General features: G+C 43.8%; 1 protein-coding gene across 1 annotated transcript; it reads left to right on the forward strand.

The window, feature by feature from the left end:
• Window positions 1-8,474: 8,474 nt before the first annotated feature.
• On the forward strand, window positions 8,475-42,753 carry GPR26 (G protein-coupled receptor 26). Its single transcript, XM_077350021.1, has 3 exons — window positions 8,475-9,526; window positions 26,896-27,009; window positions 40,986-42,753. The coding sequence occupies exons 1-3, from the start codon at window positions 8,808-8,810 to the stop codon at window positions 41,215-41,217; spliced, it is 1,065 nt and encodes a 354-aa protein (XP_077206136.1). The 5' UTR covers window positions 8,475-8,807; the 3' UTR covers window positions 41,218-42,753.
• The last annotated feature ends 29,336 nt before the right edge of the window (window positions 42,754-72,089 follow it).

The raw sequence follows: 72,089 nt of genomic DNA on the forward strand, positions 1-72,089 counted from the left end.
TCCGGGAGACAATAGGGCTTTTCAATCAATGGATCAAACCCTCAGGTGGGTTTGCTGGATCCCAATAGCTGCAATATAGCAGCTATGTTTTTACTGGTTTTTGGAAGGGTCTGCTGCTAGTGTACACACTAGGCATGGAGGATTCACATTCAATCTGACTGATTTGTGCACTGATCAGGATGGATCCGTGCATGAATTGGCCAAATCAAATCTGAATAATTATTTCCCATAACTTTCAATGGCCATGAGACTGAATCACTTGAATTGCAGTGAGGTCTTCCAGCATGCAAAGCTGTTGATCTTACTTATAATGTCTTCATCCAGAAAACTAACTATACTCATTCCTCATTGAGAGGCTGACATAGGGAAGGCCATTTCTGGATCTGCCGCTTCATGGAGTCTGGCCACATGTTTAAAGGAGGATTCTTCTTTTTTTAAGGCGGGATTTTGCTATAGGCTGCTTCTGCGTTAAGACTGAAAGCTGAGTAAAGAAAAGGAAGGTCTGGCAAGCTGGACCCATAAGAATTCTCCCACCCCCATGGGAACTGATTATATCCTGACAATCATTGTCTAGTGACATTTCAGCACAAAAGTGAGCTCTATTATCAAGTTGTTGCACTGCAATTTTCAATCCTCTTGTCTCCATAGTTATAAGGAATGTATAATGTCAGATAACAACCACCCCAGTGATTTCCTTGGGGGAAAAATGTGTAAAGGTTAGGAGAGGTAGAATTATAGCACTTTGCATACATGATGTCTTCAGAACACCAGAGAATGTAGGTGTCAGTTTTAAAGACTTGTTATGAAAAGCTCTGTTTTCCTTTGTTGCAGCTATAACTGAGAAACCTTAGTTACCCTAGATGCTATTTAGAATAGGCCTTCCTAAAGTAAATTTATTTGGGCTCAGTTTGGATCAGGCCTCAAATAGTTCATTTAGGCCCATACTCCATTAAGCTCTGATGATGTCATTGAATTTTAAGAATATGTCAAGACCTAAAGTTGCAACTCCTGCAAACCCTTCAATAATATATTAATAGGGGTGCCAAGTTTCCCATGGGGTGGGGGATCCCCCTTCTTGCTGCTTCTCAGCTGGGCAGTGAGACAAAAGGCAATTGAAAGCTCCCCACGACTAACATCATTTCCAGAGTGGACAGAAGTGACATCAGTGCATCACTGGCAATGCTCAAGAACTTAGTCAAAACTCTGTGTTTAAGTCATGCAGTTTTTGCAACATGATAACGTCACTTCTGGTTGTGCCAGAAGTGATGTCAGCATGTCACTGGTGAGGCCCATGCTTGGCAACATAATTCATGGGGAACAATGATGAGGTCTGGAGGTTTGTAAAATCACACCCCTGTATGCTCTTATCCTTTTGCCAGACTAGTATTGGTAGCAGTAGTGGCAACATCAAAGGGACTTTAATTAGGCTTTAAGATGCTGTGGAGAAAGGATCCTAGGGTGTAAACTGCATGGAGCTTTTACTCCAATCCCAGATCGATTCAGTCCCTGCCCTCTACACAGAATGCGATTTCCGTTTTGATTTGGGGTGATTTAAATTTTCCTTCTGCAGCAAGAAGGATTGATCCGGAGTGACCCTACCTTTACTGTGTGATATCTTAGAGTGCTTTTAACCCTCAATATTTTTCAAATCCGGATTGGGAAAGCAAGCTCCATGGTAGAGAATCTCTGATAAGCCACACCTGGTCATGTGACAAGTTTGCCTTAAAGGAGAAGCCCCTAATTTCTCTCAACTTCTGTCAGTCCTGGATTTTTCCTCCCTCCTCTGCCTTTTTCGATCCTTCCCTCCCCCCCCCCCCCTTCCAAGAAAAGAAAGAGGCTCCCTGCCTGGCTCCTCTCCCCCCCCCTTCAAGAAAAGAAAGAAAGAGGTTTGGCTCCCCCCTCTTCTGAGCCTCCCTAACCACGTGCAGAAGACTTTCCTGTTTCAATGGGGGGGGGGGAGAGAAAGACCAGAGTTCAAAGCGATCTGAATTCAACAGGATTGACAATGTAATAAACAAAGTAAGTGCAGACTCTGCCTACATCTCAGAACGGATGAGAAGGGTAGCTCTCTTAGGGCTTCTATGTGCATATTAATGAAACAGAAGCTCTGAGATACCATAATTCCCTGCAGTTCTCAAGATACCATGAGCTCCAGGATTCCTGTTGTCTCTTGAATATTTGTCAAGAACACAAGCCCAGGTCCCTCTGGGTCATTTCCTCACAGACTAATAGGCAGTGTTCAAACTCGCGGCTACCTGAGGTGAGATGTACACAAGGAATCAAAAACCTTTTAAAAAATTACAAACAGGTATATTGAACAAATACATTTGAGAACATTGCTAAGCAACACAGTCTTTAGAATTAGTTACCAAAAAACAAAAAAACTCAACAAAAGCTAGCTTTTTCTTTCTGACACCTTAATCCCTGGCATTAACTGGCTCGCCATTGAAAGTGCAAAGTCCAGGCTAGAAGCTTATGCATCTGTCCCATGGGATCTAATGCCCAATTATAGTTTCTTGCTCTCTGGCATCAGGTAGTCTTTGGAATCCAATCAGAGCACTTGGTTCACTGGAGACCTCCAAGAGATGATGCTCCTGGCTCGTCCCTCCATCTAATTACTGAACTGAGCACATTTTTTTCATTAAGCCAATTACCACATTCTGATATCAGGCCTTGAGAGAGATACTGATACTATCTTGCAGAAACACCTGCAAACTGAAGCAGACCCACTATAATTCACATTAACCCTTGGTGAACCTAGGGTGCTTTGCCTCACCCTATCTGATGTCTAATTTTATGACTTTTTATCTCTCCTGTTGCACATGAGAGGTTCCCTGCTTTTCACATAACAGTCATAGTAAGTTTCATCTGATCACCTTCAATGCAAATGAAGTGCAATATGCATCTTTGTATGCTATTGTTCTTAGCCAGTTATTCTTTTTGTTTCTGCCTCTGAACCATCGTGAATTTTGCATTCCTTCTAATGACTATTTCTGTGAGGCTTTGGCTTAGCCTTGGAATGACTGCTTTTCCACCAGCTTGCACATCACACAGAGGGAGGTCCCCAAGTCTGAGAATGGGAAGGAAGAGGGTTTTATCATCTTTTTCCTCCCTGGCTGACTTGAAGCCTAGAGCTGCCTGTTTCCTGGGCCTTCTTTCTCCCAACCCTCTTATTTCCACCCTGGCCCTTTTCTGGGCCCAGTCATTGGTTATCTCCCTCATTGCTCCCCAAGCTTAAATCACTAATGGTGCCCTGACCCTACCTCCCCTCTCCTCCAATCTGCCCTCATCTACATTATGCTTGCCTTGGACATCTGGCTGCAGGTGAGAAGGGAAGGTGTAAACTTTACCTGCTGCAAACACCCAGGTAATACAGTCTGAAGGGGCCTGCTGTTCCATGTTTGCTGCCTTGACATCAGGGCTTGCAGTTGCCCAGTGCTTCAGATGCAGAGATGTCAGTTTCTTTAGCATCTTCTTCAATTCAACAGTGACCTAGTCATGGCCACCATGACTTCTGAGCTCCTGAGAAGCATTACTGGCTTCCTTTGTGTGATCTGCCTTGAGTCCCCATGAAAAAGATTTACTGTAAAGAAACAAATAAAATTTGATAATATGATTGAGAAACTGATGTTAGAATTTTATCCCAAGAGCAAGATAATTAATAGTAGCTAAATTTCAGTTAAAGGGTGTAGGGAGTCAATGTATTCAACTTCCTTCAGATACACAGAACCATAGAGGGGAAGGTTTTGGATAGTCTGGGACATAATGGGATTTCCAATTAGCTTTGGTTTGGAAGTGAAATAAGGGGGAAAGCACAAAAGCACTATCAGAAAACCTGGAGAAACCGCAACCAAAAAGTTAACTGAGAATTAAAGGGAAGAAAAAATGCAGAACAACAAAGACAGAAATGCATGATGAAAGCAAGGGAAAATACAATATGCATAATAGACCTGAGTGAAGAAAAAGTATTTAAATTGAGGAAAATAATACAGATACATAATAACAAACACTGTGTGTTTATTTTACATTGAGAAATAAAAATGATTGTCTATTTACTGGACACCTTTAAAACATTCTGTTAACCGTATCATGTGGAAAGGGAAAGGCAATTTATTCATTTCAGAGTACTATTGAGTGAATGTACTCGCAACAGCTGTGTATATATACCTAACTGTCAACAACGAACAGTTCAACATATAATTGGTTGTATGGAATAAAGCTCAGAAACTGCTCAGAAACTGTCCACAGAAAGAGCAGTACCTTCCACCCCCACAGATCCACCCACAGAAGATTTTCCAGTCAAAGGTTTGTGTGGGCTGCAGCTGCTGCTGGATTGATTTGATTTTCAAGACTACCTTAAAAGCTCTCACTTTCTCTTTGGCTTCTTTTTTTAATTGCATGAAGCGAACTAAGACTTTGTGACAATCTGGACATTAACAATTCATTAGAAAAAGCAACGGCTGCGTGGCAGCTCCAGTCACTATAATGGCATTCTCTAAGCCTTGAAAACAGGTAGGCTGACGGTGGCAAAATGAAAAGCCCTTATAGTGTGAGGTGGGTCATTATTGTTGCCATTGTGAAGATGAGAACAGTAGCTGTGAGAGAGTAATTTACTCATAGCCACTAGTAATACAATCAAACAACCCTCTCTCTCATGTGAGATACAGTGAGAAAGCCCAATATTTCCCGACATCAATGTTTAAGCTCTAGTAAATTCTGGCTTTCATCTGCTCTTTCTGTACAAAGGGCATTTCTTGCTGCTGAGGTATTGTTCTTTTCCTATCAACTGAAAGCAGAATTTAAACCAAGCTGTTATCCCACAGTTAAGATAGTGCTGTGTCCCTATAACAGTCCCATAAAGCCCACCTCTATAGTCAAGATTCTAAGTATTGATTATTTAAAAATTGTATTTGTTTTAAAGCAACTTAAATCCTAATGACACTTCTCTAAAACATTATTAATTTCTGAGTTTTCCAAATAGATAATGGTTTAAGATCTACAGTTGTTCCCTCCCATCTCAATCTGCCTACCTTCCTGGGAGGACAAACAACATCTTACAACATCTTCTTTCTCCCTCCATCTCTCTCACAAGTATGTTGTTGTGCTTGATTTTTTTGTCAGGTCAATTCTGCACCAGTGGCATGCCTGTGCGTTGCAGTGGAGCAGCATGCTCCACCATCTCTTGTGTCTCTATAGGGGATGCATTTTGGTGGAAAAGTTGGTCCACCACTTTCTGTGTCCTTGTGGGGGACATAATTCAGTAGGGCACCCGGTCCACCACTGAAATGTGCCCCCCGGGGAACTCAGATGCAGCAGAACAATGGAAGAGGGAGAGTTATTACAGGAATGAGTGATTCCACAAGGACACAATCTCAACGTCCTGCAAAAAATCCCTAAAATGCCCCATTCAGCCCCACAGTGCTGCAGAGTGCCATACAGCTGAGTGGGGTGTTTTGTATGCCCCCCGCCAGGCTTCTGTAGGATGGGGATGAGCTGTGCCTGGAAGGCCTGACTTTTCCCATCCACATGGGTCTCTGTCGGACTAGGCCTCATTGCCCCTTGAACACTTAAGGGAACATGGAACATATCCATGTTCCCTTAAAGTAAGGAAATGACAGCCTAATGTGGGCCAGATCTGGGAGGGAGTCAGCCCAGCAGCCGCATCACATGGAAGCGGGGATTAGCACTGCTTCCATATGAGTACCCTCTCGGCCTTTTCCACCTGTACAGAATCAGCCTCAAATGGATTTATTTTAATTATGCTACTTCAATTTGACACACACAATCTTCTGCCTCTCCACCCCCCTCTATAGGTCTTGGTATAGATTGAAAAAACCTATTCTTGATGTTGATGCTTCTCAAAGGTAGCTAAATATTATCCGGAGCCCAGCTTCAACAGATCTGAATTCTTCATACCATTACTAATACCTCTACCTCATTGAATGGTTGCAGAAAGTTTCAACTCTCCCTTCCTTGGTTCTAGTGATGTTATAAGGTTAAAATTTTCTTTTTCCGATATGCAGCTTTTTAGATGTATTATTTAAAGGCAAACATAAAGGGACATTCGTAAAACAATTAAAACCAAGTAAAAATACACGTACAATAATAGCAACAATAAAAACAAAGCAGAAAGGAGGGACTGTGAAACACCAGAAGAAACAAAGAAGTTTTAATCTGCTGGTAGAAGATGGCAAAAGAAGAGGATAGGCAAATCTCTGGGAGAGAGTTCCATTGTTTCAGCACAAAAAGGACTTCTTCTGGGTTGTTTCCCACTTAATCTCAGAAAGAGAGGGCTCTCAAAGCACAGCCTTGGAAGAAAACAATAGCAGGTTGGTTTGCAAGCCATTAAATATAGCCATTAATTCCAATTTCTTTTTTCTCTTTTAAAAGATGGTCTTCTCTTTCACTTATCTTTGTACAAAAATCAATGCACACTTTTGTAACTTCAGCCTTTGCAGTTGTTTTATGTCTTACACTACAGTGTTATGCCACAGCAGGATGGTCAAAGATTTGAGAAGGCATTACATAAACAGCCACAGAAGGAAATTCTCAAATTTTGCAGAATCTCCCTGTCTTCTTTTAATATATCTAATCAAAATGGACTTGATGGGAAACTGACTCCAAATTCCCAAAATAGTGAAAGAAACAGATTGTTGGATTTCAAGAACAATTTAGGTTAAGAAGAATTAAGAGAATTTCTCTTAAGAGTGCTATCTGGTTCCCAACATGAAACTGGCAGACAGTCAAAGCAATGGTACTTGTAACTTTGGATTTCATCTCATTGTGTGACTGGCAAGGTCATCTTGTTCTGTAGGTGTGGGGGCTTGGTCCCTTTTCCCTGACTCCTTTCTCCATTCTGCCTGCAGCCATGGTGGTCCATGTTACAGTAACCAATTTTAACACAAGAACAGCAGAAAAGCCCTACTGGATCAAGCCAGTGGTTAATTTAGTCCAGCATCCTGTTTTACATAGTGGCCAACCACTATGGGGGGGGGGGGATAATAGAGCATAGAGGCTGCCTGCTCTGATGTTGCCTCTTAGCACTGGGTTTCAAAGGTTTACTGCGCCTGAATATAGAGGTTTCCTTTACTCACCATGGGTAGTTGTCACTGATGGACTTATTCTCCATGAATCTGTCTAACCCCTTGTGAAGTCATCTATGCTGGCTGTCACTTACATTTTGAATTCTCTGTCTCTATGAGTAAATTAATTAATCAAAGGGAAAAATTATTCTTACTCACCCTTCCCCATTATTTGCCTATGAGGTCTCACATACCTATGAACTCCATCCAATATTTGAACTTTTGGAACCATTTAAAAACTTATTTTGTTGGGGTAGGATAGTTTTGTTTAGGTAGGAGGTGCATGCTATAATAATTATGCTGAAGCCAAGTCGGTGGAAACTGGCCATGGCCTGAATGGGAGTCTTCCTCAAAGTCCATGTATGCCTCTTTGAATTCCATGATGATGAAGAAAGATGGACTGTAAAGCTAACAATATTGCAGCATAGATATCTAAGCAAACTGTGAAACATTTGGGTTCTGATAATGAAACATACCAACTTCCTAGTCCATGCACCCATAGGAGAAAGTGTGGTCAATGAACTATTTGCTGGAGGTTCTGAATCAACAGGTGGCTTTCTTCAGAACTTTTGATGGCCAGGGGTAGAAATTCTCTCCTTTGTGTCCTTCATTCTCTATAACCCCCAAGGGTTCCTACTTCCATCTAACCCCATCTGTAATGCAATATCCATTTCTTATACCACAGTGCTATGAGGAAAAATATCATTTTTGTGAAAATTCTAATCCTCCCAAATATTCAAAATGCATGATAATCACAGTGTTTTAACAGGATTGCCAGCGTAAGGCTTCATTAGTGCAGAATTAGTGGCAGAGTGGGTGGGCATGAGAATAAATTATATCCAACCATGCTCTGTGCATTTGTTGTTTTTTCCCATCTGTGAAATGAGCGTTATATCTTTATTTAAATAATTTTGAAATTCATAAACGAAAGGGTTGTCAGAAAGAACAGGAACGCTGCAACACTCGTGGCAGTTCTATATTGCATTTGGCACCTTCTGGAGCCAGGTTGGTCGATATGAAATGAGCCTTTCTTTTTAAGGATGCACCGGGGAGGAGAGGATGCTACTGAAGGACAGGACACTGGAATGTGCACTTTGAAAAATTAACTATTAAAAGCTGGAATCTCTTTTCAAGGAAGTCTCGTCTGGTCTTTGGATTCCCTGATTTTACTGGGATGTCAGTATGTGTATGTATATAGAACTAAAGTGAGGAGGGAGAGTCAGATCTAATCATGTTAGTAAATCATGAGCAGTGAGCATGCTTTAATCCATTAATGGGGGATTTATCTGTGATCATAAAAGCAGGTTAGAGTCAGCCTGGAAGCGAGTAAGTGGGAGGGGGAGGGAGAGTGAGAGCAAGAGGGAGAGAGAGAGACACAGAGGAGGAGAGGTAAAGAGCATAAATGCACTGGTTGAATTGCTGTGAAGCTTTAGGACCAATAATTAGAGATCTCTGGAGAGCAGCTTCTCAGAATATGCTGCTTTCTTTAGAAGGAGACTGTGGCTCAGTCCTGGAGATTTTTAAAAACCAAATCTTTCTCATAGTTTGATGGGCATTCCCAGTGCTTTTGTGCGTATCTCTAAAAAGCGTTGACGTGGAAAGAAGCAGCAGCAGGAGGGGGAAAAAAACCTGCAGCTCTCCTAAAAATACTGAGGGCATGCAGGAGTGTGAGCAGGCTGGGGAGGAGGAGGAGGGTGTGAGAGTTCCTCTCACCATGCTTTCTGGATGCCAGCTGGGACCAGTTTTGGAAATGTTCCTCCTGTGAATGGAGGCACCATGAACATTTGGGAAGTGATCCTGGCTTTCTTAATTGTGGTGCTCATCCTTGTATCGTTGCTGTCCAACGTGCTGGTGCTGACCTGCTTTTTGTATAGCACAGATATCCGCAAGCAAGTCCCGGGATTGTTTATCCTCAACCTGACCTTCTGCAACTTGTTGATGACTGTTTTGAACATGCCCTTGACCCTGGCCGGGATCATTTACAAGAATCCACCAGGAGGAGAACAGCTTTGCCATATGGTGGGTTTCCTGGAGACTTTCTTGACCACCAACTCCATGCTCAGCATGGCAGCTCTCAGCATAGACAGGTGGATAGCAGTGGTGTTTCCTCTGAACTATCATTCCAAGATGCGCTACAAAGATGCTGCTCTCATACTCAGCTACACGTGGTTGCATTCTGTGTCCTTTCCTATAGTGGCAACTTCTCTTTCTTGGGTGGGTTTCCATCATCTTTATGCGTCCTGCACCCTGTACAACAAGAGACTGGAGGACAGGACACAGTTTATGATTTTCACTGGGGTCTTTCATTCCCTCAGCTTCGTCCTTTCCCTCATTGTCTTGTGTTTCACATATCTAAAAGTGCTGAAGGTGGCACGCTTTCACTGTAAAAGGATTGACGTGATAACTATGCAGACCCTTGTGCTGCTGGTGGACATCCATCCCAGGTAAGGAGATACCTGTGTCCTTGAATGGCAAGGGCATATACTGCTGAGGATGCCTGAGGAATGGCAGGATTAGGTTCAATATCAAACTGATTTAGCATCCATCTCATTCTTTTAAAATTAACACTCCCTATTTTCAATCTGCATGTTCATATTCCTGATGCTCTGCATTGTTATACAGTTAACTGCTAATTATATACTGCAGCTAGCAAAAGATCTTGTCCAGGATTCCTTGGATATGTTTGAAAGCTGTAGGGCAATTTTTAAAAAGCTTGTATATGAATACTTTTCTTTTGGGAGTATGTTTCTGAATCTTTGCTGTTTTTCTGAAGCCATGAACAGCTCAATGCCTGTTCATTAAAGTCTTCTATGAAGTGAGTCCTTTAAGACTTTGCATTGGGGAAAATGGCATACAAAGTACCATTCTTGCTTGTACTTTTCAAAAAAAATGTTACTCTGTAATCAATAAGTTTATTTCCCTTTAAAGAAAGTAACCAGAGAAAGAATATTTCTAAAATAAACATTAGCAAGTAATGAGGTACCAATATGTCCAAAACTGCTCAAAGATGCAAATGCATACAGACAGGCAAAGGAGTTCTGATTTAAATGTGCCCAGGAGACATTAAATCAACCCAGATTTTCAGGGTTTGAGAAGTTGACTTTCAAAACAAAGGGAGGGATGTACAAAGTTACCACCAGAAGGGACAAAATCCAATAGCCCAGATAATTTAGAAATCTAACTAGAGGATGAGTATGGTACAAAGTAAGAGAAATTAGATAGGAGAAGGTTGACAAGGAGAAAAGTGGCTGGCTAACTTTGCTGGTGTGGGAATGACACAGAATTGGAAGGAGAAAAAAAAAGAGAGAAAAGAGCAGACAGCTTTTCAGGGCACTTGAGTTGGTGGACAGAGGAGAGATGTGTCATCAGGTACTTGACAGGTAGCCAGAAAGGCCACATCTGAAGGATAAAGGTCGTAGTTGGCCCCTGGTGTGAGTGAGAGCCCACAGACCTCTGATAAGAAAACCTCACTGGGAGAAACAGCTTCAGAAAAGGTGACTTGCTCATAGCCTAAGTGTGCGTGTGGCAAGCTGCAGCAGCAGTAAATGTTTCCTGGATGGCTTGTCATCATTAATAAGACTGATTTTGTCATCTTTTGAAATTTAATTGCTAAATGACACAGAAGAGGGTGGGCTGTGCCACGCAAAGAATTTCAGTGGGTCTTTGGCTACAACTCTGTTTATAGAGGATGAAATGAACTGAAAAAAATCTGTCAAAAATAAAATTACTGAGTTTGCAGTAATAGTCAGAAAGAAGGGAAATTGTTCCATGGCATGTATAGGGTGCTTTGGATCAGAGCTGTTCACACACATTGTTTTGTAATCCTTACAATAAACATGTAGGGTAGGCCAGAGTAATATTCTACAGGTGAAGGATTTGAAAGATTACTTCAATCCACTTCATGGACAAAAGAGTCATTCTAACAAGGAGCTTCCTGATGCACAGATGAGTCAATATACAATATCAGCCCAAACTGTTGGGTATTCAGGAAGACACTGGTCAGTGATGTTTGACCTAACAAGTGGCTTTTAGGGGGGAAAGGCTGGAAAAATGGAAAGTGAGCAATAAAACATCTTAAAAACAGAAGATTCCATGGGAATAGTAGAAAGATGATAGGAGGGATAGTCTGTTAAGGGAAAAGGCTGGGAATTCTGGATGTTAGTGGTGGTGGATAAAAATAAGTTCATGGGAATGAAACTTGGTGACAAAATCAATCTGTTGAAGTTTCTGGGTTATCTAGGACAGCTGAAATCACAAGTTTAACAGAGGCAATCATGGAACGGGGAGGGGTGACATTTCCTAGAATGGTCTTATACATTATATGTGCTTCCACCAATCACAATGATAAGAAAGTTGTAGTAAAGTGATGGAGTTGCCCAGTGTAGGCTTTATTATGCACACATCCCTGGATCAGCATACATATCAGGTATATCATATATTGAAGTAATCTTACCTAATGTTCAGAAAGAGAAGGGAGGGATGAAGAAAGCAGGCATGGACAAAATAAATTTTCATTGAGGAAGCTTTACTGGCCACATATCAGAACTGAACTAGGCCAGTCCAGTACCTGTCCTCAGCAGTTAGTCATCAAGCGTTTGCTGTACTGATTTTTTACACTAGATAGAAGTAACCTTTCATTTAAAAATGGCTGTAGGTGTTAACATTTTATGTTAATCGGAGTGTATATTGTAAGTATTTGGATAAGTTGAGAAGTGTGGAAAGTCTGTTTCTTCCCACAACTAACAATGAACATTTTTTGCATAAGGAGATTCTGTTAGGGTAGACTCCTATTTACTTACCTGAATTGTTTATTTATATGTGGCATATAGGGTCTCCCTTGCTTTTCCAGTTGCTTGTTGCCTGCCCACTGCCAATATGTACTGAAGACATGTTTAATATTATATATATATTATTTTACTTGGCAAAATGGCAAAAGAGAGGGCAGAAAAAAGGTTTATTCTCTTAAAAAAGTACATCACAGTGTCCTTTCCCTATAGCTGTTTCTTAATATTCATCTTCATTTTTCATGTATGTTTTCTGTGTATTCCTGAACCACACCATTCAATTGAAAATGTGTCATCTGGCAATCATTTCAAGAATCTACTTTTATTCCTCCTGTTATATGACACATTAATATAAGCTAAATTGCTAAATCTGCATTGCTAAATGCCCTTTAATGGTAATTAGACACTTTCAGTAATACCTCATTCCCTGAATGCCAATAATAAGATAAGCTGTAAATCCTTCCTGAATATAATTTTTGTAACAAAAACTGTGACTATATTTGTGAGGTCAGAATAGACAGGGTCATGAGTGCATCATTCAAGTTTTGGGATTTGTTGTGTACCATAAAAAGGTTAAGGTATCCCCTGTGCAAGCACCAAGTCATGTCTGACCCTTGGGGTGACACCCTCCAGCGTTTTCGTGGCAGACTCAATACAGGGTGGCCTTGCCAGTGCCTTCCCCTACCATTTTACCCCACAGCAGCAAGCTGGGTACTCATTTTACTGACCTCGGAAGGATGGAAGGCTGAGTCAACCTGGAGCCAGCTGCTGGGATCGAACTCCCAACCTCATGGGCAGACAGCTTCAGACAGCATTTCTGCCGCTTACCACTCTGCACCACAAGAAGCTACTGAACATTTATTTACAGCACATCCCACAGTGTTTCATAGGTCTATGCAGCTGAGTAATTTTAAGTAGGGAGGAGTTGCTCCTGAACTTCCCCAGAACCAACTTTCCTAAACATTTACCAAACTTTGGTTTGATTCAGCTGTTCAGACCATTTAAATCTAACACTGATCAATTTAGTTCCACCTGCTTCTAGGAAAGGGGGAAGTGAAATGGCAGTAAGCCATCTAAACCTAACAGCCTGGCAGGCAGACCCATCAGCTGTTAGGATTTAATGACTGTGGGCCATTTAACCCATACGTTTTGCTTTCCCTCTGCCACCAGTGGAGTGGGCCCATCTGCAAACCATTGAACTTATCCATTTCATTCCCCCTCACTTCAGAGAGAGGGAATGAAACAGACAGGTTAAATGGCCGCTAGTTATTTAATCCTTCCCAGAAGAGCCTAATTTTCTCTTAGCTGTGGCAAGCTGCAGGTTGGTAAAAGGGGGATTTGAACTGCTCAGTTTGGTTTGGGGAAATTCCAGCTTGGTTTAGCCCCCCCCCTCCATCATAGAATCATAGAATAATAGAGTTGGAAGAGACCTCATGGGCCATCTAGTCCAACTAGAATATTTAGATTTGTGCTCATTCCAAATGTTATAAGGACTCTCAAGAATCCTTTGACAGTATATTCAAACTTTCCTTCCAACTCCTTAGATTTAGTGTAAGAAAAAAATATTAAAACCCTATGATGGAATCTTGCAAATATTATTTCTTCCATTTGTGTCTTGGCTGTGCAAATAGCAGCACTTTCCCAGGGACTCCTGCCTATTGCCTTCCTCAGCCATTAATCCTCACTGCTGTTATTCAGACTAGAGACAGGAATGTCATGTTCTCTGAGTGCATGGTTCTATACTTCAAGTTATATGAATATTCATGCTGTTATGCCAATGCAGGGGTGGGGGATCAAGACTGATTGTCAAGAGGTCTTTTACTTACCACTCTAGGGGCCTAAATACACCTTACCATTGCCCCCAGATTTTTGGGATTCACATTGGTCAGGGCTGCCATAGTACATGAGACAAAGATTCTTTCTGCCCCTACCCCCAATCCTAGACTCAAATCAATCTCAGTCATAGGAAATAACTCACAAGTTAGACTTTACAAAAATATTGTCTTCTGCAGGCAACTTCCAGGAAGCATTCCAGTGACTAGTATTACCTGGAAAAAGGGAACTATGTTTAAGTGTAGTTCAACTTTATCCATGTTCTAAGGAAGGCTAAAAACACGAGTTTTTCCTGTTCTGTTTTTCTTGAATGCTGGGACCACCAGCAACTGTCAGTCCATTTTTTAAAGTAAAGTTGGTGTATTTTTTAGTTATTTTAATTAGAGGAAGTTAGGTTAAAGCATGCAAAACAAATTTCAGGTTGTGCCTGCAGCTTCTAGCACAGATAACTCACAATAGTTATTCTACCTTGAAAATGTGAATCCCAGAAGTTATTTGAACCTGTCTCTTACTTAGGTCCCTCATAGAACAAAGTTTGAGTCCAGTGGCACTTTTAAGACCAACAAACTCCCGTAGGCAAGTATACTTCTTCGGGTGCTATTTGTGCAGAGTTGTTTGATCCAGATTGGATGCAATTGTGAAGCAGGTTTTTCCTTCATGTCTCTGCAGCATCATGGTGCTTCTTTGTACTTCAGGTTTCCCCTGCCTTTCCTGATTTTTCCCAAATCTGCTTTGCTGCCATATTTTGGAATAGATCACAGCAAAGCAAGGGGCACCCATATGGATAGGAAACAGATCTTTTCACTCCCACCCACGTTGGCACTATTTCCCTGACTCCTGTTTTTTTTGCAGTGGACTTTCCCTCCCACAACCAGAGTTTATTTAAAAAAAAATAGGTAACTGACATATCATTGACATATCACTGATGCAGCATTATAACATTATCCACCAGCTTCTTTAAATCCCCAGCTTTCATTTATAAAAAGAAAAGATTAAGCATCTAGTCCCATTTATTGCGGGTAGACCAATAACGCTGCAATATCAACTGGTGTTTTTTTTTAAAGTCTTCTCATGGCTCAAAGAGGGGGCCTGGCTGCTATGGAGGGGGTGGGGCAGGGAAAATGTGGGGAAACCTGCCATATGGAAGCCACATTGCCATCATACTGCACTGACAGCCACAGCAACCACAGGAAACCACATAACCACCACTCATGTGGAATGTACCATAGTGACTGGGCCTATAGCCCTCCCAAAAGCAAAGTTACATCTGGATGTGTTAGAATTCCAGTAGATATTCAGTTTGACTGTGCTTCTACTCTGTTTTAGAAGAGATGTGAGTAATCCAATTACCCCTAGAGGTATATTTCAGTTATTTGGGGCATTGTGTATGGTCAAAGGAAGAAGAATTCTTGCTCCATTGTTCAGGCATGTCTTGATACCACATGAGCTCTTTATTACAGGAAATATAATCTAATTTAATTTTGGCTGCAATCCTATAAACCTTTGCTTGAGGGTAGGGGCCATTAAGTACAATGAGGCTTGTGCGCAAGTCATACTCCACTTTAAGACTCCACTGCTATACTCCACTTTAAGACCCTTATTGTGTTCCAACTTGGCCTTGAAACCCCCGCCCCCTTTTCCCCACTTGGTTGCTTTGGAAACTTTACTGGTCAATTACTGTATTAATAAACTGAGTGCGGTTGCTTAGCATACAGCCCAGGGACCAAACTAGACTTAACATTTTTAAAAGCGTTCTCCTCATGGACCCATTATGCACGGGGGTTTTAGCGCACATTCGGGGTGGAATGGCGGCGACTAAAATCACGGATAACGCACGGAGCCGGCTGCAACCGGCTGCAGCTTCGGTGCATGCCGCCGAAAAAGCCGCGTCAGTGAAACGCGGAAGAAAGCGCAGCTTCCGGGTGAGCGGGGCGCAACCAGAAGCGGCGCCCAGATCGGCGCGTGCATAATCGGTTACTCTGGGTTTTGCCGCCGTCGCGCCCCGCCCCGTGTATAACCGGTATGCGTCGCGTCTTCCCCCTCCGCGTTTTCCATGTGACCCGAAATCGCCGTTTCGGCGGCCGTGCATAATGGGCCATGTAGCCACTCAGCAATTGCAGGGACTGTGCTTAAAAATGAAGGCTAGTCGGATTGAGCTGGGAGGGTCTGTGGAAGAGCATATGCTTGGCAGGTAGCTTCATGTGTTCAGCAATGACATGGGGGGATGGGCTCATACCTTTCTCTCTGCACCTTTTCTTGATGAGACTCACCGCTGGGAATTTTTTCTCCATGTTCATTTTTTTTACAGTTCTTTAGACCAGTTATCAGTGCTGAAGAGGAGTTATTTCTCACTTTTTGGCTACTCCACTTAACAACACCCTTGGAAATTTCCTGGCACTCCTAGAAATCTATGCCCTGAGATGTTGAGAAAGTGGAGATTGACTGGGGGGGGGGGTTGGATGGGGAGGGTGGATACCTGATGGATTGATATTTTTGCTTCCGGAGTTTGTTATCTTGTAATGTTAATGTTTTGAATATTTTTATTTGATGTGGGGTTTTATTCTATAACCCAGTGGTCCCCAACCGGGGACCGGTCAACGCTTAACAATTTTACTGAGGCCCAGGGGGGGTAGTCTTTTGCCGAGGGATGTCACTGCTGTCTGAGCCCCTGCTCCACTTGCTTTCCAACTGGTGCCCCTGACTTCCCTCCGCCCGCTGGTGGGCGCTGCCAGCAACAGCTGTGCAGTGCCATGCCGAGGGGGAGCCCCAGCCATGGTGGCCGCTGGAGAGCACCAAAGGTGAGCTGGCGGCAGAGTGGCAGGGCAGCCCCTGAGGCAGCAGCCGGGGAGGAGGATGAAGAGGAGTTGCGGCCTGGTACCAACTGACCCATGGACCAGTACCGGTCCCCGGACCGGGGATTGGGGACCACTGCTATAACCCACAGTGAGATGTTTTATGAGAGCGGCGGGTAATAAATCTAGTAAACAAACAAGCACTAAACAAGTTTCTTAAAGCTTCCCATATTTCGTTTCCCATTTTTCCATTCATACAGCAAATCCAATCTACATGCATAAATGTTCTCTTTTTATAAACAGCCCAGAGAAGGAGGATGCCAGCAGTTGATGGGTTAAATCTGACCTTTAGAGATATAATCTTTTGAGAGTCAAAGTTCCCTTCCTCAAAGCTGCAACTCTCAAAAGCTTATATCCCATCAAGACATGATTTAACTGCTGATCACTCAATAAAATTAAAGAGCAGTAGGCTTAGAACAGGTAAAAGAAAGTACTTCTTCACCAAAAGTGTAATTAGCCTGTGGAATTAACTGCTGCAAGAAGTGGTGGTGGCTACACACATAGACTGCTTCAAATGGGGATAGGATCAACATATGGAGCAGAGATCCATCAGTGGCTGTTAATTGCAATGTACAGATGGAACATTATATCTGGCACAGTGATGCTCTGTATACTTAGTACTTGGGGGCAACAGTGGGATGATTTCTGGAGTTTTGACCCAAATGGTGGACATCCAGATGGTGTCTGGGTTTTGACCATTGTATGATCCAGCGTGTTGAACTGGATGGGCCACTGTACTGATCCAGCATGGCTTCCCTTATGTTCTCATGTTCTTATTTAGGTTATATCTTCTTGTTGATTGATTGTAATGGTCTTTAGCTATAAGCAGTAAATGCTATCATTCCTTCATTTGTTCAATATGAAAACGAAACAAATTGTCCTTCTAAACAGCCTATGGGGGCATGATTTCTTTTTATGTTGTGCTGCTTTCTTTCATTATTGCAGTTTCTGCCTTTATTTGTTTCATTTTTACAAGGCCGGTGGCATTTTCTAAGAAGGTCACACACAGAGAGTGCAGTGTTCCCAAAGGAGAGGGGGAGACTGGCTCCGTTTTTTCTTAATTGACTGTAAGTTGTAGCCAATAGGATTACATACATGTGTGATGTGTTCAAATCCTGAACGATATGAAGTAGCACTTTACCTTCCTCCCTCTTCCCAAAGCCTGTCCTGCTGTGGCAAATTTTCTCTTGCAGACTGCATTTGCATGCTGCTCTCCAACTTCATCCCTCATCCAAAGAAATCTACCCGGAGGTACTTTTCCCACTGCCTACCCACCCAGATGCTTTATCCGTCTTTGGCCACCAAATGTCCTTTCCTCACTAGTCTTCCTCTTCCTTGTGCAACTGTTCTTCAAGCTAATAATCTGTTTGGAATCTTTCCTATTAACTCTATCATAGACTTTAATGTTAAGCACTGCCTTTCGTTGCCTCAAGAGGGGAATTTATTTTATCTGTCTGCAGTTGGGCAGTGGGGTTATCAATTGGGAATACTAGTATCCCCCTGATTTCTGTCCAGTTTATACAGAAAACCATTAAAATAAAAACTTGATAGAGGGGGGTGTCACTGGGAAATAATAATAAAATAGAACAATGAAAACAAAGCAATACCTCAAAAAGAATAATTTGAAATGGCTGGTTTTGAAAATAATAAAAAAGTAAGAAATAGAACAATGCCCCATGCACAGGTCTAGTGAACCCCAATAAACCCCAAGCAGTTTCCTTCAGACGCTGTAGCATGTGCCAGACTTCTGCTTAACCTACTGGAGGGTTGGCCAGTGTGTGTTCTTCCCCACTGTGCTTCTGAGAGCATCATAGTACAGTTACATTTGCAGTGCAATATGAAAAAGTCAAAGAGGAGCATGTCTGCATCTAACCTTTTAGCTTTCAGACAATTGAAATGGAATGCTTAGGAGGGACTGTATTCCTCACTACCAGGTATTGGACAGACAGGGGGAAAGATTCCCTACTTGACTTTTAAATAACAAAAATTCTCACTAGCACAATAAGCAAGGGGTGAATTTGGGCACCTCAGGAATGCTAGGCATTGCACTAATAACTTTTTATGATTATTTCTGAATGTCTTAACTTTAAATGTATGTATTCAAACAAGTTTCAATTTTTTTACCAGGTAGTTGGCAGGTAGTTGTGAGTTCCTACATTGTGCAGTGTTACCAGAAATTGCATACACATGTGGCCTGTGATGCCTGTATATTCAGCAGCGGGGAAATAGCTTTGTGAGAGGTTGGTAACATAGCAAAATGGATCATTTGCCAATGTTTTATGAGGTATTACACCCTTAAGAACTCAAGGCAGACAACAGGAGTATAGTAAAAATAATATCAATCTTTATGAGAATGAAAATAATAAAATATATCTAGCACATTAGCAGGCAGTCGTATATGGAAAAATGGAGTGGGAAAAGAGGTTTCAGTATAATTACCAGTCTTGAAGAGTGGATAGGCAGAGAGCTGTGACACGAACCAGTGTGAAGGGAACGTCTAATGGGTCCCAATCAGAAAGCAGGGAGTTGCAAAGCACGGGATTGGACAAACACAAGGTGGCTTTGTGGGGCCACTGTTTATATATGTTTTTGGGAAGAGGGCTACATGATGTGGCCCAGGTCAGCACATGATGGAGTTTTCCATGAATCAGGATGTTGGGCAATGCCCTGGCCAGGTTAGACAAACGCATTAATGGGTCTAAAAAAAAAGAACTGTCCTATCTCATTAGGTCTAGCTGCTGAGTTTGCGGGGAGAGGTTTCCTCTGGCAGACGGGCCAAGCATGTGTCATATGTGAAAGACAAAGAGGTTTGCCTAGGAGCCCCTGGGCAAACAGATTTTAGCCAGGCCACTGAATCAGCAATACATTGGGGGTAGGGGAGATGGAGGAAAACAATTCCTGAGTCAAGCTGTACCTGTGATTCCCAACCTATAGTGAAAGATATGCTGAATAAGGGGTTCCAAAATGGAGTTATTCCCAGGTGTGTCTTGTCAGGTTTTTACAGAGTCTGGCTTTGGCACAAGCCTAGACTATTGGGCAGTACTGATAAAGGATCTGATAATCTCGTTATAAAAGAAAGGACCACTGATTCAGGTTACTGGAAAGTGCTGTCAGATCACAGAAGATTTTTGACAATCCCAAGATGGTTTGCCATTGCTTGCCTCAACATAGGAAACATACAATTCCTTGGTGGTCTCCAATCCAAGTACTGCTAATGCTGACCCTATTTAGCTTCTGAGATCTGATGAGGTTGGGCCAGCTTGGGCCACCCAGGTCAGAGCCTTGCTACACATTTCTCATTCATTGATTCATTGATTCATTGATTCATTCATTCATATTTGAATGTATCCACCAGCTGGCTCGTGGTGATTTACAATAAAACAATAAAAAACCATAAAGACAGCCCTTCATTGTTGGAAGGGCTAAAACAAAACAACACTTGCATTGTAGGAAGGTGGAGTAATTTCTGTCAACTTCCATTGCAGTTTCCCACTTTGCCCTCTACACAAACTCATGCATGTGTTCTGACTCCCGGTGGGTCCTTCTGTGGGGTACAGCAGGAGGAGAAAGTGCGGAAGTCCCACTCCATAATTCCACTAGCAGATCTTTCAGGAAAAAGCCACTGTAGTCATTGTGGGGATGGTATGGTCTAATGTAAGGGCACGACCACCCATAAACAAAACAGGGTATGACTGTTTGACAACTGAACTGAGCATGGAAACAAGGAGTAGATAAAAATGTTGTTGTTGTTGTTAGGTGTGAAGTCATGTCCAACCCATTGCGACCCCAGGGACAATGATCCTCCAGGCTTTCCTGTCTTCTACCATTCCCCGGAGTCCATTTAAATTTGCACCTACTGCTTCAGTGACTCCATCCAGCCACCTCATTCTCTGTCGTCCCCTTCTTCTCTTGCCCTCGATGTCTCCCAGCATTAGGCTCTTCTCCTGGGAGTCCTTCCTTCTCATGAGGTGGCCAAAGTATTTGAGTTTCATCTTCAGGATCTGGCCTTCTAAGGAGCAGTCAGGGCTGATCACCTGTACGACTGAGCGGTTTGTTTGCCTTGCAGATAAAAATGTATTTTAAATTTATTTTGATTTCCGTGTGTTATCATTGTTCGTAGTCTTAGTCCATTCATCCTTATTGTTCAATTGGGTAGGTTGTTTCTTTTTTCTTTATCATTTCATATATTTACGTACTGTGTTCCTTCTAAGATTGTGGCATTTTACAGCTAAAGTCCATAAAATAGGATAATAAAAATACAAAAATAATACAGGCCCACCATAACACTGCACAGAATTACAATTAAATGTAAAGCAGCTGTCTGTAAAAAGTTAAATTTCAATATTAACCATAAACTTCCCTAATAAAAGCAGCAGTAAAAAAATCCTCATAAAAGCAGTGGCTTTAAAATTCCACACAAAGTTCTTAAAGTTCAATAAATACAGATCAATTTACTGATTTTAAAATAGTTATAGTCAGACAATTGTGGAGGAACAGTAGGGAGGCCAGCCAGCGGTTAGGAATCCCTGTAGCTGGGGGATGAGGGAAGTATGATGCTGGAGAAGGTGGTGTAAATGAAGGGGTGAAAGATATGGAATTGCTGACACCCCTTCTAGCCTTTGTCCAATCCTGAGATATGAAGGCTAGGAGTAATAGCCTTTCTCCAGCATTGTGCAACACCACTACTGCTGTACAGAGCTCTCTCTCTCTCTCTCTCTCTCTCTCTCTCTCTCTCTCTCAGTGGAATATGAACCTGGCATGCATGACCAAGATGTGGGTGTGAGAGGGCAAAGCTGTCACTTTGAAAGAGCTGGTTCCACCTGGGTTCTTAGTCTTCCATCAATCCTGAACAAGAGTTTGGGGGGGGGGGTGGAGTTGCAATATTGGTCTGAGAATCTTTTTCCTTTTAGCCATTCTCCTTCCCACAATCTCAGGAATTAAATGTTTTGGTCTGTGGTGGGATGCAGTGAAGTGTTTGGCCATCTGTCTGGTCACTTAGCACACCAGCAGATGCCCTGTCAAATTTCTTGAAGGTGGTGCTTGAGTGGGCCTTGCAATCCCCCAGGCTGATAGTCTTGGGGGACTTCAGTGTCCATGCAGAGATGACAGGTCCCATGCCAAATTTATAACTGGTGGCCCCCATTGCAATAATTGAGCCTCTGACATACTTAACAAAAAGATCGTCTTAAATTGCAAAATTGAATATTAGCTGTGAGGCCTCTGTGAGCTCTTTTATGGAGAAAATCTAGTTGTTTTGCCAGGACCTGTCTGCTGATTTTGATACAGTTGGGGAACTGGAGGCCCCTTGGTCATCTCAAGGTCCACTTCAATCCACTGTCCTTGGCCGATGTAGATGGTGCTCTGACAGCTGTTTGGCAACCACACTTCCCCTAACTATAGCAGTGAGGAGACTCGAGTCCCTCTCCAGGAGATTATTAATCTGTCCCTAATTTCACAGACTTTTACAGGGGGTTTAAAGGATGCCATGCTTAGGCCACTTTTGAAAACAAGGGTGATGGACCAATATGATCTGGCCAATTACTGCCCAAAGGGAATGTCCCAGAAACAGGCTCTGGTGTGCAGAATCCTGCAGGGAGCTGTTTTCTCCAAGATGTTATTTGACATCTAAATGGTCCAGAGATATCTGCTGGGTTATTGTTTTCACCACCACTGAGTGGGATCATCCAGAGTATCCAGATTCACAACCAGAGATGTATTCTGATATCATTTCCAGAACCACTGCAAAAGTGGGGCAGTATGTTGGTCACAGATCCTCAATATGGCTATGGGCTCAAGATTTCTCAGGGACTGGTTCTGTACCAGGAGACTGGCCTGACTCACTGCTTGTCCAATCACAGAACTAACTCCCACTTCCACATGATGTCAGCACTGGTCTGGGAGCAGTCCCAGGACTGGCCCCAGACCCTCATTTGCCCTATGACAAGCGAACACAGGACCTTTTTTCCCCCAGGCATCAATGAAGCCTATGTTGCACCTGGGCCATATGTCTGTGGAAGAATTTGGCTGTCCTGGCCCAGCTCCTCCCCATCCACACTTGAATAGGGTGCCCTAGAAGCCCCAGGTGGCTCCACTGCACTGTGCAGCATTGCAGAGCCACCTGGGACATTTTTTTGTTTTAAGAATATGATATGGCATTCTTACATAATACCACATTCTTAAAAATAGTGTGGTGGATCCTTGCTGTCCTAGCTGTCAGGCAGGAGCACACATCCAGCATGGACAAGGTGCAACAGGCCAAATGCTCCCCGAAACAGAGCCAGGAAGAGGCAGGGCAACTAAAGCCAAAAACCATGGTGAGGGGGCAGCACAACACCTCCTATGCAATAAAGATCAAGGAGCAGGAAGCAGGTGGCATTGATAAGCCTTAGCAGGCGAGAAATCAAGTCTTTGTGACCCAAGGCTTGTGACTTCAAGCCTTAGCAGGTAAGAAATCAAGTCATTGTGACCCAATGACAGCCTAACTGGGTCAGGCCCATGTAAGAAGTTGGAGCAAATCCCATGGAAGAGGATAGAGCAAGGGGGCACAAACAATTTCCAAGTCAACCTCTTTACCAAGGATTGGCTAGTTCTCACAAATCAGAGACAAGGGAGAGACTTACAGAGACTGTTAAGAGCTATTTCAGTTCCTCCATCTCAGAGATGAAGATAACATGGTTGTAGCTGTCACTTTCTCCACTGAGCTAGCTGGTATGATAGAAGAGGACAGAAAACTCCTGACAGGTGGACCATGATGAAGACTCAGTTCATTCCTCCCTCAGTTTAAAGTGTCTATGAGGTGGAGGGTGAACTCAGCATACCCTTTGGTATGAATTTTGATATAAACTCTTTGGTATGAACTCAGCATGAAACACAGTCCCTTAATGACCCACAATACTGCTAGAGTCAGCCCACCTTTTCCACAGAGAAATGTCTCAGAAACAGATAAGGCAGTATAACCCAGTCCAAAATCTTTGTATCCTATTTTAATTTGTCTCCTATTTTTAAAAAGTTGTTATAATCAATTTCTATCCTGATGGCTTTTTCATACATATCATTTTAGGATACATTTTGTGGTTTTATAGTTAATTTTAATATCAATAATGCTGTTTTTGAAACTGTATTTGTTTTAGGTTTGTGGGCTAACTCAAATATATCTCTGGAATCATTCAAGAGAGAAGCAAACTCAAAATGGGGATATTCAGTTCAAACCAGGAAGTGTACCAAATTTGACAGAATCTCTAAAACTTACTTTCCTTTCACTTCCCTGCTTTACTTCACTGAACTCTGCCATCTCAAGGTTATTTTATCATGGCCAATTTCTGATATTGGAAGATAGTTGGACCAGTGGGATGCATACAACACACGGAGAAGCATAGGATGGGAAAGAGAAGGGTTTATACATCCTTGCTTATATATTGCATTATTTTTTTTAATCTGAATACTTGCAAGTAAAACGTCTGCTTGAATAATGAATTAACATAAAGGGTTGCTATTTCAGCTAAAACAAAGCATTCGTAAATCTTGAACAGGGCAAAATAAATATCAAATAGATTATGTTATTTTGCCAATCCATGCAATAGAAAACTGATGCTAGTTGCATTATCTTTTAATTTTCTTCTTCATCTGCTTGATGAAGCAGGGAGGAAGCGTGCTCAGAGCTGGAAATCTACTGAACCAATAAGGACACAGAGATTTTTTGAAAAATATCAGGATGTTGCTGACTTAAATATGCTAGCTACACATCTCCTCCAATGTCCCCTGCATGACAGTCTCCTTCAATCATGCACACTGCAGATCTTGCATATTTGCCACCAGTTTTACCTTTGCTGGTTTCAGCTCCCCACTGCTAACTAAGATTTGGTTCCTCCAAGTTTCCCCCTGTCCCACCATTACTGGCTCAGCTCCAGCATCCTACTGATTCCTCCTTGCCTCTTCCTTCTAGTTGCTGCCCTCCTGCCAGTTTCCACTGTGGGCCACCACACAAAATGCCATCCAAATGATGTACATAGATGTAGTGATTAACTTTGATTTAAAATCAAGGTGTTCTGCAAATTTCCCCGAAATTTTCAAAATCCAGAATTGTATCTATCTAGTCCCGTACTGTGGATTTACATATCAACACTGGCACAAACCCTTAGGTATGCAAGGATAATTTTCAGAAATTTTGAATGATGATTTCCAGCACAGTAGAAATAACTTTGTAAATTATACAATTCATCCATTCAGAGGTATGTAGCTCTGAAGCTGATTAGGAAACAGTGCGCATAACGCATTTATACTTCTTCCAAGACTGCATGCATTATAAAGTTTTATCAGTCATGGAAATATTCTTGTTTTAGAGGAGTAGGATGTTGAGCTTATGCACTGCAGAGGCATTCAACATTTTCCACAATTAGCCAAGAAGCCTATTCATTTTTCCTACCTTTATTAAAACCGCTATTCAGAACTGAAAAAAGTTGCTCATAGGTGCCAGCCATTATAGCATCACACTTAGAGGAATGGCTTAGTGATTGCGACAGTGTGAACTTATACTGGAGCTTCAGTTAAACATAGTTAAATGTCAAAGGCAACCTGAACTAAAAGCCTAGCTTCTATTTAGCTCTTTTTGTTGTCTGTGAACAGAAATAGCACTGATTTCAGTGCAGTGCTTTATCAGAACATAGCTATTTTAAGACCTTAATGGCATTTCACATGGCTGAAAAACAGTCCAGAATTGTCTTAAACCTGGACCACCCCAAGGCCAATTCCATGCCATGTATATTCAGCATTTCTGCACCAAACATGCAAGAACATAGTGATTCTATATGTTGTGTATGTTTTCTTTTTTGGGGGGGAGGAGGGGACTGTGAATAAAAATACATGGATCTACAAATAACAGGAATCTGCAGAGAAAACACCCAGGCACAATTTAAAAACTGTCATAAAGATATTAATTTGATGGCACAATATGTGTCAACATTTTAGGGTTATGCATTGATTAAGAATGTACTGTGTTCCAGTCACCTTACAGCAAGTTTTCACAATGTGACCACAGGATTTTGGACCAACTGAAATTTCTGAATCATCCCCAAAGATAGCCCCACATACAGTAATTTAACTTGGATGTGATCAGAGCTTTGATCACTGCAGTCATATCATGCTTTTTAAGGAATAGCCTTAGTTGACAAACCAGCCAGAGCAGATAGAATCCAGAAACATACTCAAAGAATGAAATTTTTCCTTCAGTGGGAATGCAACTCTCACCCCCCCCCCAGGACAGGTTCTCCAGTCTTTGAGTGGCTTCTCCATTGACCACCAGCACCTCTGTTTGCTCAGGACTGAGCTTCAGTATATTGGTCCTCATCAATATCTTTACTACTTCCAAGCACCAGTTCAGAACTTCCATAAACTCATCTGACTTTCAGATAACACAAACATTATCTGAAAAGCATCAGGTCCTTCTGATGACATGTTGCATGTTTTAGAGCAAGCTGTGCCCACCAGAAAACTATAGAACATTCAACACACCAGAGGTGTCTAACTCATTTATTACAAGAGCCATATCTGACATAAATGTCAGTTTCTTAGGCCATGTGTGCCATTAAAAAAAAGTTCTGGAGATATAAGCATCATAAAAGACACAGGTAAACCCAAATAATGATACTGTATTTTACTCTAAATACAAAGAAAAGATATTTAATTCTGGAAGTGAAAGCAATTGATTTGCTTGGGAACCCACAAAAGCCTAGCTCTCCCAGATCTTCCCACTTCCAGTTCTCATGCTTCCTGTGTTTCCTGTGAGAGCCAGTTTGGTGTAGTGGTTAGGAGTGCGGACTTGTAATCTGGCATGCCAGGTTCGATTCTGCGCTCCCCCACATGCAACCAGCTGGGTGACCTTGGGCTCGCCACGGCACTGATAAAACTGTTCTGACCGGGCAGTGATATCAGCGCTCTCTCAGCCTCACCCACCCCACAGGGTGTCTGTTGTGGGGAGAGGAATGGGAAGGCGACTGTAAGCCGCTTTGAGCCTCCTTCGGGTAGGGAAAAGCGGCATATAAGAACCAACTCTTCTTCTTCTTCTTCTTCTGCCACAGAAGCAGCAGGGCCAGTGGATGGACTAAAAGACAGGCTGTTTAAAAAACATCCAGAGGCACTTTTTATCCTCCCACGACCCTTTTTGACTCGTGGGCTGAGAACAGCACCAGTTGCTCATGGGCTGGTTCCAGCCATCGGGCCATATGCTTGATACCCCTGCTCTAAACAAATGGAAAACACAGACAAAGCTACAAGTGAAAATGCTGAAATTTTATTTAGAATTATAATTATAATTCATTTTTGTCTTGTTCTGTCATAAATACTATGCAGTGTAAGAGAGCGATGTCTAGAAGAGCAGAAGAGACGGAGACAACGAGCAACCAAAAAGATCAGCACCTTTATTGGCACTTTTATACTTTGCTTTGCACCATACGTAATCACAAGGTAAGGTTCAAACTAGCCCCTTGAACTGCATCTCAACAAATCAGGACAGCATGTTATTTGCTAGGAGGTTGAAGATTTCATGTATATTTCCCGTTTCATATAAACCGGCCTGAGCCTCTCGAGGGGATGGGCAGTATGTAATTTAAATAAATAAATAAATAAATAAATTTCCAGTATTTTGTGGGATTACAGTGGTAGAAGTTGTCATCCCTAATTGCTTGTATTGTATGGGCACCATCATAGAAAACTGTTTGCCAATGAAAGGACAGTCTATATCCCAACAGAGGAATTCTTAATAGGAGTTGAGAAGGAAACAGACAGATAGCAATCAAGTTTGGGACTTACCCACCAGTGCTAGATTGGAAGAACTTTGCATAGGGCTGTACTCTTAGACTCGAGTCTCAGAAGGTCAGACTGGACCAGGCATCAAAATAGGCATTCTGATGCAGCACGTCTCCGTTAATATATACAGAAGTTTCAAGCAAGCCCAAGAATGAAGAGGTTCCCAGTATTTTGGACAGGGGTACTATTTATAGACGCAGGGAACAATCTCTTTTCCCTGCATTTCAGATCACATAATTTGTTCTTATGAATCATCTAGCTATAATGTAATATACAAAATAGATCACATTTTCTTTGAATACATGACTTTTTGCAATTTAATTTTGAATTTATCTACTAGAAATCTGAATAATCAGATAGTGTTAATGGTTGAAATTAGGGAAAACAAGCTACAGGAAGGGAATTCAACAGGCTGGAAATCTTTGGTTTCAAAGAAAGCATTTTGCAGTCAGGTTGAGATTATCTCTTCCTTCAATAATTTGTTGTCATAGACCCATTATGCACGGGGGTTTTAGCGCACATTCGGGGTGGAATGGCGGCGACTAAAATCACCGATAACGCACGGAGCCGGCTGCAACCGGCCGCAGTTTCGGTGCATGCCGCCGAAAAAGCCGCGTCAGTGAAATGCGGAAGAAAGCGCAGCTTCCGGGTGACCGGGGCGCAACCAGAAGCGGCGCCCGGATTGGCGCGTGCATAATCGGTTACTCTGGGTTTTGCCGCCGTCGCACCCCGCCCCGTGTATAACCGATATGTGTCGCGTCTTCCCCCTCCGCGTTTTCCATGTGACCCGAAATCGCCGTTTCGGCGGCCGTGCATAATGGGCCATATGCAGACTTTTTTACTTTAGTCTTTCAACTGACTGTTTTCTCCAGGTACACTGAGAACTTTGCAACAAACATGCTCATTTGGCAAACAGAGTTTATTTGAACACTCTCAGAAAAATGTGCTCTTGAGTAGATCGTCATGATATTCCTTGGGAAAATTCATCTTGAGAACAGTTCACGTTCTTTTCCAACTAACTTTGCAGCTGGGCAGATGCCTAGAGAAAAGGTAGTATGCTCTGGAGCCATGGTTGCTTGGGCCATTCAGCCCTTGAACAACTCATTTGGGGTACTATTTTGGAGAAAAGTGCCTCCAGAAGCTTTTCCTCATAGGACATTATACCCTGTACGGTAACAAAGAGAGTCCCCACTTACCGCTTTCAGTTTTCTTTTGCAAAAAGCTACTGTGGGAAGAAATACAACCCCAGAAGACTATGCTTTTGGCCATTGTGATGTTTTTTTAAACATCAGCCCACGTTATATATTTAGCTGGAAAAAATATCTCATGGCTTTTTAAAAATTCAAGATAAGCTAGGAGAGGTCTTAATAAGCAAATTCAAATAAGCAAGCCTTTATTGAAGCTCTTACTACTACAAAATACTGTGGAACTTCTATTATATATTTGCCATTCACAGTCTTCATGCTTAAATCCAGTGAATAGCCCTAGTTTATTTGTATCATGTATTTCTACCATTTACATGACGAATTCTAAGTCATACTCAGGATTTCAGAGCTTTTCCCAACTTGGAGATACACAGTAAGTCTTTTGGCTTAGGAGCAAATGCATAAGTTTTAATTATACATTTCATAACCTGTTAAATGTTAAAAGACACAAAAATTTACCTGGTGTGAATATGGTAAAAACATAGTCCCAATAAATAGATTCTACAACGAATAATGGTTAGCATCCATTGGAGGGATTTGATAAGTCCCTGTACTGTTGCTATGAACAGTTGCTGGGAAAAAGCAAAAGAAAAGGCTTCATTCAAAAACATCACTCAAAATTGTTCTAGTGGAAATGAATTATTGAAATGTTGATCACTGTGCTTCAAAAGCTGCATAAGAGGGAACAATCTGAAAGGTTATGTTAGCTTTTCAGAACATTTGCAATGTGTACATTTATTTTTAACAAAGTGGTTCATGGAAAAAATGAAAATCTGCTTCTTATTCTTACAATATGACCATTTTTAGGGGGATGTTGCCAATTCTCTTCTTTAATATCAGAAGAAATTTAGGAGATAGCATTAAATATGGTGTTAATAAAGGTAAAGGTATCCCCTGTGCAAGCACCGAATCATGTCTGACCCTTGGGGTGATGCCCTCTAGCGTTTTCATGGCAGACTCAATACAGGGTGGTTTGCCAGTGCCTTCCCCCAGTCATTACCGTTTACCCCACAGCAAGCTGGTGTTAATATGTGATAATAATATATGAATATTATTAGATATTAGGGGCAAAGCCCGTTGTATCCAAGAATACAACCGGTGTTAGAGCTTGGCAGTGGGAAGAGGAAGGGGAGGAGTTGTCCAGTTTGTAAGGGTATGGGGTTGAATGTGTGTGTTGTGTGGGAGGTTGTGGTGGCATGGTGGCAAATGAGGGCATGGGTGTGGAGATATGGATGTCAAGAACCTGTGGTGTGGAATGTTTGTTGAGTGTGAGAGAGGACTGACCTTTGGGAATTGTGGCATAGTGGTTACAGATGAGCTTTCCAGAGCCATATCCAGAGCCAGATATGTGCAGGGAAAATCAAACTGGAGACTCTTCTTAGGGGAAGATTACATGGCAACCAATTCCCCCCAGTTCTGTGTCATTTCCCTTCTTGAGTGAACTAGGCCACAGACACCGAAATGCCCCTCTGCCCTAATACACATGGGGTAGTCACAGTACACAGGTGTCCACCCTGTTCCTTCTTTTCCATTTTTTCACTGTTAATAAAATGTTATGTGCCCACATGCTTCTTTCATGGTTGCTCCTTAGAATAACGGATTTTTGTACCCTATTGCTTACTACCCAAAGGAGTCTCAAAGTGGTTTACAAACACCTTTTCCATTTGTCTCTCCACTATAGTCAACCTGTGAGGCCAGGCTGGGCCCTGGATGGCGGCGACGTTGGGCATAATCGGGGATTTTCCCTGAAGCCCTGTCACCACCACTTTGGGCATTCCAGCCCGTGCATAATGGGTCTAAATGTCTCCCAGAACACTGCTCCTTCCAAACAGGGACTCCCAAGAGCAATGTGAGGTGAGAGCTGGAGGCCTCCAGTGAATGAGGAAAATCAGCAGATGTCATATGTCCTCTTCTGTGCACAGAAATATCAGGCAGTATCCAACCTATCATACCTTCTTCAAACATATTCAATTTGTGATCCTTAGATTCCCAGTCAGTCCAAAGTTGGCAACACCTCAGCCAACCACATTTAAGCCCTGTCCATTTCATTTGAAAAGCTGAAAGGCAACCTTTGCAGGCTAAAATCAATGGGACTTCAGAGTGGCTGACTTTCTGGCCTGCCTTATTATCCTTTAGAAAATTGTAGCCAATTAATTTTTAATATTGGAAGAAACATAAATGTCATTTTATATCTGGCTAATATCATGTCATGTCGGGGACCCGCTTGCTAACTGAAAAAACAGGGTGCCCCTTTGAAGAAAACGTCACGCCAGGCCTGGTGAACGATACAACAGGAACAAGCTTTATTTCAGCAACGTGGAGTCCGCTGGTATGGAGTAAGAGCTTCCACCGAACTCCAGGTGGAAGCTCCCTTTTATACAAAACCCACCTCCTTAGGCTGTATTGCCCCACCCAGTACTTGCGGAGGGAACATGCTGATACAATCATGACTCATGCACATATGCGAGGTTTTCCGGGGTTCCTGATGGCCCATTTTCCTGGAACAAAGGGCCATCTCCGGGCCCTTGTCAAAAGGTGGAGGGGGACATTGAGGTTCTTTAGCGGCCATTGCCACCTCAACGATCGGGTGGGGCGCCCAGCTGCCGGCTTGCCTATGATCACCATGCCCTACCTCCGTGATCGCGGGCGCCTCTGATGTCGGGGTTCGGTCCGGTTCCCCAGCCACCAAGGACCGAACCACGACATTCTGCCCCCCCAAAGGTCCATTCTCCAACCCCCCGGGACGGCCAGGATACCGCTTGTGGAAACGTTCAGTGAGTCGGGGCGCAAGGACGTCCGCTGCCCAGACCCATTCCCGGTCCCCCAAAGCGAAGTCCTTCCATTCCACGAGGTACTGCAACTTCCCCCTGTGGAGTCTAGAGTCCAGGATATCCGCCACCTCGTGGTGCTCCCCCCCCGGCAGGACCTCGGGCGCTGGCGGGGAAAACACGGGGTGCCAAACGTCACCGTCCGGAGTCTTTTTTAGAAGGCTCACGTGAAAGACGGGATGGATGTGCCGGAGGTTCTTGGGGAGCTTGAGCTTGACCGAAACTTCGTTGATCGGGGCCAAGACCTCGAAAGGCCCCAAAAACCGAGGGCCTAGCTTCTTGCTGGGCAAATTCAACCGTAGGTTCCGGGTGGAAAGGTAAACTCGATCCCCCGGTCGGATCTCTTCAGCTGGTCGTCTCTTCCGGTCGGCGTCCTCTTTCTGCGCTGCCTTGACTTTGTGGAGCTGCTCCTGCAGCGACTTCCAGCAGCTCCCGGCACGCTTCCCCCACTCGCGAAGGTCGGCCGATTCCCGGGCGGGGACCTCCCCAAGCTCCGGGAAGTGTCTCAGGTCTGTCCCGTAGACGACGGCAAAAGGCGACATCTCCGTGCTGCTGTGGTCTGCGTTGTTGTACGCGAACTCGGCCAGGGGGAGCAGGGGCACCCAGGTGTCTTGATGATAGTAACCGAAACACCGCAAGTACTGCTCCAGTACTTGATTAACCCGCTCGGTCTGCCCGTCCGTCTGGGGGTGGTAAGCGGAGCTCAGCCCTTGCTCGATGTCTAACAGGCGCAGGAAAGCTTGCCAAAACCGGGACACGAATTGTGAGCCCCGATCGGAAATCACCTTGTCCGGCAGCCCGTGCAGTCGGAACACGTGATCCAGGAACATCCGAGCCAACTGTGAAGCACTGGGGACACTGGCGCAAGGAATGAAATGGGCCTGTTTGGAAAATAGATCTACCACCACCCAGATCACCGTTTTCCCCTTGCTGGGAGGCAAGTCTGTTATAAAGTCCATGGAGATCACTGACCACGGCCGGGTCGGGACCTCGAGCGGGTGCAGCAGACCTTTCGGCTTGCCAACCCCCGGCTTGCAGGTCAGGCAGACAGGACAACCACTGACGTAAGCTTTTGTGTCCCGCCGCAGACTGGGCCACCAAAACCGCCGCCGGGCCAACTTCCAGGATTTTACGAAACCGAAGTGCCCGGCGGTCTTAGCATCGTGGCAGAGGCTGAGGGCTTCCCGTCGTAGCCCTTCCGGGACGTAGACAGCCTCCCCCCTCCGCCAGAGACCGGAGTCCAAAATCAAAGAGTCCCGGAGCTCAGCCAGCTCCTCGTCTGTCCCGTAGGCTGCCACTAGGCGGTCTCGGAGCGGGGCGGTCGCCGGGTCGGGCTCCCATTCCTCCCTGGCCCGACGCCTAGTGACGACCCCCCGTCCCAGCTGCTCCTCACCAAACACGGACCTGGTGCAGGGAGCGTACCCCTCCCCATAATGCGGCAGACGGGAGAGGGCGTCCGCGAGGAAATTCTCTTTGCCGGGGATGTGACCAAGCTTGAAATTGTACCGCGAAAAGAACTCCGCCCACCTCATCTGTTTGGCGTTCAGGGATCGCGGTTGCCAGAGCGCCTCCAGATTCTTGTGATCTGTCCAGACCTCGAACGGCTCCTCTGTTTCCTCCAGCCAATGCCGCCATTCGGTGAGGGCGAACTTAATCGCAAACGCCTCCTTCTCCCAGGTAGACCAGTTCCGCTCCGTTTCGGCGAATTTTCGTGAGAGGTAGGCCGCCGGCCTCAGCTGTCCCGCCTTGTCTCGCTGCAGGAGAACCGCCCCGGCTGCTGCGTCGCTGGCGTCGACTTGTACCACCATCGGCTGGGTTGGGTCGACGTGCAGTAGCGTGGGCTCAGACGCGAAAGCTTGCTTGAGGGCCAGGAACGCTGCCTCCGATTTCTCATTCCAGCCGAGCGCTGCGCTGGGCCGCGTGGCGCGAGGACCTCTCCCCTTGGTACCTAGCAAGTCCGTGAGGGGAGCCACTACGGAGGAGTATCTGGGGATGAAGCCTCTAAAAAAGTTAGCAAACCCCAGGAAGCTTTGTAGCTGTTTCCGGGTGCGGGGCCTTTCCCAGGCCAGCACCGCCTGCACCTTCTCGGGGTCCATAGCTATGCCCTGGGCTGAGATGCGGTAGCCCAAATAGTCCAGGGAGGGACGGTGGAATTCGCACTTAGCCAGCTTCACGTATAGGTGGTTTGCCAGCAGGCGCTTTAACACCTCCCTCACCAGGGTCACGTGCTCTTGGGGATCTTGGCTGTAGATCAGGACGTCATCCAAATAAACAACCACCCCCTGAAACAGAAGGTCCTGCAACACCTCATTAATTAGACTCATGAAAACCCCAGGTGCCCCGCTTAAACCGAACGGCATCACTTTAAATTCGAATTGTCCCAATTGACAGTTAAACGCTGTTTTCCACTCATCCCCCTCCCGGATGCGTACCCGGTAGTACGCCTCCCTTAGGTCCAGCTTAGTGAACAGAGTCCCTTTGCCCAGCCGGGCCAGCAAATCCGGGATCAGCGGGAGGGGGTAAGCGTTCCCCGCTGCGATGGCGTTGAGGCCCCGGTAGTCCTGGCACAGCCGTCGGGACCCATCCTTTTTCCGGACGAACAAGACTGGAGCTCCCATGGGACTGGAAGCGGGCCGGATGAAACCTCGGGCCAGATTTTTACCCAAAAACTCCCGGAGGTCCTTGAGCTCACCCTCACTCATCTTGTAGATGCGCCCTTTGGGTAGTACCGCCCCCTCTGGGATGTTGATAGCGCAGTCCGTGCGGCGGTGTGGGGGTAGCTCGTCCGCTTCCCGCTCGCTGAAAACGGCTGCGAGGTCTCGGTACTCTGGCGGGACCTCGGGCTCTGGTATCTCCTGCTGCGCCGCCGCCGCTCCCCTGGGACGCGCCGCCGTCCTCTTGTGGCTGGAATTCTCGTGGGGGACCCGATGCCGTGCACCCACCGTCAAGTCGAACTTCAGGGTCCCCGCCCGCCAGTCCACCACGGGGTTGTGTTCCTTCAGCCAATCCAGGCCCAACACCGCCCGATATCCCGCTACGGGGACCTGGATCAGCCACCGCAGCTCTTGGTGGTCCCCTATGTGGATGGCGATAGGACCCACCTCCTCCCCGAAAGGTCCCCCCTGAATCGGGCTGCCGTCCATCTGGACGAAAACCAGGGGAACCTTCCGAATGCGCTTCGGTAGCCCCAAAGCCCGGGCTATCTGGGGGTGGACCATGCTGTGGTCGCATCCAGAGTCCAAAAGAGCCTCCCCCACCCAACTTAGTCCGTTCTCCGGGTTCCGGAGCTCTAAAATTACCACGTTCGGAGGTCGCGCCTCATGCTGTAGGGGTTTTCCCTCACACCGCGGGACCTGCTGCCCGGCGCCGTCTACAGCAGGTCCTGGCCGTTTCCCGTCGCCTGGGCGCTTCCCGGTTCGTTGCGGAGGTCCTCCGCCCGGCGTGCCTGCTGGGGGCGTGTCGCACCTCCCCCCTGGGAGAGCCCGCGGTCCTCCCCCCCTTGCCGTTGGCACGCTGCTGCGAAATGTCCTGACCCCCCGCATTTCAGGCACAGACCTTCCCGGCGTCTCCTTTCCCGCTCGGGGTTCGGGGGTCGTTTGGGGCGAGAGTTGTCGGGGCCCGGTCTCGGCGCCTCGGCTGACCCGCCTTTGGCCTCCCGGGGGGGTGCGGCGGCCCAACCCAGGCTGGCTTCCAGCTTGGCGACCACAAAACACCACCCCTCCAGTGTAGACAGATCTTCTTCCGTCCCCTTGATCACGGCCCATTCCCTGAGCTTCGGGTTAAGGCCCTCCCGGAAGTACTCGATTTGGGTCTCCTCGTTCCAGGAGAACACCTTGCCTGCTTCCCTCCGGAAAATGTCTATATAGTCCATAACCCCCCTAGTACCCTGTCGAAGTCCCTTGATCCGACTCTTTGCCTTGTCCTCAGCCTGGGGGTCCTGGAATCGTCGGCGGAGCGCGACCACGAAGTCCTGCAGGTCCCGAGTTGCCGGGTCGCCGCGCTCGGCCAACCCTAGGTACCACTGACCCGCCTTGCCCTGGAGACACGAGGCCACCCCCCAGACCAAGTCCTCGGAGTCCTCATACCGGTCTCCATACCTCCGGGCATGCGTCAGCGCGTGGAGGAGGAACTGCGGGAGGTCGTCCGGCGTCCCGTCGAAACGCGCCTTAAGCTCTGGGGGGGAACGTTTTGGAGAGTAGTCCGACCCCCTCCGGATCCGGGATTCTCGGCGTCCGCCGTCTCGTCCTGCTCCGCTCCACCGGCTACCAACTTGCCCAACGACGCCGTGCCGCTCCCTGCCTTGCACGTCGCTCCTGCGTTGGTCCGGCTCTCGCCGCCCCGTCGGCTCACCCGCTCCCCCGAGATCCTCTGCTGTCTCGCCTCTCCGCTGGCAGTCCCTCTCGGGACTGAAAACTGCTCCGGGTCGGGGTCCGGGGCCCGCTCACCAGTGCCGGGCTCGTCCTCGTCGCTGGAGACGTCCTCACTCGACGCGATCCCCTCCGCCGTTGTATTACCAGTCCCTCCGGGCCCGGCCCGAGCTTGCTCACGGGCTTCAGCTGCCTGCAAGCGCCTGGCCAAGTCCGCCATGGCCCGCCGCAGGTCCTCTAGGGATTCCTCAGGTCCTACCGGGCGAAGCGCCTGCCTCAGCTGGGTGTCCCAGGTTGGGGCCAACCCCCCAGACCTCGGCGCGCTCCCCGCCGTGCTTGGGAACCCCATGGCCCGGCGCCTTCCCTTGACCGCCGCTGCCGAGGGTCTCGGGGTCCCGGACAGCTGCTCCTGGCCCCCCGATTTTCGGAGGAAATCTCCCGGGGACATTAAACTCATGTTCCCGGGGTTCGTGGGGGTCGAGACCGCCCCGTTGCTTGAAAACGCCATCTCTGGATCCGTCCCGATAAGCGCTCGGATGCGATGCCGACCCTGGAGTTCGGTGGGAAGCTCTTACGATGTCGGGGACCCGCTTGCTAACTGAAAAAACAGGGTGCCCCTTTGAAGAAAACGTCACGCCAGGCCTGGTGAACGATACAACAGGAACAAGCTTTATTTCAGCAACGTGGAGTCCGCTGGTATGGAGTAAGAGCTTCCACCGAACTCCAGGTGGAAGCTCCCTTTTATACAAAACCCACCTCCTTAGGCTGTATTGCCCCACCCAGTACTTGCGGAGGGAACATGCTGATACAATCATGACTCATGCACATATGCGAGGTTTTCCGGGGTTCCTGATGGCCCATTTTCCTGGAACAAAGGGCCATCTCCGGGCCCTTGTCAAAAGGTGGAGGGGGACATTGAGGTTCTTTAGCGGCCATTGCCACCTCAACGATCGGGTGGGGCGCCCAGCTGCCGGCTTGCCTATGATCACCATGCCCTACCTCCGTGATCGCGGGCGCCTCTGATGTCGGGGTTCGGTCCGGTTCCCCAGCCACCAAGGACCGAACCACGACATGTCATTAAATGCCAATGACTTCAGAGAGGTGACAGTGGGCTTAGGGCTTGTTAGTAAGTTCAAGTGTTCCATGAAACATGACCAGTGGCCTAATGCCAATTTGTGACAATAAGGTGCTGGGAGGTGACTCTAGTTCTGGCACAGCAGTCACATAGGGTTGAGATTGGGGGCATGAGGAGGAATCAATCATCTGATTACATAATAATCTACAAAAGTTCTAGCTTCAAAGGCTTCCAGAAATATGTGATCCAGCTGTTCTGGAACCAAATTTCTAGCATAATAGAAGGCAAAAGAGAATTTTTAATGCAAATCCATAATTGGGTGGTCCAATTGCTCTTTGTCCCACTGCTGTAAAACCATTGGATCAGAAGGTTTGTTGCAATAAGCAAAAATATATATTAGCACTACAGCACTGTTCACAGTTTTGTTGGCATAGTGAGTAGTGTACACCATGGTTTGCTCCTTAGTCACAGCCACCAAGTACTCTTAACAAAAAAAAGTTTGAGTCCAGAAGATCAGCAAAGTTACTCTGGGTATAAGTTTCCTATTCACATACAGTTCTTCTAATGTGAATCTGAAGAAGTGTGTGTACGCACCAAACCCAACCTGGATTGCCCAGGCAGATTCTGTTTCAGGGGTTGTCAAACTACGGCCCTCCAGATGTCCATGGACTACAATTCTCATGAGCCCCTGCCAGCAAATGCTGGCAGGGGCTCATAGGAATTGTAGTCCATGGGCATCTGGAGGGCCGCAGTTTGACGACCCCTGTTAGATCTTCGAAGTTAGTCAGGGTTGGCCCTAGCTAATCCTTGGAAGGCCAACTCCAAGGAATACCAGGGCTGTGATGCAAGGGCAGGCAATGGAAACCACCTCCAAACATCTCTTGCCTGAAAAGTCAGACAGTCATTGGATCTCCTAGCTATATTACACACATGGCATATATGATAAATAAATAAATAAAATAAGCTTATACCCAGAATAAACATTCTTAAAAGTTCCAATGGACTTTTTTTTCTGCTGCTTCAGACCAACACAGCTACCCACCTGAATCTATAACCAGAAAGCAAGTTATTGATAGTTTTAATTGGCAGAGATGTAAATCCTGTTTCCACATTTTAGGGATCTGATGGGATTATCAACATTAGAGTTGATTTTGTTGGAGAGATGAACAATAACAATTCTTTTTTAGAGATGAACATTTAACAATAAGTGGCATAGTGCTCCTGGAATGTACCCAGTACAAAATACTGGAAAAGGAACAGAAAATTAGTATTTTCTCCATGACTCATTCCCCACCTATAGATAACTAGTATGTCAGGAATTAGGATTATTATCAAGCATTTTCAACAAAATATTTTCTACAATGAAGAAGATTTTTTTTCATTCAAACATATGATACCCATATACCTATATGGGAGCCAGTTTGGTGTAGTGGTTCAGAGTGCGGACTTCTAATCTGGCATGCTGGGTTTGATTCTGCACTCCCCCACATGCAGCCAGCTGGGTGACCTTGGGCTTGCCACAGCACTGATAAGACTGTTCTGACTGAGCAGTGATATCAGGGCTCTCTCAGCCTCACCCACCTCACAGGGTGTCTGTTGTGGGGAGAGGAATGGGAAGGTGACTGTAAGACGCTTTGAGCATCCTCCACATGATGTTTTTTGGCGTGTTTGGTTGGGGTTCCCTGATCTTGATTTATTTTCTATGCCATCACATAAGTAAATCAACAAACCAAAACATCTGCTCAGTAGAGACCAAGTAATTAACACAAAGAGCCTGAATAAAGGCAAAGTTAGAATCCTTAATGGAAAAAAAAAACTATTTCACAGTTCCTTTTTCTTTTTCTCTTTTCATTCCATTCTTTCCCAGAATGACAGACAGATACACGGGTTGTTTTAATTCCACTTTAGTCAACGGGAAAGAGGACTTCCTCTTTTAAGACTTTGTTTCCAAAAACTTCACTTTTCACTTGTATACAATAGAATCCTCTAAAATTCAAACTGTTTAGTTATATATATCCACGGTTCCTTCAAGGGACCAAGTCTTCATAATGGCAACACCTATTTTGATGCATGTTTAAACTCAGATCAAAAATTTCCTCCTCCGCATGGGCACCTCTGGCCCTGGTGTTGCAGTTTGGAGCAGAAACAGGCCCCTAGAGACTTTTAGTATGCCATCTCCCACAGATGCTGTACAACTGCAGTGGCAGTAAATGGGGTCTATGTAATCACCAACCCCATTTCAAAAATATAACATTTAGTAAAGAGGGCTGTGTACCACATGATTATGCCAAATGTACAGAGCATCTCGGGTCCATAAACTTCATAAAAATATCTCCTATAATATTCAGCACTATAGTGACTGATTATGCACATGGCTGGGCGTGAACTTTACATATATGCACAGGTGATGAAATCCCCCGGCCTGCCCCAGAGTTGTGCAGGTGCATGCACAACTCTGGGGTAGGAAGGGACTACCACACCTTGCAGCAGCAGCAGTAGGGGTCCCACCATATGATGGCATGTCGCTATCCCATCATTGTGGGGTGGGCATACAAATGCCCCATTGGGCCCTGCAGCACCATGAAGCTGAACGGGGCATTTCATGTCCTTGCAGGGACATCGTAGGTGGGGGGAGGAGCCTTTGTGGCCTGGTTCTTCCCTTGTGCATGGGCATGCACCAGCCAGGCCTTTGATAGCCACCACAGCACGATAGGCAAGACATGGGCCATCAAAGGCCCTAACATGGGCCAGGGCTGGGAGGGGGCCTAGACAGCACTGGCATCACGCATAAGTGGGTATTAGCCCTGTTGGCATGCAGGCACCAGCCCACCTTTCTCAGCCCATGCATAATCGGTCAGTGACTAGCTTTAAATTAGGAACAAATTTCCAACGGCAGACAGAGACTGTTAAGTCTGAATTTCTGTACTCCTGAAAATATGGGCAAGTCATATATCTGATGGAATAGAGGGCATGTATTTTTCCATCTCTTTTAGACATGTTAATAGTCATTAGGTGGGGGAGAATAATGGTTGGGGATAATTTTCAGCTTGCAGAAAGAGGCCAGGATCAATTGTGCATTTACACATTTTCATTCTGACAATATTTCTTTGTACCTAACAGATAGTCGCTGTTCTGAGAGAACCCTTGAACTTTAGGGGGCTTGTAGGAAGTGCACTGGGGGTGGCAGACACAGAACAACTGGAATGCATTGTGTAGTACTTTGAACGTTAGTCTGCATTCGTGACAGAAATACTCAAACTATATTAAAAATTACTTCCCCAATCCACCTATATTTATGTAAATACATGTGATTAGTGCCTTCAAGATGTTTGAATGTGCACCAGATCAAAATTATGCTGCATGGACAGGCCACCTGTTTTTGAGCACATGTTCAGGTGTGTCTCTGGTTTGTGCTTGTCGCTACTGATCCCACAAGTGGCATTTGTGCATACCTTTACTTCTGTACATAAACCTAATTTACCTGGACCCCAACACAAAAATTTGAAGTATAATCAATCCAATGTATTAAAAATAAATGTATGGTTTAATTAGAAGATCAATATGCTTTCTTTTCTCCAAACCCCACCTATTACAAAGTTTTGGAAATTAAGAAATATGCAAGCACATTTAAGGAAATGTACTAATAAACTCCCAAAGATTCTTTTGAAAAAATGAGATGCTCATTAATAGTTATCAATCAAAAGTGAAAAGGGAAATAGCCATTCTTTAGTTCTTTCACATTCTTATTTAATAATCTTTTGTAACAGTTAATTGTCATGCATAACGCTGGCACAGGGTAAAACATAACCCACTTTGCATTTTGGTCTCTCAAGGTATATCCACTGAGATTCATCAACTTCCATCAGAATATCAATAAGCCACACAAAGAAAGCATTTAGATAATGAATTGTGTCTTCTGTAATATAATATAACCCTTTGGCCTCCACTCTGAACATCCACTGCCAGTTAAAGTTCTTCCTAGAACAACCATGATATTATTTGTTTATCAGCATTCGTATATCATTGCTTTTTACAAGTGAATTAGCTTAAGATGGGTTGGGTACTTGGAAGAGAGATCTATTCTTATAGTTGATATAATTGATTCTTATATTTTCAATACTTGCTCTGACAGTAATATTTGTTCCTCTTTTCTTGTCAGATTGGTAGAACTGTCATCCATAGTCCCAATCAATGCACACTGGGGAGTCATTTCCAAGTGTCTGGCTTATAGCAAAGCTGTTTCCGATCCTTTTGTGTACTCTTTGTTACGACACCAGTACAAGAAGACATGGAAGGACATCATAAACAAAATCCTTAAAAGAAGCTCAATAAATTCATCAGCCCTCACAAGTGAATCGCACAGTCGGAATATTTTACAAGCAAACGAATAACGAGGCCAATCTGAACTACTTGTTATACGTGGGCTAACAATGGTGGAGAGAAATGAAGAAAGAGTAGCAGGTGCCTCCTTAGTACCATCAGACGGCAATAAGTTGGAAAGCTTACCTTTGAAATCTTCAATGACCTGGGTAATGAATTTCATAACAAAGTTGTCTGCCTTTTAATACCGGTATTCAGTCTCAACTACAATCTCTCTACCAGCTTCATGAAATGTCTATACCTGCAAAACTCTGTCTTTATCCTATGTTGGTTGTCCATTGGTATGGTCATGATAAAGGGTATGTCCAAAATCAACTACTTTTCCCTGACAAGGGAATCTTTGGACAATTCATTGGCATGTGACAATGAGAACAATCAAGGTCAATCAATTCCTAATTCTTCGAAATTACCCTCATATGGCTATACCTGATTACACATAAACCTGGCAGATCTGAATGCTAGTGTTTGGCATCTCCAGTCTAGATATGTGTTGTTCTGTCTCTGTGCAAGACAGAGGCTCTCATTGTGGTTCAGTTACATTTGTTGAGTGATGTTTGCATCCCTGGTATACCAAAGAGCAATTGCTTTCACACACCATACGTGATACATGAAAATGATTCTCATTTCAGGGACTGCATTGTTACAACTAGTTATCCTAGATAGGCCGGTTTGGGTGACCCACTAGCCATATGGTTGACAGGGACCGCTATTGGCTTGGCTAAGAGAATCTAAAAGTGGTTTTTTGCAGGGAAGGGGATGCCGCGCTGAGAGAAAGCTCTACTCCAGGACACTTGCTACCCTGCCCTATTGTGTATAACCAGCCCATTCCATGAGTTCAGGAAAAAGGCCACCTATTCCTGACCCAAATATATCCATGTTGCAATGGTTTTCTGACTGTGAAAATGACTACAGTGATGCTGCATCAAAGCACAGGTGTCTAAGGTCTGCAGTGCTCTGGCTTGCATAGATTGCTGGGCAGTCTGGAATGTAATGCTCTTCACAATGCAATAGCTAACATCCTTTTCTAGATGACAGTGAAGGTCCTACCTGGATTCTATAAGGACACATATAGAAATGCTGCTCAGGACTCCTTCATCAGGGCTCAGAATTGATTAAAAGGGTTTGCACACATGCCAAAAGGATAATTAGCTAAATCTGTTTTTATTTTTAAATTAAGGAAATCATGAACTGCTATGATTTTTTTAAAGGTTGTCATTAAAAAAAATAAAAAACTATAGAGAGTGATTACAACCCAAATGTATTTTAAAACTAGGGGAAATAATTTATTGTGACCAGAATGCTGTTTTACAAAACTCCAATAATGAGAAGTTCATTTTTAAAATAAAGCCTAGTTTTGAGAAACCAAAATGAAACCCTCCTTCATGTACAGCTCCTGGTGCTCTTCCTGGAGCAATCCCATACCATTCACCCTTTCCCTCCCATCAGCAGCCCTTTTCTGGCATGGATTGCAGCATATGCCTGGTGGTATGCTTGTGGAAGCCCTCAGTTTTGCACAAAAATCATAAAATAAACATGTCCCTGTGAAATATGCCTCCTTTTATGCTTTTGTGTCCATTCTGCAGAATTTATTTTAAACCTAGTGAATAGCATCCATTTTTCAAAATACTGTAGGAAATCAACAGGGAGGAACTGCCTTCTATCTACTGATTCTGATGACACTGTTTATTTCTAGTACTGATTTCTCAAGTTTTAATACATAAGGGACTTTCAAACAAAGGTTCTGAGGCTATTGACCCTTTTATGATATGCCTTGAGTCAGAAGAGAGGGAATTTTCCTTAAAATTTGTGTTCACTAAACATTTGAAATCAAGAAATTGTTAACCTTTGGTACCACTTTCACTGGAAAACTACAAAATGTCATGATTCTGATTCAGATAAATCACTTTCACTAGAGGTTGTACCATTCAGCAATTTAATTTGAATACCCTTATCTCAGCCTAGAACCCCACAAACTTAAATATACTGTGAAGTCTTTGCACTGTATGAGCAGACTTATTTGCTTCTTCCTCTGAAAAGTATTCTGCGACCAGTGCAAGGGCATTAAGACTCCTGTGGACTTGGATCCTTGGTTTGTAACTGGCCACTTGCAAAACAGTCCTCTATGGAATCTGATTTCAACCCTTGACCAGGCATGGCAGCATTTCTATCGCTATCTATGAAGGTGATTTCACTTAACTTGTTATCTGAATTACTGAATGCATTAGCAATACATTTGCTAATAATTTTACATTCCAAATCAATAAGTGACACTCCTATTGACAATATTTATTAAGAGAATGTGATCATGCACCTATAACAGTAGGCAGCATACTGGTCTACTGAAATCGTATGGTTCATGGTTCCTTTTTATGCACTTTTCTTTGTTGATTTACTATTCCTCCAGACTTAGGTATGGTTAACAGATGAATTCATAATCAAATGGTTTTAGATATTTGACACAGTCCTCTTCCAGGAATTTGGACAGAAGTACCTTATTGATTTTTTTTTACTCTGGAACTTATTCCTAACAGTCCTTTCTAGACAGTTAAGGCTAAGGCTTAGATGAGATAGTATCTATACCAAATATTTCTTGCCAGTTGTGAGATAAAAAGAAGAATCTCAAACACAGTGCTCTTTTAGAATGTAGGCTTTGCTGTTGTCATTTCAAGATGGTATTCAGTCTGAAACATATCTTGAGAGCGCTCTCCCTCTCTCCTGCTCTGGTGCCAGTAACCAAAGTAGCCTTCCACCAAGATAATAATGCTCAAGGGGTAATGGATATTTTCTCAAATGAACCTGCCATCAATCTTCATGTGCTATAACATCTCTAAGAACTTGACTTAAAACTCTCACATTTGGCATGATGGGACATTTATAAGTGAAGAAAGACTATGGGCTAGATCAACCTGGGTTTGAAGAAGAAATTTTCCCCACTTTCCCCTGCACCCCTTGAAAAGCCATTGCTGAGAGTTGACGGATGCTCCAAAACAATGCTCCAAAACATTAAGCCATGTGGCACAGAGAGGACAGCAACAAGAAAATGGCCAACATGCCCCCTTTTATTGGGTACAATGAGGCATAAAGTTGTTTTGCTTTGAGTGATTTGTAGGTGGTGTAAAATTAGGGCAAGTTGTTGTCACCCAGAACCTCAGTACCAAAGGATAGGAATGGGATTGATATTTGGAGGAGGGTCAACAGGGATACCATATCTTGCTATGTGCAAAGAACAGATTTAAATACTAACACCTCACCTCTGAACCCCATATGTGCTCCATTGCAGATGTGAATATTTCATGGGGATAGGTAGTTCCTATCATTTCAGAGGATAGAATGGATGCATCTTTGTAACTAAATGTCCTTGTAGTGAAATTTCCTTTACCAATATGAACAGGGTAGCCTCAGGAGAAATAGTTCTTTGTAGGCATTAAAAAAGAGCTCAGTTTGAATATAACTATCTGATCTTGGTCCATTGTTGTTGTTGTTAGGTAGGCGAAGTCGTGTCCGACCCATCACGACCCCATGAATAATGATCCTCCAGGCCTTCCTGTCCTCTACCACTCCCCAGAGTTCATTTAAGTTCTGAAGTGGTCCATTACACAAGTGTAAAACTTCTTAGCATAATTGGAACAAAATAAAACCCAAATCTAATATGAACTTTTTTGAGTCACAGATCAATTCTTCAGATCTGGGTAGAAGTGGGACAATCAGCCATATCTTCCCATGATTGTTCAGCAGTAAGTCCCACTGAGCACAGTGGAGGTCATTCCTAAATAAATATATCCAGCATTGCAGCTTGCCACGAAGCCCGGGATTAAAGTAACCCAACAAGCACATAAGGTGAAATGTAAGTAATTGACTTTGAACTTTAGAGGAATAAAAAGGTAAAGGTATCCCCTGTGCAAGCACTGAGTCATGTCTGATCCTTGGGGTGACGCCCTCTAGTGTTTTCATGGCAGACTCAATACGGGGTGGTTTGCCAGTGCCTTCCCCAGTCATTACCATTTACCCCACAGCAAGCTGGGTACACATTTTACCGACCTCAGAAGGATGGAAGGCTGAGTCAACCCTGAGCTGGCTGCTGGGATTGAACTCCCAGCCTCATGGGCAAAGCTTTCAGACGGCTGCCTTACCACTCTGCACCACAAGAGGCTCTTAGGGGAATACATGAGAACAAAACCCTTCCACTTAAATTAAATATGGACTAGACTGCATAAGCCTGCTTCCTAGGCTGCTGACAGACTGGAATTATATCCACTGCATTTCCTAACACAGCAAAGCTTCATTCTTAAGGCAAAGACAGACACACATTCTGGTGGCATAAACCTATACAGAATTATGTGGACTAAACTGATCAAAATCAATGGTTTCAGGCTGGTGCAACCTTGCATGTTAGGTTTTTATACCCCACTTTTCTCTACCTGAGGGAGACTCAAAACAGTTTACAATTGCCTCCCCTTCCTGTAACAGATACCCTGTGAAGTAGGTGAGGCTGAGACTTTTTCCACACAGGGAATTAGGCCCTGGCTGGCATTTGTCTGGTTGTGGGACTATTTCCTGCTTCCAGATGATGTCGGCACTGGCCCGGGCCTCTTATAGGCCTGATTCAGGCCCTCAGTTGCCCTGCGGCAAGGGAACACAGATAGCTCCACATTCTCTTTTTTGCCCCTTCACCAATGGGGCCTAGGTTGGAGCAGGCCCATGTGGAAGGGGAAGAGTTGGGCTGTCCAGGCCTGGCTCCACCCCCCCCAATTATGGCATCCAGTAAGGGACAAAAAATCCCTCTGTCGGCTCCACAGCACTATACAGCACCGCAGAGCTGACTGAGGCATTGTTTGGTTTAATTTTTGAAAATGTGGGATTGAGTTGTAATGCAGCTTCTGAAAAATGAAACCAAATATCCCACATCACCACAGAGTGTGGTGGAACCTTGCTGCCCCAGCTGCCTCAACTGGAGGCTGAAATCCAAGGTAGACACAGTGAAAATGGTCCCCCATGAGGACACAGGAAGCAGTGGGGCAAATTTCCCCATCACAAACATCTGACAGCAGCCTGGTGCAGCATCACCAGTACAGAATAGGTATGAGAGAGCTCTAACATAATTGCTGTGCAAGAACAGTTCTAAATAGACTAGCCCAAGATCATCCAGCTGGCTGCTTGAAGAGGAGTGGAGAACCAAACCTGGCTCTCCATATTAGAAGCCATCACTGTTAACCACTACACCAAGCTGGCTCTTTTACATCAAGCTGTTTTATGACAGCTTTTAAGTGTTCTAGAAATAGTTTGAATATTTGTGCCAGGGACACAATTGGGATGTGGAATTTTATTCAGATCTGCCAAAAATTACCTGAATCAACCTTGAATCAGGCACAAATCAGTTGAATCTGGTCTGAATCACCATTTCCTAAAAAGTTTAAATGGATGAATCAACCTTGTTCAATTGCCAAATCATGATTCAGTGCCATTTGAACAAGTGGCTGTTTAAAGGGAAAGAGAAAGGGGGAAATGTTCCTCTTTTTGTCTTCTTCTGGGTTGGGGGTGGGGGAAGGAGCTTTTCCTCAAAAGAACCCCCAAATTGGAAAAAGATTGGATCGAGGAGTCTAACTCCATGAGCACCCAAATAGGTTGCCCCTGTCCAACCTTCATTAACAGACCAGAATTTTTTTCCCTTTGCACTTCCCTACATCACAACGGAGTGGACGTGTGTGTTAAAACCTCTTACTCTAGTTTTCTGCTTCATTCTGTATTCATGACAACTGTGTAAGACAACGTACTCTCAAAGACGGAAGTGTGATCTTGGTTACTATCCCCCATCCTCATTCCTATGCAAATCCAGTCCAGCATTAACACAGGTCCTGTGGGCAGGCATAGAAATTTACCTGCCAACCATAAAACTGGGAACAATTGCCAAGATTTGGTTTCACCCATGCTCTGTATCCCATGATAATGTGGGTGGTCATTTTTCTTCTAGCATGAATTGTCAGGAATGGCTTAATTCACAATTTCCTGCTTCATTAGAAATCTCTTGGAGATATAGTTCAGTTCCCTCCCCCACAGATATGGCTCTTAAAGTCCCAGTATACAATAGGGTACGATGACAGTCCTAAATACTTGCTGGCATCTCAGCAAGCCATCTGTTCATTTTTTTCTCCTGGCAGTTTCCTTCATCTTAATTTGACTGAGTGGGAAACCAAGGCTTGGATTCAACAGAACGTTTTTGCTGACTGAAGATGTCCTTGCTCCCACTGCAGCTTGAAATGTCCCCCAATGATGTTCAGGGGAGCAGTATGGGCCACAGTGGGAGGCAAGAAATTCATGCCCTGCAGGCACCAAGCCTTTCATCTGTGGAAAGACTATTGGATACAGCCTGTTATTTAGCTCAAAACACTTGGGATCCAGAGATGACAGCACCTGCATCAGCAGCTAATAATAACAAACATAATTTGATAGCCAAATACATACAGAACAGCAAAACTGTTCTCACTTGTAAACTTTATTTTACATGTTAATTCCAAGAATAGCTTATATACGTCATTTTAGGTTTATGAAACATATTGGGTACAATTACACTGACATCAGTATTTCAGTGCCAAAGAAATATTTTAACAGTATTTTGTAAACCATGGGAAATGGGCACATTTATTGGGACATTTGCTTCCCTACCATGTGAAGACAGTTAATGATCCAGAGTTAACTTCCTTGAAATTCTGCATGCAGACAAGCGGTGAGATTGGGTGATTCCTTACTGAAGATTTTTTTACTTAATGATACATGTTATTTATAAATAATGCAGAGTCCACTGGGGCTGAAGATTCTGGTTTTCTAATATGAAACATTATTGTATGACAAAATTGTTTCTTTATGAGCTGGGGGATAGCAATTGTGCCGCTGTCAATTCCCTTGTGGAGTTCCTCAGCATGTGGTACTATCCCCCATGTTATTTAGCATCTTCATGCACCCTCTTGCCCAGCTGGTCTAGGGATTTGGACCTCGGTGCCATCAATATGCAGATGGAACCCAACTCTATCTCTTGTTGGATGACTATTTGGACTCACCCCCATGAACATTTGCTGGTTGTTTGGAAGCTGTGGCAGCTTGGATAAAGCAGAGCTGCCTGAAACACAACTCCACAAAAATTGAGGTTCTGTTGGTGGGTAGGAAAAGATCAGGAGAGGAAGTGCAGCTGCCCTGCCTAGGTGGCATGCAACTGGTAGCTGCTAGGAATTCAGGCATGATTTTTGATGCCTCCATATTGGTGGAGGCTCAAGTCACCAGAGTAGCATAGATGATATTTTGCCACCTTTACCAAGCTAAGCTACTAATGCCCTACATCAGGGGTAATCAACCTGTGGTCCTCCAGATGTTCATGGACTACAATTCCAGGAGCCCCTGCCAGCAAACACTGGCAGGGGCTCATGGGAATTGTAGTCCATGAACATCTGGAGGACCACAGGTTGACTACCCCTGACCTACATGGCCCCAGAAAACCTGGCTACAGTGATTCATGAAGTGATCACCTCCAGGTTAAATTCAACTTGTTCTGTGTGGGCCTGCCCTTGTTCCTGACATGGAAATTGCAATGAGTCCAGAATACAGCAGCCCAGGTCTGTACTATAACAACTTGGAGGGTCCATATCTGCCCTTTATTCATGCAGTTGTACTGGCTTTCAGTTGAACTCCAGATCAAGTTCAAGGCTTTGGTATTAACCTTGTAGGCCAACGTACCTGAGGGACTGCCTGACTGTACCCCCCCACTCCCAGGACACTTTGCTCTGTCAATGTTCCCTGGCCCAAGAGATGTACATTTGGCCTCAACCAGAGCCAAGACCTTCTTGGTTCTGGCCCCACACTGGTGGAATGAGCTATCAGAAGAGCTGCAAGAACTGCTACAGTTCCAAGGGATCTGCAAGATGGAGCTCTTCCACCAGGTGTTTGGTTGAAGCCAATGAATTCTCTGCACATCATTTATAGGGGCACTACTCTGTACTCTTCTCCCATCCTGGGCTGATTTGTGGACCGACTGACTGATTACTACGTTTGGCAGTTACAGTGAACATAATCATTTTTAAGAATATAAACTTTTAAAATCTTTTCATTTTTAGTATTGAATTGAATTGTTTTATTGAATTGTTCCAAACCACCCGAGATGGCTATGCCAAGAGAGGCAGTCATAGAAATAAAATAATAAAGTACGTGCTATCAATTCACAATCAACTTTTAGAGACCCCAGCAAGGGGCTTTCAAGGCAAGTGTAGAGCAGAGGTGGTTTGCAATTGCCTTCATCTGCAGACCTTTCCTTGGTGGTCTCTCATCCAAGTCCTGACCCTTCCAAGATCCGACCAGATCAGGCAATATCTTGCCATCTTCCCTTCCAAATATTGTCTAGGGGTTATTCAATAACTGGAACTTCATTCTGGGATGAGCAAAAACAGGCAGCAATGGAAGTTGTTCAAGCAGTAGGCAGGAGTGGCACTTGAATGGGAAACAGGTAGTCTTTGTAATGAGCTGTCTGAGCACTCCCTTGTTCTTTCTTGAGGTCATCTATTTGGGTTAACAATGAAAGGTGAACATCCTCAGCAGCTATTGAATAATTTAGCAATTATAACATCTAGAATAGTAGGATCTGCATGGCAGCTTTGAAGTGGGGCCAATGTAACCCAAAGCCCTACACGTGCTTGTGCTGCCACCCTTCCCTCATCTGCAACTTGCACACACAAACACACACATATAACAGGTGGCAGTAATGATGGGACACTAGTATGCATGACACAAGCTAATGTATTTATCCCTGACAAAAAAATCCCTCTTTCCTTGGATCCCTGCTTCCTCATACATGGTACTTAAGATAGGCAGAACACTGTTATTGCACATGAGGGTTTTAGAGAAAACGAATCCCCCACCCCAAAGAAGCAGTCAGCTTCTAAGGACCAAACTAGAGGACCAAACTACAGTCTAAGGACCAAACTAGATGAGGCTAAGTATGTATATATTTATCAGATTTACTGTCTCATAAAACTTGTCTAAATAGATGGGAGGTGTTTAGATCAGGAGTGGGGTTTACTATTTCCCCCCAATATCTCTGCCTGATACATATTATTCCCAACTTGTGGTAATATTTGTCCTGGAAGAAAGCATATGCTTCCACCATAGAGACAACTTACATCAGAAAAAAAAACCCACTACAGTTCCAATATAAATATAAATTGATTACTCCAATAGCTTTTCATTAGAAAAGTGTAGTAAGACATGAGATCCAACCAAAGATCTCCAATGGACTTAAGTCCTTTCAGTTTACCTCACATGAACCCACCTTGTAGGAGTTTGCCACTGAGATGTATGCACCTTTGATATGATTTGATCTTAACAGTTTTGTATGATAAAAATGTAGAAGACACAAAGACATTATCTTTGTTTGCATTCAGCTGGGTACCCCACTACTACCTTTAAATGTTCATATGTTATTTTTAACAATAAAATCTACTTTGGTATATGTGAACAAGCAACTTTCAGGGTACATTTCTTCCAGAATTAACATGAGCAGAAATAAAATTTTTAATTCTTTCCCCAAATCTTCTTTCGAACATCCAATTACTGAGGATGGGTAATATGTCAACATTTTGAAGATAACAAAGATTTTATATGTAAAGATTCTGTGGATAATCCCTGTGTTAGATGTTATCCTGAAAACTAATTGATGATGGGATATGTTTTTTAAAATGTGCCTCAAAATAACCAGTAGATATATGGCTACAGACCTCAACCCAAATCAAGGCAAAATTATTCCTCTTGAAGACCAAATAACTCTGCATAGGGTTATGCTGCCAGAATGTCTCTCTTATTCTACCATAAGAGAAGTTTCCAGACACCCAAAATTGCTAGAATTATTAAGCAGTCCTATCAATTCTGCCCTGAAACTAGATGTCATAAAGGGATGGGCACAAACCAGAAAAACCCAGTTCAGGTTTGGGTTTGGGATGTATCCCAAATCTAAACTTCAAACCAGTCACTCTGCCATACTGAACTGGTTCTGGAAGTTTGGAATGGGGGGGGGGGAGCAGCCCCAGGGTCCTAGAGACTCCAACATCCCAGGGCATTTCCAGCTGACTATCCTCTACCTGCCCACCTAGTTACAAACTCCCATAGGAAAATGCTTTTGGAGGAGATATCAGTCACAAGTTCTCTTATTGGATTGCACACCTTCCTCCATCATCTCCTCCCCCTTCTCCACAGCTTCTTCCACCTGCTGTCGCCTCTGGCCATGTCCATGGCTCTGGAACCTGCACACCTCTTGGCAGAGATCATGTTTCCCCTGAACAAGCTACAAGTTATGGAGGATGATGCTGCCATTGATGTGGGGGGGGGGGGTCATACATGCAGGCCAGCTTGTTCTCCCACTACTCACTGAGAAGATGCAGCATCTCTTTGATGCCTGAATACAACTGAACTTCCAAGACCTTGGGGCCTGGCTGCACTGTGTTTCCTGCCATGTGGTCCATCTATCCCCTGTGCATGGAGTTGAGCCATCTTGTAGCCAGGTGGCTGAGTGCCTCTCCCCTCCCAGGATGTGGCCATGGTCACACTCTGGAGTTCCTCCAGTTGCCACCAGTGGGCAGTGAAGGAGAGGTAGCCATGGTGTTGGTCTCTCCAGATGTCTGCTGTCAGATGGACAGTTTGACCTTGCACTTTGGAGAGCTTGGCCTTTGCCCACCCCACTGTGGAGCAGTGCATGGAGGGCAACACTTGCTGGTTCATGGTCCTCCTGGAGGGGATGGTGTACCAGGCAGTGACAAGATTTATCAACTGGCTAAAGCCACATCCTCCATGAGGGAAAATGGTTGGCCATTTATAGCAATCATCTCACCAATGAGTTCAGTAATTGTGTCTTGAGTCTTCTCCTTTGCCTTTTCCCCCAGCACTGGCAGCATCCCCATGAGCATGAGCTCTTGTCTCAACAAAAACAACCAGAGTGCCCCCCCTTGAGTGGCCTGCTTTCCCCACCACCACCTCTCTTTGATGAGTGTGAGTGGGCCTCTTCTACCTTGTACTAGTGACCAACACTCTTTTCTCTGCCAGCAGCAAACTTGAATGTGCCTTTGCAGGTGCCTCTAGAGAACTGTGGTGGCCAAGTGTTCTGTCCCCTCCAGACATCCTCATAGCACATTTGCCACTCTACCATGTCTGGGTCACTCCTGATGATGTGGAAGTATTTCCATGAGGTGAAGTGGAATCATGTCCCCACGCGCATGATAGGAGCAGGTTGGAGACGTAGATGCTTCCTGGTGTTGGGCCAGGGTGTGCTAGATGGGGGAATACCAATAGAAGAAGGAGCATCAGGAAATTGGGAATCTTGGGATGCATAGCTATCATTACCATCCTCCAAGTCACTGCTGTCACTGTCTTCCCTTCCAAACAGAGTTTCATGTTGCAGCCTAGGTGGCAATGGCAATAATTCTTGAGCAGCAGTGCAGAGGACATAGCTGGAGCAGGAGAAGTGGGTGCAGAGATACCCGATGATCTGCTAGAGTGCATCTTCTAGGGGGGGGGAAAGGCTATTCTTATTACCTGTGACCACTTACCACAGGGGAAAGTGATGGCATAATCCTGCAACCGCAAATGTGACCCCTTCCACCCTATCTCATGGTGTAAACAAGCAAGCAAGTAACCAAACCATAGCTCAGGTGAGTCAGTAACCAGGGAGGGAAACAGACATGCAGGAAGGGCAGCACACTGACAGGCATAGACTGATGCCCCCAAGAAGAGTAAAGGAGAAGCAGGTCTATTGGAAGGAGGGTTCAAACTAGCCTTGGAGAACTGGACATTAGAATCACCTCAGGTCACTCCCTGAGGCAAGCTGGGTGCAGGGGAGCTGGCTGACACACAGAGACAGATCACGCTTGAAGTAGAAGCAAGTCTATGTTTGTGTGTGTGTGGGGGGGGGGTTGTTCAAATGGAGAGCAGTGGTCAGTACTGTAAAGTCAGTGGGCAGTAAAGACAAAGATAAATTTATTTATTTAGATTTTTTATACCACCTTTCAATATGGCTCTGGGAGGTTTACATAGAACACCACAGAGTAATTACATAGAACATTATAACAATATAACAAGTATAACAATTATAACATAACATGTCAACTAGAATAAAAAGCAGTCCAGATTGTGCGTGGGGGGGGAAATGGCAGTTAACTGAGTTGAAGCTCCCCTGTAAAGCACCTCCTGTCTAGAATACCCGAAGAGCAAGCCCTCATCTTACGGGGGGGGGGGGAGGGAAACCACCTAGGTTCCAGAAAGCTAGAAAATCCTGCTAAACAAAATGCTTGCTATGTGACAGAAAAATTCAGTTCCAATTTTTCTACCCTTTTCAGCAAACAAACAAGAACCAAATTGCAACACAGAGGAACACAGGGCCACCCTGACTGAATAAGCTAGCTAGACCAGTGGTCCCCAACCTTTCTGAGGCTGGGGACCGGCAGGGCATCGGGCCGCACCCGCGCGGACCGCGCCCACGCATCAGGCCGAGCCCGTGGGCTGCGCCTGCACGGCCGCGCGGCCCGGCCCTGATTCCCTCTCCCCGCCCTCCCACAGTAAGAAGCTTCCCGGGCCGCAAGCTTGCGGCCCGGGAAGTTTTTTACTGCGGGGGGAGGCGGGGAGAGGGAGCCGCGGCCCGGCGCCATGGACTTCGCGGCCCAGCACCGGGCCGCGGCCCACTGGTTGGGGACTACTGAGCTAGACAATCCCCTCACCATGTCCAGCAGAAAAGCTCATTTGCAAGTACACAGTGTCCATCCAAACCCACAGTGCCAACAAAGGGGATGTGAGCTTGTCCCACACTCATATAGACCTCTGAGTACCATTAGGAACTCTGTTCCTGGCAGGCATCAAGGCCTGTCAAACTCTGGAGGTCCCTGTTTGTGTTTCCAAAGCCTAGAATTTTCACACCAGAATTACTGGGTGGGTTTCATTTTCTGAACTGCATCCGAAAGCTCCAAGATTTCTTTGGAGACCACCTGTATGCTGAATATTACTTCCTAAACTCCTATTCAGCCAGAATGCGGCACAAATTTTGTGTCATCATTCAGTCTGTGTCAATCCCGAACGCTATGTTTGATTTTAAAGAAAATCAGAATGAAAAAAACATCGCTTTTATGTCGTGTTTAATGTGGCTGTCACGTCTACGGTCTACACAAAGAACTCCTTTCTCAAGTGTTGGGATTTGTCTACCATACAGTTAGAGCACTGGGACTAGTCACAACATGAAAAAGTGCAAAATATATATGGCCTATTTTATGATTAAATATAAAGCCACTTTGGAAAAACCTTAATTCAACTAAGTTGATTCAGTAATACATGATATAGGATGTGATCTATTCAAAAGTAAACAATGCATCCTTTAGTATCCAGTTTCTGCTAAAGAAAAACTCAAAGTGGAGCTTTGTATCAGATGTTATTATAAATGCAATTCATCTAGATATGTCCCATGTGTGACGATTAGCCTCCACTACCATTGCATTTTTATAAAAAGAGAATGTGACTCATGGAGACTGTTAGTGTTCATTTGTTAAATTCACAGTCTCAGTGGCAGAACCTCATTACTTCTATAGGCAAAAATAGAATATGTGCATCTGCCTTACTGAAATAATGAAGTAGTACTGTACATTCTCTTTACCAATTTTTATACCGCTGATATGATTTTATTGCATTTTATTTTGTGAGCCAGCTCAAACAGGTCTCTAGGGAGGTGACATATACCTTCTCACACTATAGTACTCAGTCTGTTGATCCCAGAAGACTTTCAGCCGAGCTATATGAAAAGGCAAATCACATAGTACAGCAGCTTGTGACAGATTTGGGCCACTTTAGCCCAGAGTAGGTAAGTATAGATTTTGATGTCCTCCTATTATATGCATTTCCAAATAGTAGCATGCGGTCCTTGCCAAGTTTTCTGTCATACTAGTTTCTCTTTCTTCTCGCTCCTTCCCGACACATGCACAACTGGAGGCAAAACTACAGAGGCACAAATGTGACACAATCCAAGTGCCCCACCTATAATTTAAAATTCCAGCAAGCAGTTTTCCCACTTGGGTTAGAAGATGATATAGGAACTGGATTCCTACCCACCCACCTGGGACATTCATAACATAAAATGTGAGTAATGTGCAAGCCTTTGGAATTTCTCTCAATCATCATGATTGATATGATGATAAATATGTTTGTTTTGAAGGGTCCAGAACTACTGATATTTTAATCAGATTTGTATGTAAAATCTTAGGTATTAAGGAGCCAGTCAAATGGTCTCTGGTGTACATAAGAGAATATGGGAGAATAAATGGGAGAATAAATGGAAAATCTTTTTTTGAATTTGCAAATCAGTGACACTGAACATACGTAGGTGAGCTTTAATGGAAACTCATGTTGATACCATATGTTGACTCCTATATGTTACATGTTCATGGATGGATGGAAATGTGGTAGGGGTGACGGGTGTAAAATGTAAAAAAGAATGCAAGATTTTGTAGCATAACAGAAGATAAACTGCTAAGATTTTTTTAAATAAAATGTGATCTGTACATAATCTCTGTTGTATATGTGTAAATATCCATTTAGGGATTTGGGGACATTTTAAAATTAAAAAGAGGTAGAATAATATTGATCTAATGAGCTGTAATAGTTACAACTGGCTGTCATGAATATAGCTATACAGGGTGCCATCCTGATGGGCTGTAACTGCACTTTTTTGGGTATGTAATACAGTTGATACAATAACCTAGGTATAGGCAAGCCAGCATAGTAACTTTGTATAATGAAACTGATGGGTCTGTACATAAGTTACTGAACACAGTTTCAGCAAACATAAGGCAGGTGTCAATATTTATGATCAATTGCTGATGAACATAATTGGAAAAGGAATATAATGTCAATATTATTTCTACCTGTGTTCATAGAACATAAAAAGAGTCCTGATGGATCAGTCCAATGGTCCACTAATCCAGCAATGCTTCCTGTCTCACCCAGTGGCCAACCAGTTTTTCTGGATGGTCAATAACAGGACATAGAGGCCAAGGCCTTCCCTGATGTTGCCTCCTAGCTCTGAGATTCAGAGGCTTAGTGATTCTGAATATGGAGATTCCCCTCAGTCACTATGACTAGTAGCCATGAATCTGTTTACTCCTCTGGCCAATTTGGGATTCTTCTCCCCTACCCCAAACATGCAAGCATCAAAAATTCTTTGAGACTGACCAATAGATTAGAACTTACCATACTTGTTCTGCTAAACCTAGCATCACTCCCCTTTAATTGCATTTACAATTCGTACACAATCCTATGGAAACAATTTAAAATGTCCTGTTCATCACAATGGTTTTTGATCTGGACATTTTATCTTCACAATCTCAACTTGATGAGACATGTAATTGTAGCTTGAGTTTGAAGAACAGATAAATCAACTCAAGGACTTGTCCTAATCTTGTCCTAATCTTGAATATGACCATTATCAGAGACAGCTAAATTTCCTTCCCAATATAACTTACAATAAAGGGGAAGTAATATCAACCTGTTTAGTACTATTGTTACCAAGGCTAACTTAAGTCCAGGTAACTGGCAATGCCTTATGGCTTGCATTTACCAAAAGTACGTGTGGCCTCTTTCTCAGATCATCCCCAAAGGCACATCACAAAAAAAAACCTTTGAAGAACCTTCTCAGAATCAGCTTGCCATGCTGCATTGTCTGTGTGTGTGACATTGTTTTAAAAACATAGTCAGAAGAACTCCCACTGTATATGGATGCAGTCATTTTGTAGCTGTGGCACAGTACTTCTCTCCTGGCATGCAACCCCATTCTAACCCTAACAGAATGGTGGGAAATAATGGAAGTCTGTGATAATACATAAAGCTTTTTTCTTTCTAGAGGCCCATTAAATTAGTTTACCAAAGAGAAATGGAGGAAGGTAAACCCCAAGAACTGAAGGTTAGTGACTTTGTTATGTCTCTGCATCAAGCATGTTTGAATTCTTAATGTTGAGAGCAGCAAGGGAGGGTGATATATAAACAGAAAAAAACAACCAACCAGGAATGTCTGGCATCCCCAATTAACTCCTTACAGGATACTAGTTGTTCTCTCAAGTCACATTAATAGAACACAATCAGGGAATGATTGGTTAATGCAAAACAGGATTTGTAGTGCTTTGATTCCATTGGCTCTGGTGTATGCTGCACCCTTTCATATTTTCATAACTTCCCAATTTCATGCAGAGGGCAATGTTATTCTTGATAAATTTGCAACCTTTACAACCTGATGCTAATTGTGGGTCCTGGAAAGAGAACAAAACCCAGACCCAACACTCTTAAGCAGACTTATGATTAAAGTTCTTTTGTATTCTTCTAAACTACAGTGATCAGGAAAGGATGTAGAAATGATCTATTAGTATATTCAGTGCACAATGCAAAATCTACTTACACTCACACCAAATGACCAGGGGACAGAAAATTCACTCTAAAGTAATATATTTTCAGTGTCACCAAGTGCATTGGCAGTGAGCCCCAGCAATCTGACTCTTATCACAATAGCATGCCAAGAGAGTCCAAATTAACTGCTGTTTTAGAAGTAAAGAGAGATTTCCTAGGAAAACATTGAACAGGTATAATCACAAATTGCCTTGGAAGAAAGAAAAAAATGAACAGGTGCCTTGATTTACAAAAAAAAATTATATATAGGAGATTTTTCTTAAATGTGATACTGCATGAATATTTTTTTAAAGAGCATTTTAGGGTGGAATATCCATACCCTTGTGTGTCACTTGTTAGTCATAGAATTCTCAAAGAAATGTGTTGTTTTCTCTAGTTATGTCCTCAGAGAATTATTGCATATCAGAGGGCAGAGATCCCTACATGGTTCTTTCCAACCATGCCCCTAAGAGACCCATGAATGAAATTTTGAATTATTTGTTGCTTCCAATGTCAAATCTATCATTAGATTACCATTATGAAAATCTGGTGGTTTGTTAAAATGGATTTTAACAAGGCAAGGCTCAAGAATGCATAGGAGTTTCAAAGCATCCTGGGAATCTAAATGACATTAATGACTGATTAAAAATAGCTTCAAATTAGTTTGGTAGATACAATGGCTCAGAAACTAAAATGATTTGACATAGCTTTGAATGTCCAAGAAGTAGCATTTATAGGAATCTACCTCAGACAGATTCTGGTTTTGCAACTGAGCATATTTGTCAAGTTTAGGACAAATAGTTTAACATACAATTTATTTCTCCATTTATTCTGTATTTCAGTTATGCAGAGTGTTTGGAATAAGGAAGTTTTCACAATCATCATTATTCTGTTTTACAATAATTGTTAGGAGCAAACAAAAATAACAAATTATAAACGTGTGTAATGCACTTTAAAAAAATACCTAAGGCCTGTGTTGCCCATTCTGCTCAAAATGGTTTGTGTTGTGTGAAGACATATCAAATATTGTATGATATTTTTATTATGTAGAATTAATGTTCACTGCAGAAAAGGACATATAAATGTATATGTACGTATATTGTGGTCTTTGTTAAACTTTACTGGTATAAAATTGTGGTTATAATTAAATTAACTTGTATGAGCAATTTTAACATAAGACTTTACTTGCAGAATGTGTCCCTAATTTGATTTATGGATAAGAAACCACAACTATATAAAGACTGACAGGATCCCATGTGGATAAGGATAGTCACTGATGACATGAAGAAAACATGAAATCGTAATGATCATTCACAACTGGAATATCCTATATGGTCAAACAAATCCAGTAGGAAATTATTGCTATAGCAAAATAATACTACAGGCTTCAAACCAAAGACTACAAAAGTGGAATACTCTACATGTGAATGCAGCCATATTTTGAAAACAAACTGAGGGGAATTCCGCACAAGGACCAATGTTGCCAAGTGTTTTCAGAATGCAGAAACGCTATATTAAATAGTGGAATTTCATCATTCTGCATACCTTTAATTTTAGTCGAATACTGAAGTCCCAGTAGCGTTGTATTCATTCCCCACAGGTTTCCGGTCTCACTGGAATCGCAACAAAGGAAGCGAGATTTTTCTGCGCTTCTTCTCGCCCCGGGCCGTCAATCAAATGGAACAGCCAATGGCCTGTTGTGTTCATGCTCCCCAAAAGCCCCTTTCCCTTTAAGAACTGTTTTTTTAAAAACACAAGCACACCAGTTGAAACAAATCTGTGTTCAATCATTGCAACGAATCTGTGTTCAATCATTGTTTCGGAAAGACCTTTTTTGCTGGTGAGAGAGCTGGTGCTTAATCGTTTACATGCTCCTCAAGTAAAAAAAAAAAAATCCCCCCCCCCATGGGTGCGATTTGTGGCCGAAATTACGGGCAGTGTTGAACAAGGGTCTATATTGTGCTTGAGAACTGTAAAGACACTTGCAATAGGGAGCTTTGTTTTACTGTTAATCACTTCTGTGGAGGGACTTTAGCCAGAGAAGCCTCGCTCGTCCATTGCTTTCCCCGGTCTGAGCGGAAAAAATGGCAATCGCTTCTCCAGAAGTTCGGGGGCGAGAGCAGGAATGCCAAATTAGAAGTCCTCACTCCTAACCACTACACCAAACTACTCTCTCACAGCAGAATATGAACCTGGCATGAATGACCAGCGTGTGGGTGTGAGAGGGCAAAACTGTCACTTTGAAAGAGCTGGTTCCACCTGGGTTCTTAGTCTTCCATCAATTCTCTGAAGGTCTCTTGTCTTGAAAACCCTATAGGGTCAAAATAAGTCAGCTGTGATTTGAGTCACCAGCAATTCATTCATCACTGCCCAACACATCCCTGCTAGCCCCTTGTCTACTGCTGGCTGATAGCAAGACCGCAGGCAAGAAACTCCAGGGCAAGAAAGGCCCATAGGTGCCCCAAGATCTAGCCACCCATCTGGGTCTAGCTGTACCAGGCCTGCATACCCCCAGTCTGTATCAAATACAGGTTTGTCAGGTGCTGCATATTCACCCACTGTCTGAACAGTTTTTTAGCAATCTCACTGCCCATATATCTCTGTGTGTTCTCTCAGCAGCTGCCACCATGCCAGAGGTGTCCAGGTGACTCTGTCCAGAAATCAGCCTGCAGACGCCAAGGCCTCCTCTTCAGATGCATTCACATCCACAATAATAAGTCCCACTTCCAGCACTGCTTTCCTAGCAAATAACTAAGAAGAGGCCATACCTCAACAGTCATGCACCTCAACATTTTGCACAGTCTTAGGTCCACATTCAGTGCCTGCCTGACTGATTAAACTTTTGGTTGCTGTGCCTCTTGCTCCAGTACTTCAGCCTGATCAATCAATTTTGCAACCTTGGTTTCCTACACATTTTCAGAAGTCAGCGTAGGCACGGGGGGGGGGCTAACCCCCCCTTTTGTTGCATTTTTTTTCAGTGCCAGACTCCTGCGAAAACACTTATGTAATATGTGTCAGGAAAGTACCCCCAAAACCCAGGTCTTCCAGATCCTAGTCTGACATTCTAACCACTAGCACAGGTAGCTGAAAGTCAGTGCTGATGCTGATAAAGAATTTTTGTCTTTCCAGATAAGTGAACATTCAAGAAAAGGTGAATAGGCAAGTCAAAGTATAAAATAATGGCAACTGTCACAGCAATCCCTTTTATTTTAGTTTAGTTTACTAACCTATCTGTCCAATCTGTATTTTACAGGGTTTTTTTCCTATTTCTATTTAATGATTTATATATGTTATTCTTTTAAAAAGAAAGATATATATCCCTCTATTGTCAATGGGGGTTAGAGGAAAATGAATCTAACTACTCAATCTGAAGAAACCACTGGCCTCTATACATGGATCTTAAAATGGCCAGTGCTAAGGACCCAGGCAAAATTCAGCCTCCTAGGAAATGTATCATATGTGACTTTTTAGAAAGCACTCACCTGGCTTCCCTTCACTGCTACTCTTATCTCCCTTTTCCCCTTTGGCTCTGTTTTTTTCCAAATATATTGGTTGGCCTGAAAAATGTGCTTCAATGCCTCAGAGCCACAATAGCAGACCACCCTAACAGCCAGGGGCATGCAGCATAAGGGCATGAAATGGGAAAATGCCAGTGTCCAAAGGGGGAGTCTCTTTTGTGAAAGATCTTATTTCTCATTTAGATACTTCTTATAAAAATGAGGGCCAAGACACTTGGCATCTCCACATCTGAGATCTATGGCAACAGTGCCCATTTTATAGGACAAGCACATTCACAGTGTGACAGAGGGGGATCTAAAGAAAATTCTGCTGTTTTACAGCAGGCAACAGCAACTGAGGCCCATCTATGTTGACTTTTTCCTCCCATTTCTATACATATTTAACTGGGGCAGGGCCAGAAACATGAGCCCTTAGTCAAGAGTGATTTAGTCTTGTTTTTTAGCCTGAGACCATCAAAAATTGAAAGGCTCAGTCCAGTCCATGTCTGTTTATTTTTCTGAGTTGTATCCTTTATATAAACTGCTTTGGGTCCATGAAGGGAGAAAATCAGTCTACAAAGGATGAATTTTTTTCAAGCCACAATACACATATAGAATTATATAGCTAGTACCTATCCAAATGTGTGGGACTCAAGCAAATGCTGGATGAGTCCATGATGAGTCCATTCTAGTTTGGCTCTGTATTCTTTGCAAATTTTCCTACAAACCTAGGCCTTTTTTCCCCATAGAAAGACCTGCCTTGTCAGTCTATAGCCCCAGTCTCCAGATTTAAGTATCCATAGATGGATTCAAATTGAAAATTAAATATATTGGTGAATACCAGTCCCAGTGATGAATATGTTCTACTTTGGTTCTGAACCTTCAATTATTTCCCATCATTTCACAGCTGCTTTTCTTCTCTGAAAACTGAAACACCAGGGGTTCTAGTCCTATTGTGCTCTTCTGGTCACTGCCATCTCAATATGTTATTGTCTTTCACCTAATCCTTCCCATTTATGCATGACGCTTGTGTGTGCACAGATAGTTCTCTGATCTGTCTGCCCAAGCAGCTGAGTTCATGCCTTCCTCCACTTCCTGCTTAGCAACACCCAGTCTTCCCATTAAATTCAAACACTAATTTAAAAAGTCAGTATGCCATACTTATATCTGGGGCCTTATAGAAAGACCAGATTAAACTCTCCCTCCCACACACAGTTCTGCACTTGCCCACCTCATAGCTGTTGGCACTTCTTTTCATTTGTTCATATTCTTTTGGCAGCCAGGCTGTAATGACAGATCGCATTAGAGAAAGGAAATCAAAATTAATTAACTGGCAGTAAACAAATGCTTATTCATGTTTAGCGCTTTGTCAGCACACAGAAATGATGCTCAAGAGAAAAACAGGATTAAAATATATTAACTATCACAGAATAAGTGCCTTTGAGAGCTGGCAGGTTTGGGAGGTGTTTTCTTCAGTAGAGAATGATGAAGCAGCAGTAATCTGAGCACAAGAGAAAGTATGGGCTTTGGAGAAGAAGAAATGCCCACTTGCACCCTACACTGGTCACTTATGTCACACACTATTTCATAACCACCCTTTGGTTAAATTTCAGTTCATCTGCAGACTACAGAGATCAAGCTCCCTTTGAAGGATGGAGGGTGGATTGCAGCAGTCCCTGTCCTCTCCATGCTCCATTTCCCTGTCCTCCTCAGACTCCAGAAGTTTCCCAACCTGAATCTGACAACCCTACCCCGCATCCTCTGCCAGTGGCCACAGGAAACCTGGCAATTCTATTTCTCTCCTCCTGCTGCAACTGGTCTACCTCACAAGCACAGGCAGCCAGGTATCTCCCCTTATCAGGTTGATATGTGTGTTGGTCTGAAGTAGCAGAACAAACTTGAGGTCCAACAGCACCTTTAGAACCAGCAAAGTTTTAGTCAAGGTATGAGCTTTTGTGCACACACACACACACTTCCTCAGGCAGTGAAATAGAAATCATCAGATTACATGTATAAGGAGAGAGTCCTTATATGATAGAGGTTTGATGTGGTAGAATAGACTTTCTATATACTGTGTATATAAGAGATGCGACATCCTATTTTGCAGACTCCCTCATGCTAAATACAAATAAAAACGAATATATTTGAGCTCTACCCACAGATACATACCCACAGATACATAAGTTTTCCATTTGCAAGGGATTTTTCAATTTAAGATTATGATTCTCTCCCACAATATTGAAAAATAATAACACCTATACAAAATAGTTACAAACTGAGACTAAATTTACTTGAACGGGTTCCTAGATTAAAAAACAGTTTTCAACTGATACTGGAAAGTCTTTAAAGAAGGCATTGTCCTCAGTAGGGGATTCTTTCAATAAAGAATTGGCCTACCATGATGTACAAGTTTGTACATATTAATGGAAATCCTCCTTCAGCATTTTACATTGAGTCTGGAAGCGCATTGGCAATTGTCACAAATTGGTAATACTCCCTGTTCAGTCCCTGGCTACCTCATTCTAAACCAGCTGAAGTCTGAGATTACACTTCATCCATCCAATGTAAAAGGCCACGACCTACTGGCAAGCCGATTTTGAGCAATTATCTGAGCATAAAGATGCGACCAAATTTTACCAGTTTATTGGTTTGACTGGAATATTCCTCATTTCCACTGTGCTCCTCTTAGTGGGTTTGGTTATTTCATGTTGAATGTGCCTGTTAAAACTAATGGATTTTAAAAATACTGGATCAGTTGTATATAAAAGTGGAATGTAAGCATAAATGGCATAACCCCCCCCCCCAAAAAAAAAGAATAATCATTGATAGCAACAAAAATGGTTCACTGTCAGTGAAGCCTGAAATCTTATCTAATATACCTTGCATAAAATCTGAAAGCTTCTCAGTGAATTCCGAGTGTATTTTCACTTAGTGCCTGCTCTTCAACTGTCACAGAGGTTGTCATCTGAGAGAGAGAGAGAGATCATATCTTCTTTTCATTCCATCTTGACATCACTTATGCAAATTCCAAAGCTGATAAAGATTTTCCTGGTGAATATTCATACAGATGCTCGCTATCATTACAACCTGCTTAAGCTTTTGCACATCAATTCTGTACATGTAAGATATTTCATTATGAAGGATCCCATTGCTTCCTGATTAAAGCTGCCACTGCAGAGTATTCTTCCATTGCTGCTTTATGAGGGTTGCTTCCCTCCCCCTTTTCTGTATTTTTATGCAGCGTTAAAAATTACATTTCCTTGCTTTCATAGCAGATCACACTCTCATCTGGGTGAAATTCAGTGTCTAATGAAGGCAAAGCTTTAGGGACTAGCCAAGCCCTGACTCTGCTCTTCAGAAAACCATAGTTAAAATGACTTTTAAAATTTTCCCTGTGTTTGCCCATGAGCTTAAAATCTTTTACATTTTATCTTTTTCCTAAATTAAAATGAAAGCTATATCTCATCAAGCCAACTGCATTGGGGTTCAGTCAAGAAGACCTTAGTCATTAAGGGCATCACGTTTCTCATCACAGTTCTTCCTCTTGCCAATAATATCTTTTGAGCAATTTCAAAATGCAATCAAAATCAAAGTAATTAAAGAAGAAAGGAAAACTGATAGAAATAAAGATATCTTTGATCTCATCTATGATGATTATAAATCTGATATACATTGCACTATGTTAGTACATAAAAAATTTAAAACCACTTTCCCCCTATAATTTCATATTTTCCCCTTTAGACCTCAAACCCATAAATCATCAATTCATTTTTGTTCAAATCATGCAGAAAGTCTATAGAAGGTTTCCAACTAGTTACAAATGCTACAATTATTCTCTAGTTAGAACAGTAAATATGGACACTTTTGCCCATTCTCTTCTCTTTTTCAACCATTCAACATTCTCCAAGTCCATGCCTAGTTCCATATCATCTAGCTCCTTTATTTCATGAAGCTGATATCGTAAATCTCACAAATCCTGTTCTTTTGTCAGTCACTCATTTGCCAGTCTGTACTGTGTGGGGAGTAGCACCGCAGACTGCATAGTCTATTCTGTTATGAATTTTTGTGACGGCCTTAAGAGAATTTGAAGTGTCCCACATTCCCCACATATTTTGAGAATAAAATGACACAATGTCTCATACACTACTCCAGTCTTCCTGTAAGTGGACCAGCATAAAAATATGAGTCATAAATCATGAGTGTTAAGCTTGCCTGTAAAAATCAGTTTCATCAAATGCTTTATATATTTTTCTCCATGCATATTGTAAATTTAGTTGGTATTATTATTGTTATTATTATTATTATTGCACAGCTAGTCATGAAATCATGCCACACACTCCATCTATAGTATTCAGAAAGCACCTTCATGATTTTCTCCTCATAGTCTGTGTGATTTTGAGCATTATTTTGCTTTGTTTTATTAAAAGAGGGTGCAATTTAGCTCTTTAGGATATCCCTAATAATGTTATTATGGTCCCTGGTGAGTCATTTGCCCTTTAGATATTTTCTTTTCAGGTGTGTGATTGCAACTTTCAGATTAAATATCCTGTTGTGTATTATTGCCTCATTAGGTGCTATTCAATCAAAGCTGCAGTTACTTTAGCTTTTTTGCCACATGGCCTAAATGCAGCTTTTACTTAAATCATTTTCTACAAGTGCAAATTCAGTACTAATCACAATAGGGAAAAAATCTAGGAGAAAATAGGTTGATCCCAGCTGTCCCTTACATGGACACAAATGCCCCAAAATTTCAATGTCTGCTCACCCTATCGGTCTTTCAATACTGTAATCTGTTCCATTCAATTACAGACTCTGAATTTGTCTTTTCAAATAAAGTGGAAAATCTGAATGAGAATTGAAAGTGTTACCTGTTCTGGATGAGGTTTCACTCACCTTGAGGGAACTAGGCCCATAGGCTGGGAACTAGGCCCATAGGCTCATGGACCATGACCTACTGCTGAATAAGCAGCTGGCAGCGTGACCAGGAGAGCTGGTTTACCAATTTCAATTGGTTAGCCAACTGTGGCCTCTCCTGGACAGAAAGGATTTGACCTCTGTGATACATGATCCGCTTACATCTGTATTAGATTATTGCAATGTGCTCTACTGGGGCTGCTCTTGAAAAGTGTTTGCAAACTTCAGTTGTGTAGAATGCTACAGCCAAGATGTTGACTGGAGTGGGCTGAAGGGTCCATTTCACTCCAGTCTTGCTCTATCTATCCTGGAATTCAATTCAACATTCAAGCACAATTCAGGATATTGGTTTTGACATCTGCTATTTGGGACCAAAATATCTAAAGGACCTCATACTCCCCCCATGAACCTACAAAAACACTGCAACCAGCTTCAGAGGCCCTGCTTTAAGTGTCCGGGCCTTCAAGACTTGGTGGATGGCAACTTGAGAGAGGGCTTCTCAGTCATGGGCCAAAAAAAGGAAAAAGGGGAAAATGTGGGGAAGGGATACAAGGGAAAATGATGCACCTGCAACTGGTCCTTGAGAATTCCCTACCATGCAAGTGGGCCTGGCACAGTGGCTGGCACCACAGAACTGTGCCATAGGTCTCCAGGGTAAAGTCTACCAAGGGTTGGGGGAAAGCTGAAAGCAGACAGACAGATAAAAGTAGGTCTGGCAATTGATTGGAGAGAGAGAGAGAGAGAGAGAGAGAGAGAGAGAGAGAGAGAGAGAGAGAGAGATGTGTAAACTGCACGGAGCTTTTATTCCAACCCCAGATCAATTCAGTCCCTGTCCTCTACACAGAATGTGATTTCCGTTTGGATTTTGGGCGATTTAAATTTTCCTTCTGCAGCAAGAAGGATTGATCTGGAGTGACCCTACCTTTATTGTGCGATATCTTAGAGTGCTTTTAATGCTCAATATCCAGATTGGGAAACCAAGCTCCGTGGTAGAGAACCTCTGATAGGCCACACCTGGTCATGTGACAAACTTGCCTTAAAGGAGAAGCCCTTAATTTCTCTCAACGTCTGTCGGTCCTGGATTTTTCCTCCCTCCTCTGCCTTTTTCAATCTTCTCCACCACCACCCCCCATCCAAAAAAAGAAAGAGGCTCCCTGTCTGGCTCCTCTCCCTCACCTTCAAGAAAAGAAAGAAAGAGGCTTGGCTCCCCCTCCCCTTCTGAACTACCCTAACCACGTGCAGAAGACTTTCCTGTTTCAATGGGGAGAGGGGGGGGGAGAGGAAGACCCGAGTTCAAAGCGATCTGAATTCAACAGGATTGACAATGGAATAAAGAAAGTAAGTGCAGACTCTGCTAGAGAAGGAAGTGGGAAAATGGGGCCACTATGGGAACTTTTAGAAAAGGGAAAGAAGAAATAATAGTAGAGGGGGACATGAGATGTCCTTTGCAAGTCCTTGTGGTTTCCCACATTAATACCTGTTACCCACTCTTATAGGAAACTAGCAAAAAACAAAAAAAAATGTTGTGAGAAACCAGGCTCTAGCTCCCCCTGACCTGGGTATGTGCCACAGAGGCCTGACAAGGCCATGGTGGGGCTGCTTGGGACAGGGGCAAGTGTTGGCAGGTGCTGGCAATGCCTAGTGAGGCTACAGTAGGGCTGCTCAAGACGTGGGCAAGCGTTGGCGGGCCTCCCTAGCTCCCCCTCCCCAAGCTGGGCAAGCACCACCAAGGCCTCAGCAGATCGCAGCATGCCCTATCATACCAGGAAGAAGCATTTCTGGGGCCTTCAGGCTGGGAAGTCCACTGCATAGAGTTGTATCCTCTGTAGCAAGCCCCTTCCCCTCATGTGACTTTCTAAAAACAGAGAGATATGTTTAAATTAGAAGAAACTTGTGACAAACACAGCATTCTGCACTTCATAGCATGATGCAAGTCTGCTTGGAAGGTAGGGCAGCAAATCAGGAAAGCAACTTTGAAATCACCTATAATTACAGCTTAAAGCATGACACAGGATCTTACAATTAGGTTTTGAAAGGAGCAAATAAAAATAGCCTGTTTAAGTCCCCTGAAAAAAGTCTCCTGCATAATAATTGATTGCATGTTCATTTTTAGAAGACTGACCTTTCCTTCCAGTTGTCTGATAAAAAGATTTGCTTTCAGTGTTAAGCTGTCATTGGCCCTTCTTTATTCCATTAAAACCCCTCTCTACTCAGCATGGAATATCACTGTTGCTCTCATTAGGTGTCTTCTAATAATTACAGGTTTTAAGCCAGCCGGAGACATCAAGTTTCACAAAAATTAAGCATGCAGTGAAAAAGGAAAGGGGGGAGATGAGTGGGAGTATGGTAATTGCATGCTTGTAAAGGCAGGCAAAAGAAAACCAAAGAGCAGATGGCACAGAAATCTAGAGGACAAATATAATGTGAATGAACTTAGGCAATGGCTGAACAACGGAAATGTTTGTTGAAATGACCAGGGTGTGCTATCACACAGGCAGTGAAAGTCAACTGAAGGATACGATGTGGCTAGAATTATATACACACACATTTATTGTATAAGGTATCAGTGAAGAAGGAATTCAGCAGATACGAAGAATTTGTCGGAATACACAAGTTCTGTAGTGTGCATGAGGCGCGGCTGCTATTAAGAATGGCTACCATTGGAGGCAGTAGAGGGAACTGTGTGGGGCCAGCAGAAGAGACAGGGCAGCAGCCAGCAAGGGGCAGCAGCCAGCGCAGCTGAGTCCAACAGGGGGAGGGCAGGATCGAGGCCCTGTAAGCCACAGGTGGGAGGAGCTGCCTGCACACATTGCAGGACTGAATGAAGCCAGGTGACATCGGGGCCGAGACCCAAGTAGGCCATGTGGTCCAGCAGTGGGCCTTCCCTTGACTTGGGGGGGGGCAGTTCTTCACCCACAGAGCTGGAGACAGGGACCGAAAGCAAGCAGAGGTCCAGGTGAGGCCATGCCTTAATACCTGCTTACACTACACCTCGGGGGAGGCGTCAGGTAAGCTTGAGTCCTCAGGGTAGAAGGAGGACTTTGAGACCGCCTGGGTCCAGGCATGCAAGGAATGAAGGAGCCCAGGGCAGTATAAGGGCCGATAAAGGCACTCCACAGGCTGCCACTTCCAGGACTGCAGTCACTCGCAGAGGCTGGATCAAGCTCCGGGGGAAAAGTGGTTTGCATGGGAACCAAGCTGCCTATTAGGAAGGTTATTCCCAGGCAGTGTCCCAGCTGGCTGGAAGCAGTTCAACCCAATGTTCCCTTATCTGCTCAGGTGCAGCAGAGTCAGAAGACTCTGCCAGCAGTTCAGCATCAAAGGTGTTCACCCAGGAGATGGTGCAGTCAGGAACGTAGTGTAGGAAGCAGCAAAGGCATAGGAGGCAGCAGTGGCACAAGAAGATGAAATTTAGTTCTTCCTTCAGACCTGTGTGAAGGGTGGTACTGGCTGAAGGGAGCCCTTGTTCTTGAGTAGGGATGGTGATTCGGCCTCAGAAATGGTCGAATTGGCCTAATCGGCATCGACTTCTATGGGGAATGGTTTTTGGGAGCCCCTGGGATGGGACCTCCCAGTGCAATCTTCCTGAAGCTTACAGGGGTCTCAGGGAAGACCCTCCCTGAGCTCACCAAGAATTTTAAGGGGTGCAACGTACACCGCCTCCCCCCCAGCACCTGGGAAATGCGAGGACAGGATTTCCAATGCAAGTCAACAGCTCCATTGACTTGCATTGGCTCTGAATCGATTTGGATCAATCCAAATTGATTCGGACAAACCCGAATTGGTCTGAATCAGCTGAATCCGAAAGTGAATTGAACCAAATCAAGGGGCCCTTGCACAAGCCTATTCTTGAGCTCCCTTCATGGCTGCAAAAGCATAGGGAGGAGCTCAGGTGCCTCTTGGATGAAGATGTATAGCCAAGGTTCCGGGAGCCCCCAGGCTGGTACACAGACACTGATGCACCACCAGATATCCATTTACCTTTGAAGGTGAGGGAGAGAGCCTTAGAAGGATTCTTTATGTTTGTTTTTACATTCATTAGGTGGCAATGCAAAGGCATGGATACTGGCAGGTGGCAGGACAGGAAGAAGCAAGCAAAGCTGAAATTCAATAGGTCCTTTACAAATTGGTTGTGTGGGAACACTGAATCTATGGCCTTGATAGCCACAGAATACCCCAAGAGGAGCTGGCATCTGAGCTACTACCTTTCACATTTGCTGGAAGCCAGGGAGCTGGGGATGAGATGACAGCATTGCATGGCTGTATCTAGTGAAGGTTTTAAGGAGGCCTTCCACATCCCTTTCACAGAGGGTAGAGTGGCCACATCTTTCAGTACCTTAAAATCCTCAAGAGATCAGGCAGGAATTGTGGCAGAGAAAATTGCAAAGGAGTGTGGGGCAGGGCACATTGTTGGTCCATTTGATGAGCCTCCAATGCAGAACTTGAGGGTTTTGTCATGGGGGGTGGTGCCTAAAAAGGCCCTGGGACAGTTTGCCTCAGAACTCTGATTTCTAGATTCTACAGCCCTATTTCTGTTTTTGATGTTTGACTACTTCATGATTTAAAAAGTCAAGAAATACTTAGGAGAAAGATATACTTAATAAACACAGTGGAAATGTGAGTTTAGATCTGTCAAATATTGTCTTTCCCTCATAATAAGGTACATTACAAGGCAACTTTCTCAGAATTGGCATTGTTAAGAGGAATTGTCTTAATCTGTTTCTTTTAATCATTTTAGGAATTTGGAGTCTGTTACTAATCAATTCCATTTTGATCAAGGAGATGAAAGACAGGAAAGGTGGTTGTACAAAATTTCACTCTCTGGGTACTCAGATGTAGGGATGTGCTGCTGAAAACATCTGGTGTTTTCAGATCTCGAAAAAGGCATAAAAGTATGCCAGGTTATTTGAGTCTTCTCATGCCATTTCTGTATTTTGATTCAGAGTTTTCCCACAGAATTATAAATGTGTTCAGGTTCAGTTCTCTATGGGGTATTTTTCTAGTGGTCTGAAGTAGCTGGTTTTCAAGTGTTGTTGTTGTTAGGTGCGAAGTCATGTCTGACCTATTGCGACCCCATGGACAATGATCCTCCAGGCCTTCCTGTCCTCTACCATTCCCGGTGTCCATTTAAGTTTGCGCCTACTGCTTCAGGGACTCCATCCAGCCACCTCATTCTCTGTCGTCCCCTTCTTCTTTTGCCATCAATCACTCCCAGCATAAGGCTCTTCTCCAGGGAGTCCTTCCTTCTCATGAGGTGGCCAAAGTATTTGAGTTACATCTTTAGGATCTGGCCTTCTAAGGAGCAGTCAGGGCTGATCTCCTCTAGGAATGACTGGTTTGTTCGCCTTGCAGTCCAAGGGACTTGCAAGAGTCCTCTCCAGCACCAGAGTTCAAAAGCCTCAATTCTTTGATGCTCGGCCTTCCTTATGGTCCAACTTTCACAGCCATACATTGTAACTGGGAATACCATAGCCTTGACTAGACGCACTTTTGTTGACAGGATGATGTCTCTGCTTTTTAGGATGCTGTCTAGATTTTCAAGTAATGATACCCAAATAATACTCCCACCAGTCCACCAAACTGTTTCATATGATTTGGAACAAGATGTCTAATTCTACATACCCCCGAACAAGGTTCCTCAAGTCATCCAACTTGTCTCCATTGTTTCCTAAGGAGAAAAATCCTATGCTTTCTCCAGGACAAAGAACCAAAAGTCTTCAAATGCTAACAGCACCCAATGTCAAACCAGAGAATCCTAGAAGAACTACAGCTGAATGTGGCAAGCTCAACACAGCCAATGCAAAATTAGACAACCCATGCCAAACCAGCTTAGAGAGCCAATACTAAGATCAGATAAAAAGTCAGTGAGACAAACAAATTATAAAATTGAAGCAAAACAGTCCTGGAAGCCTTAAAATGCTGTCCCAAAATATTCCTGAGTATGCCTGAATATTTCCAGAATTTGGAGGACCTTTTTGCCAATGTCCTGGAAGATACCATCTAGACAGCCAAATCTATGTCACAAATGCTAAAAGGTA

Source organism: Paroedura picta, chromosome 8 (genome assembly GCF_049243985.1).
Source record: "Paroedura picta isolate Pp20150507F chromosome 8, Ppicta_v3.0, whole genome shotgun sequence".
Classification (NCBI taxonomy): domain Eukaryota; kingdom Metazoa; phylum Chordata; class Lepidosauria; order Squamata; family Gekkonidae; genus Paroedura; species Paroedura picta.

What these genes read in the sequence shown, in the direction of transcription:
- GPR26 (XM_077350021.1), top strand. Translation starts at nt 8,808, where the DNA reads ATGCCAGCTGGGACCAGTTTTGGAAATGTTCCTCCTGTGAATGGAGGC. An exon ending in CTGGTGGACATCCATCCCAG is followed by an intron (nt 9,527 to 26,895) that starts GTAAGGAGATAC and finishes AATACTATGCAG; the next exon opens with TGTAAGAGAGCGATGTCTAG. An exon ending in GCACCATACGTAATCACAAG is followed by an intron (nt 27,010 to 40,985) that starts GTAAGGTTCAAA and finishes TTTTCTTGTCAG; the next exon opens with ATTGGTAGAACTGTCATCCA.